At 46.6% G+C, this 72089-nt stretch overlaps 1 protein-coding gene across 1 annotated transcript; it reads left to right on the forward strand.

Moving 5' to 3' along the window:
* Nucleotides 1-2167: 2167 nt before the first annotated feature.
* Nucleotides 2168-19938, forward strand: LOC128838225 (5-hydroxytryptamine receptor 7-like). The gene is made up of 3 exons (XM_054030249.1): nucleotides 2168-2451; nucleotides 3444-4015; nucleotides 17599-19938. Exons 2-3 carry the CDS (start codon nucleotides 3507-3509, stop codon nucleotides 18368-18370), a joined length of 1281 nt encoding a protein of 426 aa, XP_053886224.1. The 5' UTR covers nucleotides 2168-2451; nucleotides 3444-3506; the 3' UTR covers nucleotides 18371-19938.
* The last annotated feature ends 52151 nt before the right edge of the window (nucleotides 19939-72089 follow it).

A 72089-nucleotide genomic window follows, 5' to 3' on the forward strand; every position in this document is an offset into this window, starting at 1 on the left:
GGCCGGAGCAGTGGTCTGGGATTCAGGAGAGCTGTATTCAGTTCCCACCTCTGCCACTCACCAGCTGGGTGACCTTGGGCAAGTTACTTCTCTTCTCTGGGCCTCTGATGCCCCTCACACATATGTCGGCTACCTTGTCTATTTAAACTGTAAGCTCTTTGGGGCAGGGAGTGTGTCTTACTGGGTGTATGTACAGCACCCAGCACAGTGAGGCCTCTAGGCACTACTGTAATGATCATTAAGCTGCCGATTTTAGAATCATCAATGAAATGTGGATGGGTCCGTGACAGGTCATCACGTCCAGCCATCTGCGTAGGACCAAGTAAACCTAGACCATCCCTGACCGGTATTTGTCCAGCCTGTTCTTAAACACTTCCCATGACAGAGATCCCACGGCCTCCCTGGGACGCCTATTCCAGAGCTTAACTCCCCTTACAGTACGAATGTTTTTCCTAATATCCAGCCTAAATCTCCCTTGTGGCCATTGAAGCCCATTACTTCTTGTCCTACCTTCACTGGACAGGGAGAAGAATTGAGCCCTGTCCTCTTTATAACAGCCCCTACCCTATCTGAAGACTGTTATCAGGTCCCCTCTTGGTCTTTTCTCAAGAGTAAAGGCCCAGTTTTTTAAATCTTTCCTCAGAGGTCAGGTCTTCTAAACCTTTTCTCATTTTTCTTGCTCTCCTCTGGACTCTCTCCAGTTTATCCACATCTTTCCTAAAGCGTGGCACTCAGAACTGGACCCAATACTCCAGCTGTGGCCTCACCGGTGCCGATTACCTTCTGTGTCTTACGTACAAAATTTCCTTTTAATACACCCCAGATTATTAGGCCTTTTCGCAGCTGCATCACATTGCGTCTCGATCAATCCATGGTCCACTGTAACCCCCAGATCCTTAGCAGTACTACCCCCGACCCAGTTATTGTGCATTTGCTTTTTCCTTCCTAAGGGATTTTGGTGCAGAGGTCACGTTTTCACGGTAAGTGGGAATTTTAATAAAATCTGTGATCCCCGCAGCGGCAGCTCCCGTGGGCCCGGAGCCCTGCTTCGAGCATTGCAACCTGGCACCTGGGCACGCCACTCAGGCTTGGCGTGTCCACCCCTCCAGAGATGGGGGCTTTCCCCCCACTCTTCCGCCGTGAAGTTTGCATGACAAAATCACAGCCTTCATTATTACATAACACACACAGTCAAATAGTAAAACATCCCTAGAAAGGGACAAAGAGGTTTTAACCTGCACCATCAGTGAGACGCTGTGTCAATCAGAGCTGCGTGAACTTATTTTCATGTAGGTATATTGGCTTCTGCTTGATCTGCAGTCTCTTCCAAGTAGGGATGCTCTCCCACAGAACAGCTAATGCTGTCGCACTGATCGTGAGTCTGCTCTTTCAGCGGAGCTGTGTTGGTGGGTTTGGTTTTTTTTTTTTCTGTGTCTTGCTTTGCCGGCTCAGGGATAATGCTCTGAGCCTCCGGCCTTGCTTCCGGTGAGATGTCTGCGAGCGACTTCACTTAACAGCCATACGCTGTGCTCCCCGGGGCAGTTTTAATAAAAGCTTTTCCTTTAATAGTCAAAGAAGCTGCTATTCCTTATGTCCATTGCTTCCCTTACCTTGCTCCTCTCCGCAGCCCCTCCCCGCACCCTGCAGCCTCAGAGGTCAAGAAGGGGCTAAAAAGCATCCTTAGATACCATCATCTTCATGGCATGATTGTGTCTCTCCCTAGCCTCAGCTAAACTCGCAGCAAACCCAGCAGATCAGGGATCCGCCTGTGTAAGTCTTTCTCCTGCTGCCCCCTCTCTTCAGATCCCCATTGCCCCAGCTCACCCGGGCCCTTGATGCCGGTCTCTTGCAGGGGCACCTGTGCTGGGTTTCAAAGCAAAGCACTTTCCTTGGCTTTGTAGCCACTGTTTAAGGAGGGCTGAGGGGGAAAGGGAAGAGAGCCTCCCCCTCGGATCGCTGGGAAGGCACCGGCAAGAGGGGGGATTTTTTTTGTGTGCAAGATCCCCCTCCCTGTAAAATGTCTTCCCCTGCTGGGGTGTCCAAGAGGAGGCTGGTAGGGAAGGGTGTGTGTGTGGGGGGGGGGGGGGGAGGAGTTTAAGCACCACCCCAGCCGGGAGTGGAAGAAGTGCTCCGATGGGCTGTGGCTGGAACTAAGGCAGGGGCGGTGAAATTGACACGTCCCCTCGGCTCACCAGCCGCAACTGGGGCTGGCTCTGGGGCGCGCGTGTCCCCGGCAGCAGCGGGCGGGCTGGAGAGCACGGGGAGGGGCGGCTGCTGTTAAGCGGCGCTCCAGGGTCCCTCGTCCTGCCCGTGGAGGGAGGCTGGGACCAGCCGGGCTGCTCAGCGAGGGGCCAGGGGGACCTGGCAGGCGGCTCCAGCGAGCGTCCGGCGGCCGTGGCTGGAAGATGTCCCTGGCAGGAGGGCGCAGCAGGCTCGTCTCCCTCTGCAGAGGTAACTCGCTGGGGGTTCGGCAGCTGGGCGCGGTTCTCTGCTGCCGCTCGGCTGTGGGGACGGGCGGGCAGAGCCTGGGGGGGAGCCAGGGGTCAGGAAGGGGGTGGGTGGGTTGCAAGCTTCACTTGGGGCCGGCACTCTCACGGGGGAAGGAGTTCTTCCTCCTGGACCCGGGACCGATCTCAGGGGCTGCTCGGCTAAAGCCAAGCCCCCAGGGTTGTGGTTAACCTGCCGGGGTGATGGTTACTCTGTGGAAGACAGAGGGAAAGTCAGTAAGTGAGCAGCGATGCGCTGCAACTGATGCAAAGCGTTGTGTGTTTGCACAGAGCGCATAGGACTTTGTGTGTGTGTTAGTGCATAGTACTTTTCATATATTTGTATATATGGTTACAGGAGATATTTTCTCTCTCTCTCTCTCTCTCTCTCACACTCACACACACACACACACACACACACACACACACACACACACACACACACACACACACACACCCAGTCAAACAGTGTGTATTGGTTGCAGTGTCTTTTAGACACACATTCGAATGCCATAAATTGACCTCTGGAATAAGAGGTTGACAATTATGCAGCCTTTGCATAGTAAATGGTAAGGTTTCTATTTGTTGTTAATTTAGCATTAACAACGAGGAGTACTTGTGGCACCTCAGAGACTAACAAATGTATTTGGGCATAAGCTTTCGTGGGCTAAAACCCACTTCGTCCGATGCATGGTGTGGAAAATACAGTAGGAAGAAATATATATATATATATACAGAGTCCATGAAAAGATGGGGGTTGCTTTTAACAATTTAGCGTTGTTAACTCACCCTCTTGCAGACTAGCTGGAGGATAACCTTTTCCAAAGCCCGGGATGACTTGGGCTCCCAAGTCTCATTGCAGGTCATTAATCAATACTAGTGAATGTTACAGATTTAAAGGCAAAGGAGAGATTTAAAAAAAAAAAAACATGTGGAATAAAATGCTGTGCTTTGTAGGTGTCACCCATGAGAGCTGTGGGAGAAAATTTGGTTTGCTCCTCCTTGCCATGAGCCGAAAGAATGATGCTGAGGGTCATCCCCAATCAGTTGCTGGAGCAGCGTCCTCTCTTTGTGGAGAATACAGAGCACGAGTATCCCACTCCGAAGTCACTCCCAGATCCATCCATGACTGAGGGACCCTCTTCTCCAGTTGAGCCAGACCTGCTGTCCTCCAACCTAACCAACTCTACAGACTGTGGAGAGGAGATCCTGCTCTATGGGGACACTGAGAAAATCGTGATTGGGACAGTGCTCTCCATCATCACCTTACTGACCATCGCTGGCAACGCCTTGGTCATCATCTCGGTGTGCATTGTCAAGAAGCTCCGGCAGCCCTCCAACTACCTGGTGATCTCCTTGGCAGCGGCCGATCTCTCCGTTGCCTTTGCAGTCATGCCCTTCGTGATCATTACGGATCTGGTGGGAGGGGAGTGGCTGTTTGGGAAGGTGTTTTGCAATGTGTTCATCGCCATGGATGTTATGTGCTGCACCGCTTCCATCATGACCTTGTGTGTCATCAGCGTGGACAGGTAAGGATGCCCTGGCACCCCTATATGTAGTCATGCCAGCAGTGCGTAGCTGAAGGGCGCTCTGCAAGCGCTGAGAATCTGTCTCAAGGTGCGTAAGTGCTGCCATCTCCATCCCACAGCTGGGGAAACTGAGGCACAGAGAGGCTAAGTCACTTGCTCAAGAGGAGTCAGTGGGGAAAGAACCAAGGTCTCCTGCTGCCAGCCTCCTCCCAGGAAGCTCCCTAAAAGTGGGGGAGCCATTGGCACCCCAACCATGGCCCCCCCTCCTGTGCTGCCCCTTCTCCCCGAGCCTCCACCCTCGTGCTGCCCTTTCCCTGGGCCACACCCCCACACCACCTCTTCCCCCAAGACCCCACCCCCGATCGCTCCTCTCTGCCCCCACGCCTGTCGCTTGCCCTTATGGCAAGTAAAAAGTGGGAGGGTATAGCCCTCCCACTTTTAAAAGTGATGGGGCCATGACCCCAGCCCCACCCCGTTCCGGCCCCCCTGCCTCCTCCTTTATCCAATGGACAAGAGTCACTTAACCTCTGTGCCCTAGTTTAACCAGGTGTGGAACACTGTAAAAAAGCAGAAAATTAATTGAAAATCTAGATGCTGCATTTGAGCCGAGTTTTTTTTCCCTCGGCAAATAAGCAACAATGTATATTCTAAAGGCCTTTTTGAATATTAGCTGGCCACTCATGCTAATTTACCATTGCACCTGACTAACCAGTTTTGCTCAGCATTTCTAACACAGCAAACTGCCCTTATATTAAAAACAAAATGACTAGAAAACCACTTTTATAAATTGAAATCTTCATTAGTCCCAGCTTTAGTGTGTAAGTGTTGGTCTTTTGTGTGTGAAAAAGCCAATTAATTAAAGGAAACACATTAAAATACAGAAGCCCACACTGAAGAAGGAAAAAATCCATATCAGGGGTGTGAAAAAATAAAATGCAATAGTGGAATATATGAATTTTTGCTTTTCAAGATTATCAACAGATATGGCTCTAAAACAGAGAGAGCGCAAATGAAACAGAATTGCCTTTAAACTACACCCACACTCTCTCTTTCATTAAATAAAGTGGACAGACTGGAATTTGAAAAATGTGTGTTTTAAAGCCACCGTTGCAAGGAGCAATCGAAATCAAGATGTGAAAGTGAAAAAGAACAGACCTCTTACTAAAATTAACTGCAATTGATTGCACCCATTAATTATGACCATCTGGGCCAAACTCACTGGTGGCGTAGGCAGGCACAAATCCAGAGCAAGCAGTGAATGTGTGGAATTTGGCCTGCCCTCTTTCATCACTGATAGATGAGCAGACACAGGATTTCAGGGAAATGCGAATTAATCTGGCCAGAAAGCATTTAAACCCAGAAAATGCAACAGGGCCAAATCCTGAGAGGGGCTGAGCCCCTGCAACAGTCATTGAAGTCAATGAGGAAGCAGTTGCTCAGAATTTGGGCGACGGTGATTATAGAGCAGATTGTGAGTTGCAGCTGAGCGCTCAGCACGGCTCGGGTGTAGAGGGAGAAAGGTGCTCGTCCTATCCGCAGTGTAAAATAGAGCAACCTCAGGACTACTCTAAATTACATTGGCTACCAGTGGCCCTGGAGGGCCATTCCGGCAATTAGGTTCTCTTATGCACCAGCAATCCCCTAGTTATTGTCCCTTTCTCCGAACTACTCTCTGCATAGGTGGGGGGGAAGAGTGGGAAGTCAGTATATGAGTTGCTGCAGCAGCTCTGCATCGCCTACGCACTGGGAACAAGCTTTACCTCTGCCATGGATGACGCAAAGCTGTCGTAACGCAGGGCAGCACCAGGGCCTGTGAGCCATCCATTGAGAAACTCTTGATGCCAAAATCAGTTGGTAAAAACAACCCACCCACCCGTTTCCCTCCACTCCTGCGCCTCGCCCCCCTCCCCCTCCAAATACATCCTCTCTTTCATCCTCTGCGAAAGTCAACAGCTGAGTCTCCTGGTATGGACTGAACTGAATCACTCCCCTAGCCTTGATTGCTCTTTCCCTCATGCGAGGTAGGGAGCTGGGTTTAGAACAAGTGAGGAGAAGACAAGAAATAGCAGGGTGCTGATTTGGAGGCTGAGATACTGGGTGATGTTCTACAATGATTTGACCGCCGTGCTTTCGGGCAGTTCAGCTGGGTGAGGGAGTAAAGAGCTGTGACAATCACATACTGCAGTTGAACTAAGCTCTCTTGCCTCTCTCTCTCCCGAATGCTTAATCAGACCTACTGTACCGTGTAGCGAACCCATCTGGACCATTACGTTGCTGCCTGTTCACGATTATCCTCCCCACCCCGTCCCTGCTGATTTGTAAATCGCTTTGGATTTGGGAAATACAGAGTGAAGTGCAGGGGGCTAACGAACCAGGAAGCAATTCAAGGGGGGAAAAACACACCAGGGATTTAAATTAAGAAGTGGAATGAACTGCTCACCAGAGAATTGTATTCCTGTGAATAAGCCTCCCGTAGACGTGTATAACAGGTGTGGGTCTCACTGTCCATGTGCCAGTGGGGTTTGTAATGAGGTCTATTTCATTGTAGCCATGAAACACAATTGTAATACATCTATGAACACAGTAACAGCCACCCATGGGGTGTGTGTGTGTGTGTGTCAAATGCTCCTTCTCTCCTCTGACTGCCCCCATAACTGTTTGGCAACTCTGTCAGTTTCATCCTGAGCTCCTGCCCCTCCCCTGCATGCAGGAATCGACTGGGAGAGGGAAGATGCTGGTTACTTTTCCAGGCTCAGCTGACGTGAGTCTCCAAAACGCAACACTGCTCACCGCAGAGAGTGCAGATGTTCCTAAGTTGATTGTGCGTCTCCCTGGGCTCCCCCTTGGTGGTGCAGCTTGAATGTGCTTATAGGCTCTGCTAGGATCCTTTGGCTTGGCTCCTTCTAGATGCGGGGGGGGGGGGGGGGGGGGAGATACGTGATGGTGGAGAATATGTGGTGGTGTTTCCCAAATGCCACCCGCTGGTGACACCAAAGGGAGATGTCGCTCACTGTATCTGGCTCAGGGAATTGTGGCCTGCCCCATCCATCTCTGTGAGGGGTTAACCGGGAAGTGGGGCGATGGCACTGTTAACTATTTCATCCCTCATGTAAGAAAGGAGTGAGAAGGTCAGAGACTTGCACCGTTCTTATGTCATTGGGCTTCCGAGTTAATTCCTTATGAATAGGGCAGTTCACACCTCCCCGATCTATTGCTCCAGGCTCTCTGCAGACTCAGGTAGACCTTTCTGCATCGCTTAGCCTTGGAAATGGGAACCAAGTGTTTCTTTTCAACCACAACAGCTAGAGACTTCCTTTTTGTTTTAGATGACAAATAAATTAGCAACACCAGGGAGGTGCTGGTGTACTGTATCACTGAGCACCGCTGGATCTGACTTCTCTCTTGGAGTGCCTTTAGTTTAAAATAACTGTGCCCGGTGCTCACTCACATTCCATTGAAGGCTTGTACCCTAGCGGCTTGGTTTCCAGGCACTGCTCAATTAGGCTACTTTAGCTCCTGGGGAAATGGTCAGCAATTCCCCTGACAGCCTCCTTCCTCTGTAGGTTGCCTTCTCTTTACAGATTATTTCATTAGCAATGAAGAGCAGCTGCCTTCGGTGATCACGTTCCACTGGGACCCATCTGACTTCTCTCCTGTGTTCTGGCTTCTCCTGGAGCTCTCTTGTTCACTAAGTAGGTCTATGCTGCTTTCCGTGATGGGACGTCGCATGTCTGTGAAGGGCCATGAACGGGCTATTTGGTTCAGATCCAACTCTCTATTTATATACAGAAATTCTTCTCCAGTTCCAGTCCTAAATGCTGCGTTGCTGTGCACAATTAGTCAGCTGCCCCACTCCTCCAAAGAGGTGGCTGCATTTCACTGATACATATAAGCTAACAAAAATATGTAAAGGACTTTCAGATCCTTCAAGATGGAAGGTGCTATAAAAACATAGGGTGGTATTATTGATTACTAATGTGCACTTTTTTAAAAAAATCCTCTTGGGTGCAGCTGGTGGAAATTTCTGTCCTGAAATTCTTTTTTTATGGAATATGTTTTTTTCATCCAAACAGACTTTTCTGCAGGAAATGTCTATTTCCATGAAATTTTGGGAGTGGGTGGGGTCATTACAAAACCCAAGAACCTGCAAAACCATGCATCTGAAGAAGTGAGGTTTTTTACCCACGAAAGCGTATGCCCAAATAAATCTGGCTTAGTCTTTAAGGTGCCACCGGACTCCTTGTTGTGTTTGCAAATGTTTTGGTTGCCAAAAAAACAAAAAAGAGTTTTGGCTTTTGGGATCTTAAACAAAAACTGGGGGGGGGGGGGGGGGGAGGGGAGCGGATTTGGTTTTTTAAAAAAAACCTTTTTCCCCCCCCCCTAAAATTTTCATGGTGGGGAGGAAAAAAAAACCCTATTTCCCAGCATGCTTTCTTTTTGCGGTCTCCAGCGATTCTCATTGTGAAAAGAAAATCCCTGAGAGAGACAACATCTGAAACAGCTGCTTCCCGGGATTCCCTCTTACTTCTCCCCCCGCGATCACTCCTCTCAGAGTTCAGAGGTTCCCTCTCTCCAAGTGGGCCACTGTAGTTATTAAATATAGTCAGAACATCTGTAGCAAACTGAGTGGCAATCTGGCTATTTCCTAGTAATGGCTCAGAACAGCCTGGCTAATTTCAACGTGTCTGCATCCCCCCAGAATTAGCAGCCTAATAATGTTAGGATGTTTTTTGTGGCTGTGATTCCCAGGACAGTACCTATGACTTTTAGCCTATTTTGACTAAAAAGTCATGTTGTTTAGCACCCCAGCCAGCCCTGTGCTGAGCAAGCCTGGGAGACAGGATGGTCTTGTGTTGAAAGAGCTACCCTGGGGTTCAATTCACTATCCTGTATGACCTGGGCAAGACACTTTAATTGCTCAGTGCCTCAGTTTCCCCATCAGTAAGACAGAATTAACATCACTTCTTTATCAGGAGTGCTGTGAGGATAAAACATTAATGTTTATGAGGTGCTCAGATATGGTATGGTAATAGAGGTCATATAAGTACCTGCATAAAAGAAACTTTAGAAATTTGTTTCTCTGTATGTTCAGTCTCCAGGGGTATGACCTGGTCTTTTAAATAGCTTTAAATCCTCAGTTAAATATTAAGTGGCTGTAATATAAAGGATACTTAACCTTAACTCTGACCCAAACGTTTACAAATGCTTTCCACATATACACCACTAATACATATATATCTCAGACTATGGAATCAGTGATGCATATGTTGAAAGAATTCCAAAGTATGTTTTGTAGGGCAGACTCTAGTCTGTTCCTGAAATAGACACGGTGAATTTTTACAAAATAAGACTCTTAACGGAGCTCTGGTTTCAACTTTAGCTCCGGAGTTTGAGACCCAGCGCCCCCACAACATGCACTATTCATAAATACAAAAGGGCTTTTACTTTAAATACTCAATGGCTTTTCCTTTGGTAGCCTGTGCTGCTTGCTTCACATTGCTACATAAGCCTTTAGAATTATATCGACTTTTATTAAAGGAAAGAAATAGATTTTGGGGGGGGGGGAGAGAAACAAATTACCCCTTTTATTGGCCAGCAACAATGTAAGCTAGACACTTGGGAATTTGGGACACTAAGGACTGAGTGCGAAATTCACTCCTGTGCAGAGACGCAGCCAAGGCATGTGTGATGAGTGCTATCCACCACTATGCACCCCTTTAAACGGTGCCTAGGCCTTGTTCTGACCCTCATTTCAAAGTGTTGAAATCCCCTGCAATGCATACAGACTCGTGGGCATATATGTAAAGGCATCAACGACAATCTCGAATATGTCTGGATTTTCCGCCGCATATATACATTACGTGTAGATTATAGGCTGAATGGGTAGTAACACCTCTAGGCCTTGTCTGCCCTTGTGGTGGCACGTAGGGTATGTGTAGCTACACCCGGTGGGGAAAGGCTCTGGCACTGGGACACTGCATGGCTAAAAATAGCAGTGTAGAGGTGCTGCTTGGGCATGTAGAGAGGTGGGTAGGGAATGTACGTTCAGGCATGTTTATACTCTGCTCACCTAAGCAGTGCCTCGCTGTCTAGAATGCTATGGAGGGATAGCTCAGTGGTTTGAGCATTGACCTGCTAAACCCAAGGTTGTGAGTTCAATCCTTGAGAGTGCCATTTAGGGATCTGGGGCAAAAATCTGTCTGGGGCTTTGAGCAGGGGGTTGGACTAGATGACCTCCTGAGGTCCCTTCCAACCCTGATATTCTATTTAGACCTGTGCTAGCTGGATATCCATGGCTTGCACACCACTGTAAGTGTAGACCTATCTAAAGTTAAAGTTACCTGGAGCTCGAGGGATAGACAAAGGGGAAACTAAGGCACGGTGGGGAAGTGCTTTGCTCAAGGTCACCTAGCAGGCTAATGGTAGAGCTGGGACTAAACCCCAGTCTTTTGACTCACAGTTCAGCATACTGGCTACTAGACCAGTGGTTCTCAAACTTTTTTTTTCCGCGGACCACTTGAAAATTGCTGAGGGTCTCGGAGGACCACTTAATGATCTTTCCAAATGTTGTTTGTACTGTTAACCAACTATTGTAAAGCGCTTTGGATAAAAGCACTATATAGAAAAAGCCTTAATAATAATAAACTTTTTTGTTCTACAAATAAAAGCCCACAACTCATATTTTCATATCAGTAGTTTTACCTTTCTAATGCAATGGATGTGCCCTCTCCCCACTGCCGTGGCAGTCCCCGAGTTGGGACTGGGAAGGAGGGGGGTCTCCCCCCACCCGTCACAGCAGCCACAGAGCTGAGGCCAGGAAGGAGGGCCGTCTCTCCCCGGCAGCGATAGCCCTGGAGCCAGGGCCGTCCTTACCCATACGCAAAGTATGCAGCTGCGTAGGGCACAAGTAAATTTGGTGCCCTATGTTTTACTTTATTTATAGGTTTCAGAGTAGCAGCCGTGTTATTCTGTATCCGCAAAAAGAACAGGAGTATTTGTGACACCTTAGAGACTAACAAATTTATTAGAGCATAAGCTTTCGTGGACTACAGCCATCCAAAGAAGTGGGCTGTAGTCCACGAAAGCTTATGCTCTAATAAATTGGTTAGTCTCTAAGGTGCCACAAGTACTCCTGTTCTTTTTACTTTATTTATAGGCATTTAAGTGCGTGTGAGAGAGAGAAGGAATAAGTGATGCTGGGGGGAAACAGGACAGGCAACAAAGGCTTCTGTTTTGCCTGAAGATACTGATTATTGCACCCTATTGTTATGCAGATTGCTATCGATGTGACTAATGCAGTCTAAACAGTAAGGAGAAAGCAATCGTCTCAGGAGAAGCCTGCTGCTTAGACAATACCTGAGAGACTGGTGTAGATGGATTCATAGACCCAAAGGCCAGAAGGGACTATTGTGATTATCTGGCCAGACCTGTATAACACAAGCCATAGATCTTACCCAAAATAATTCCTAGAGCAGAGATATTAAAAAAACACCCTATCTTGATTTTAAAAATTGTCAGGGATGGAGACTCCACCACAAGTGCGGTAAATTATTCCAGGGGTTAATTACTCTCACTGTTAAAAATTTACACCTTATTTCTGGTCTGAACATGTCTAGCTTCAACTGCCAGCCATTGGATCATGTTATGACTTTCTCGGCTAGATTTAAGAGATCTTTATTAAATATTTGTTCCCCACATAGGTGCTTCTAGACTGTAATCAAGTCACTCCTTAACCTTCTCTTTGTTAAGCTAAATAGATTGAGCTTCTTGAGTCTATGACCTTAAGGCATGTTTTCTAAACCTTTAATCATTCTTATGGCTCTTCTCTGAACCCTCTCTGATGTAGCAACATCCTTTTTGAATTGTGGACAGTACAACTGGAGAGAGTATTCCAGGAGTGGTCACCAAATACAGAGGCAAAAGAACCTCTCTACTCCTATTTGAGATTCCCCTGTTTATGCACCCAAGGGTTTCATTTGCCTTTCTGACCACAGCGTTGCACTGGGAGCTCATGTTCAGCTGATAACCCACCATGACCTTCCAAATCTCTTTCAAAGTCACTGTTTCCCAGGATAGAGTCCCTTGTCCTGTGAGTATGGCCTATATTTTTGTTCCTAGATGTATACGTTTACATTTAGCCATATCAAAACACTTATTGATCCTCTACATTAGTGATCTGTCCTCTTCGTTATTTACCAATTCCCAATTTTTGTGCCATCTGGAAACTTTATCAGTGATTATTTAGTTTTCTTACAGGTCACTTATCAAAATGTTAAATAGCATAGGAGTAAGAACCGATCCCTGTGGGACTCTGCTAGAAACATACCTACTTGATGGTTCCCCATTTAAAATTACATTTTGAGATCTATCAGTTAGCCAGTTTTTAATACATTTAATATGAGTCATATTAATTTTATATTTTTCTAGTTTTATAATCAAAATGTCATGTGGTATCAAGTCAAATGCTTTAAATACATAACATCAACACTATTACCTTTATCAACCCAATTTGTAATCTCATCATAGAATCATAGAATATCAGAGTTGGAAGGGACCTCAAGAGGTCATCTAGTCCGACTCCCTGCTCAAAGTAGGACCAATTCCCAACTAAATCATCCCAGCCAGGGTTTTGTCAAGCCTCTTAAAAACCTCTAAGGAAGGAGATTCCACTACCTCCCTAGGTAACCCATTCCAGTGCTTCACCACCTTCCTAGTGAAAAAGGTTTTTCCTAATATCCAACCTAAACCTCCCCCACTGCAACTTGAGACCATTGCTCCTTGTAATATCATGATAGTTTGACAGGAGCTATTGATATTATGTTAGTTTGACAGGAGCTATTGTCCATAAACTCATGTTTATTGGCCTCAATTAAATTACTTTCCTTTAATTCTTTATTACTCAAGTCCCATAACAGCTGCTCCATTATCTTGCCTGGGATCAATGTCAGACGGATAGGCCTTTAATTACCCGAGTCACCCCATTTACCCTTTTAAAATATTGGCACAACATTAGCTAGCTTTCTTCAAGTCTTCTGCAACTTTCTCACTGTTCCAAGACTTAATGAAAATCTATATTAATGAGCCAGCAAGCTCCTCGGCCAGCTCTTTTAGAATTCTTGGATGTAAGTTATCCAGTCCTGCTGGTTTGAAAATGTCTAGCTTTAGTAGCTTCTATTTAACGTCTTCCTGAGACACTAGTGAAAAGGAAAGAGTTTATCATCATCCTATGATGACACTACATCATATTTCTTCCCCTTCCTCTCCCTGAAGTTGGCTTTGTTCCTTCCCTCCAGTGAAGGGTCACGGGGAGAAGTCTTTGAATATGGCTCACCCACTCTCCAGCCAAGACGGCTCTTTGTCATTGCATTATGTCATGCGCAGGCTGAGGGAATTATAGGCTGTCAGCACCCTAATAGCACTTAGCTCTGTATCTCTCTTCAGTCAGAGACAAAGAGCGCTGCTCTCCCAGAGCCTTGCCGGAACTGTGTCTACACTTAAACCACGGTAGTACTGCAGCTGCACTGCTGTAGCGAATCCATATAGCCACTCACTACCATGCGGTGTTCTCCCATCGCTGTCGTTAGTCCACCTCTGTGAGAGGTGGTAGCTGTCTACACTGAGGGTTAACTGCATCGCTCAGGGGGGTGGATTTTTCACATCCCTGAGTGACTTAACTTTTTAGAATGGACCTGGCCTGGGAGAGGGGAATGGAGGAGAGTAAACGGGCTGAATCTCAGCACAGACCAGGTGGAGGTGAAGCCAGTGGTTACAATGCTACTTCTGTTGACGTTGGGTTGTGCTCACCGGTTCTCAGCGAGTCTCTTGCTAGATCTCCCAGATTCTCAGGTAGCAGTGGTGGGCATCTGCATTTTGCTAGGTGGTTGTGACTACTGCTGGCTGAAAAAATAATTCCATTATCAAGAAAAAATTCCAAAGAAATTAACACTTTCATTTTGGGTTGAAACATTTTCTTTGTGGACTTTTGGGTTTATTTAAAAGGTTTTCTTGGGAGGGGTTGTTTTTTCCCCACGTTCTACCACTCTCTCCCCCTCCCCCTTTTTTTTTTTATTTCTGTGCTGCGCTGGAAAAAGAAGAAATGTGAAACCCCACAAACTTTGTGAACAACAACAACAATTATTTAAAATGTTACAGTCAAATCCCCCTAAAATTTCACCCAATGTGAAAATTCTTTGCAGACCTTTTCCTTTTGGTGGGGAAAAAAACATTGTTCATCGAAAGATCTTTTCAGTGAAATTTTTTTGTCCTGCTCTAGTGATGCCTTTTCCCCTCGGGCGGAGAATTTGCCATGATTGACAAAAGGAGCGCCATCTATTTAGCGTATCAAAGAGAAGGTTAAGAGGTGACCTCATCTCGGGCTATGAATATGTACACGGCGAAGAGACGTCTGACAGCGGATAGCTCTTTAATCTAACAGAAAAAGGCTTAATAAGAGCCAGTGGCTGGAAGCTGAAGTTAGACAAATACAGACTAGAAATAAGAGTCACGTTTTTAACAGTGATGGGCAATTATCTGCTGGAACCACATACCTAGGGATGTGGTGGGTTCTCCATCACGTGACGTCTTTAAGGCGAAACTGGATGTCTTTCTAAAAAATCTGCTTTAGCTCCAACAGAAGTTATGGGCTTGATGCAGAAATTATTGGCTGAGGCCAGCGGCCTGTGTTATGCAAGAGGGTCAGCCTAGATGATGATTATGGTCCTTTCAGCCCTTAAAACCTATGAATTCATCGATTACCCAGGCCGTTGGGAGCTCCCAGTTGGAATTTCTAGAATATGACTCACATGGGGAAACAACATGGAAGCTCCCTATCGCATAGAACAGAGTTGCCTGATTAGCCAGCAAGCATTGGCTTGCTCGATGCATATAGCACCAGTCCTCTGTGGGGTGCTCTTGCTTCAATTGTGTTTCTGGGCACAATTTAAGATGTTGACATAGAATCCCTACAAGTTTTGGTTCCTTAGAGAAGGCAGGCTACGTTGAGAGGTGAGTGGTTAGGTGGTAGATGTTTCACATAGGTATGTGGGAGCAGGGTCTAAAAGGTGGTGTAAAATAAAAGGCTTGTCTACACTACCAGCCAGATCGACGGGCAGCAATCGATCCAGCAGGGGTTGATTTATTGTGTCTAGTATAGACATGATAAATCGACCGCCGATCGCTCTAGCGTCGACTGCGGTACTCCACCTCAATGAGAAGTGCAAGGGGAATAGATGGGAGAGCGTCTCCCGTCGACACACCAGAGTGAAGACACCGTGGTACATAGATCTAAGTAAGTCTACTTCGGCTACGTTATTCACATAGCTGAAGTTGCGTAACTTAGATCGATCCACTCCCCCACCATAGTGTAGACCAGCCCAAAGGTAGGAAAGGCTATTTAACCCTGCACTTTCTTCCACCATCCTATTAGTAGCATTTTCTGCCCCACCTCATTCTTTCAATCCCTTGGCATATAAATTTCATCAGTTTAGACTCTGTTACAATCACTTGCCAGATGTGGGCCTGCCCCCCTGTGACGGGTTGGATCACAGAAGACCCTTTGGGACTGCCACCTGATGTGCCTAGACTACCTCTGAGCCTGTTTTCCCTGCCAGCTTGGGACTTCAGTACCTTGCCTTGTTTGAGCCAGACACGTTTGCCTGCTGCAAACACAGATCCAAGTCTGAACCACATCCCCCACAAGCTGCAGGCTTAACTGAAAACAGCTTAAGAATTGCTCCTGTCTCCAGCACTCAGATACCCAGCCCCCAATGGGGTCCAAACCCCAAATAAATCAGTTTTATCCTGTATAAAGTGTATACAGGGTAAACTCATAAATTGTTCATCCTCTATAACACTGATAGAGAGATATGCACAGCTGTTTCCCCCCCCCCCCAGGTATTAATACATACTGTGGGTTAATTAATAAGTAAAAAGTGATTTTATTAAATACAAAAAGTAGGATTTATGTAATTCCAAGTAATAACGGACAGAACAAAGTGAATTACCAAGCAAAATAAAATAAAACACACAAGTCTAAGCCTAATACAATAAAAAACTAAATGCAGGTAAATCTCGCCCTCAGAGATGTTCCAATAAGCTTCTTTGACAGACTTGCCTCCTTCTAGTCTGGGTCCAGCAATCACTCACACCCCTGTAGTTACTGTCCTTTGTTCCAGTTTCTTTCAGGCATCCTTCGGGGGTGGAGAGGCTATCTCTTGAGCCAGCTAAAGACAAAATGGAGAGGTTCCCAGAGGCTTAAATAGACTTTTTTTCTTGTGGGTGGAAACCCCTTCTCCTCTCCTATGCAGAATCCAGCTCCAAGATGGAGTTTTGGAGTCACATGGGCAAGTCACATGTCCATACATGACTCAGAACTTTACGGGCCGATGCCACATTCCCCGGAAAGCTCAGATGTGGATTGGCGTCTCTCAAAGTTCATTGTTAGCTTAAGTGTTTCTTGATTGGGAACTTACTGAGAATAGTCTTTTCTCAAGAAGCTTCACTGAGGCTACTTAAAATCAAACAAGTATATAGCCAATATTCATAACTTTGAATACAAAAATGATGCATGCATACAAATAGGATGAGTTTATCCAGTAGATCATAACCTTTGCAGAGATATGTTACATGGCATATCTAGCATAAAACATATTCCAGTTATGTCATATTTACACTCATAAGCATATTTCTATATAGCATTATGGGGTGCAACAGCACACACCCCCTTCCCCCCCCCCGCACTGTGTTGAGAGTTGAGGACAGCTGGGGCGCTTCTGCCAATAGTCTGTAGATTTGAACTTTGGGGGCTCTGGAGATCTCTTCCACTGTGGGTTAGGCAAAGCCTGAGGGCTGAATTCTGCTCTACGTGACACATGGGTGCAATGCCATTGACTTCACTTGGGATTATTCCTGATTTACACTGGTGTAATGGAAAGCAGAATTTGGCCCTGAGTCTGATGACTTTCTAGTCATTTTTTAATTGGGTTTTTGCCTGCTGGGGTGATTAGATGGTCTGAATTGTTGTGACTAGAGTTTGTTGAAAATTTTCCATGAAAAAATGTTCAGTGGAAAAATGGGTTTTTGATTAAATGAAATTTTTTACAAAGTAAGTCTTGATTTCCAGATGAGTCAGAAATTGAACTACAGTTTCCATGATGCACCTTGTCAATGGGATTCCTATGTACATCATGGTGGCTCTGTAAGAGGGAATACTCTGGTGAATGATGGGGAGTGTAGTCCCACTAGGGAGCCTGGCCTATAGAGGAGAAGTGAGCGCATGAGGCACCCAGACTACCACTCCCATGAGGTATTGCACTGGCATTTCTGAACTGACATTTTGGGATTTGGGCTGAAATATTTTGATTTTTTTACCACAAAGCTGGAATTTTGCATGGAAAATCTCAACAAACATGAAATAATTTTCCTTTTGGGGCAAAATATACCATGGGGAGCAAAAAAACATTTTCCAACCAATTCTCGTTCTGACTGAGGTGACACTTACAATAGCATTTCTGTATACGTTTGACAACCTTCACCTTCCTGTGAATCGAAAAGCAAACCTGACCAGCTTTGAAACTGTTTTGCAGGTACTTGGGGATCACACGGCCGCTGACATACCCCGTGAGACAAAACGGGAAACTAATGGCCAAGATGGTGTTCATAGTTTGGCTTCTTTCTGCCTCCATAACTCTTCCTCCGCTGTTTGGCTGGGCCAAGAACGTCAACGTTGAAAGGGTCTGCCTCATCAGCCAGGACTTCGGGTACACCGTCTACTCCACTGGGGTCGCCTTCTACATCCCCATGACAGTCATGCTTGTCATGTACAGCCGGATCTACAAAGCCGCCAAGGTCAGTGCAGAGAAACACCGGTTCATGAACTTCCCCAGACACCAGGAGCAGGAGGGGGTGTACTGCGTGGACGTCAGCGTCCGAGGCCATCACAGCTCCAAACGCAGCAAGGCAGTGGAGGAGTGCGCCACCTTATCCAAACTGCTCAGGCAAGATCGAAAGAACATTTCCATCTTCAAAAGGGAGCAGAAAGCAGCCAGGACCCTCGGCATTATCGTGGGGGCCTTTACCTTTTGCTGGTTTCCCTTCTTCCTGATGTCCACGGCCCGGCCTTTCATTTGTGGCATCCAGTGCAGCTGCATGCCTCTGCGGCTGGAGAGGACCCTGCTGTGGCTGGGTTACACCAACTCCCTTATCAACCCCTTGATCTATGCTTTCTTCAACCGCGATCTAAGGACTACTTTTTGGAACCTTCTGCGGTGCAGGTACAGGAACATCAACAGGAGGCTGTCGGCAGCCAGCATGCACGAGGCCTTGAAAGTCACAGAGAGACATGAGGGCATCTTGTAAATCTCCAAGAAGGTCACGTTCCTTAGCCTAATGCAAGCGCTGCGTGCCTAATTAAAGAACTCCTGCCCATCCATCTAGCCTATTGCAGGGTTCCCTTTTCGATTGCCTGTCAGGCATGGCAAATTTGTGCATTTTTGTTCCTCTGCCAGAGTTAACCATCGCCAAAATTGCACAAGTGCTTGTCACCCGAGAGGTGGTCAAGTTTTGAGTAGCTGAGGGCCACACGTACAGTAGAAGAGATCATAGCCCTTCCTTTTCCCTCTTTGATAGGGAGACGCAGCCCATGAGACAGCAGTTCACGCCAGTGTGTGGTGCATGAGAAGGCAGGTCAGGATCTCCTGGGTTCTCTTCCAAGTTCTGCCACTGACTGGCTGTGTGACCTTGGGTCAGTCATTTATGGCTCCGTGCCTCTGTTTCCCAATCTAAAAACAAGAATACTACTCACCTTCGTAAAAGGCTTTGAGATCTGTGGAGGGGGAAAGCACTATGTGCTATTCTTGGATCATCTCATAGGCTGCATTTCCATAGCAAACAGGAGAGCAGCTCCAGGCTGTGTTATAGATGTCAATGGAACACATTGTAAGCCCTACACTTTGCATCCCTGCTTACAAACTGTTGCAACTGACTTGGTTCCATTGTACACTCTCAAGCCAGTTCTAAGTTTGCATGGCAGGGAACGATACCAATAACCCTCTTTCCGCAAGCCCTTGCGTTACAGTACCTGAACCTGGCATGCTTAAAAATAACAATGCAAAACCTTGTTTAACAGCCTATTTATATCAGAGAAGTGAGGAGTGAGTAAAGCCTTCTGTATTTACTGGGATATATTATATAGTTCATTCACAGCCAAGTGATGTGTTTTCCTAATTTTGTGGCTAATTGATTAATCAAGGCAGTACATAGAAGCACGCTTTGGTCGACAAGAGACAAAAATGTATCATTTCACTGACTGCTATACAGTGCTGCACTAGAATGTACAGCAAACATGAAAAATATCATTCTGAACAATGTGTCATTCTTTTAAAAAGTTTCTTTATTCCAATCTAGATTTTTTTTTTACGTATTAAGACTTTTGATGCATTTTTTCCACCCTTTGACGTAGCTCTGTTTGGCCCTGATCCCAAACCTACTGAAGTTGATAGAAAGAACGTCCACTGATTTCCGTGGCCTTTGGATCAGGTCCCCTTGTGAATTTGAAATTATTCCTGTCAAGGCTGAAGAAGAGATTGTACTAACACATGGGGGTCATGGGCTCTTCTTTCATAGGGATTGCCTTTAAGCCCTATGAAAAGGAGAGGGGCTGATGTATGACATAAAGGAGCTCCTATTACTTCGAGAGAGAGAGAGAGAGAGAGAGTTCCCGTAAGTCAAGATGAGTTTCCTTTAGGCTCATTGCCACCCTAGCCGTTAAGTTGATGGAAATATAGTCAATGAACCTGATGGATCGTTGTAGCACATGATCTGCTTTGAACACGACAAGCATTCACAGCTGGGCTTAGAAGGATCTTTCAGAAAGAACCCAGAAAATATATTAAATGATATCCTGGCCCGATTGAAATCAATGGGAGTTTTTCACTGACCGGGGGGGTGGGGGGGGGAGGGAAGGGGGAGGAGCTGTGTGTGTGTGTGTGAGAGAGAGAGAGAGAGTAGTCCTCCCCCACCCCACCCCAATACCAGGTCAAATTACCAGCCCCACACATGCCGTGTCCAGCCTCCAGCACTGAATGATAATTATTTAGATGTTAGGGGCTCCCAAAATGAGCTAGGCCCTTTCCAAACATGTAAGCAGACCCAGTCCCTGCCTCAAGAGCATACAGTCCACAATGACAAAGGTGGATGAAGGGCAGAGGAGACACAATATACAAATGAAGCCATGTGGATATTGACGGGCAGGTGGCTAATTAGTTACACGTGTGTGTTTCTTTTAGCATCAAATGCACTGTGCTCCCTGCTCATCAACCACTCTCCACAATTTGGCCCGCTTATCTTTTTGCGCCCCTGCCCCCGCATGCATCCTTACATGTCTTACCCCTTCCCTCCAGCAGTTCACTCTCAAGATACATACCTGAAATAGCTACATCGATGACTTACTGATCTAAGAGGTGCAAGTGCCCCTGTCATGGGCACCAAAGTAAGGCCAAGATCCAGCTCTGATGTAGGTGTTCTGGAGTTTTAAAAGGACAAGGGATCCGCTTTCATTCTAGAGCCACATGGTACATCATCTTGACCAGTGGTTCTCAAATTTTTGTACTGGTGACCCCTTTCACATAGCAACCTCTGAGTGTGACTCCCCCCCCCTTATAAATTAAAAACATTTTTTTATATATTTAACACTATTATAAATGCTGGAAGCAAAGCAGGGTTTGGGGTGGAGGCTGACACCTCGCGACCCCCATGTAATAACCTCGTGACCCCCTGAGGGGTCCCAACCCCCAGTTTGAAAACCCCTGATCTTGACTGTTAAACAGATGTGCTGGCTGGGATGTCCAGTGGTGTTTCATGGTACAGTAGGGTGTATAGTATAATATGGGAATGTGGCCAGACCCTCAGCCCAACTGTGTGCTTGACTTAGAATGTATGGCTGGGTAAAAACAGCCTCACTCCGAGGTTTTACAATCTCATCCAGACAAGGACAGTACAATCCACACCCCCCCAATGCTATAATTTGGCAGCAAACTCCGAATAGAAAAATAAATGTGATGTAACTGACCGTTGTTTTCTGCTCTGCTTCTTTCCGCCTGAATCTTTTGCACACGTCGTATTTTCCTCGCCTTACAAAAGTCTTGCTTTTGCCACGTTTCTTCCAGAGAGAGACAGGGAAAGAATTCGTTAGGTTGGAGATTCTACATGGTCTCCACACTAACAGGAATGGGAGGTATTCCCTTCATATCTCTTCTCAGCACTATCCGTTTCGCGCCATTGATTCTAGGACACGGGGGATTTTAGAAAGGCAGATTGGGCTGTGACTGCCCAGTCGGGAATTGGTTGCAATATCAGTGAGGCCAACGCACCCATTCTGGGAGAAAATAAAAAGAGTAATGGAATTTTCAGTGACCATAAATATCCAGGTTTTACGTCTTACCGCTGCCAGTGAAGTGATGCAACAATTTGAACACGGAGTCCATTATTATTAGTTATTTTTATTATGATAGCACTAAGCAGTCCTAGTCCTGGATCAGGCCCCTATTGGGCTAGGTGTGGTAAAAACCCAGAACAGATGGTCCCTGCCCCATCGAGCTCATGATCTCGGACAAGAGACAGCAGATGGATGCAGGCAGGCATCTGGGGGGAGAACAAGGAAATCACTGGTCAGCATGATAGTCAGCAGTCTCGGCACACCAGCAGCTTAACTCTTGTCATTAAAAATACTGCGTTGGTCATGAGCCATTCCCTGATTCATTCACCCCTCAAAATCCATCAGTTCCAGATGCTCCCCAGTCCATAAATCCTTGTCCCATGTAACCCCGTCTCAAGCCGTTTCCCTTTCTCTGGCACCTCCTGGGAGATCCTCTAGGGGGCAGCACAACCTGGCCGCAGTGCCCTCTGGTTATGGGGTGGTGGGTCAGGTGTGACTCTCATTTCCTGTTGTGATGAGCTGAATGGGAAATGGATTCCCTTCTGCTCTAGAAGTGGGTTAGGGTGATCAGATGTCCCGATTTTATAGGGACAGTCCCGATATTGGGGCTTTGTCTTATATAGGCTCCTAATACCCCCCCCCCATCCCAACTTTTCACACTTGCTGTCTGGTCACGCTAAGGTGAGTAGGTCTCCACTGAAGGTTTCTCCGAGCTCATGTGGGACAGAACATCTGCCCTGGATGCGAGGGAGGGTGGTTGGAGGAGTTACAAGTGTCTACCGAGTGTAGGTGAACAGGGCCACCTGCAAGCCCCTTCCCAGAACCAGCTGGGCTTGCAGGCTCTGGTAGAGAGCAGCAGGCTGCCAGTTCTCTCCAGCACCTGTGCTGTTGGAGGAGTGGCACTAGGGTGGTGGGTGGAAGAGGATGGGGTGCGCCCCTAGTGGCTCTGGGGTACATGACATTCAGATACAATCACAAACGCATGGAACGCTCTGTACACATCTGTCTCTCTCACACACTCATTCACTCACTCTGCTGCCTTGGTTGGGTGCCTATATTCAGGAAGTTTCAGAGTAACAGCCGTGTTAGTCTGTATCCGCAAAAAGAAGAACAGGAGTACTTGTGGCACCTTAGAGACTAACAAATTTATTAGAGCATAAGCTTTCGTGGACTACAGCCCACTTCTTCGGATGCATATAGAATGGAACATATAATGAGGAGATATATATATAGATATATATAGATATATTCAGGAAGTGATTAATTAGCAAAATAGCAGGGTCCTCACCCAAGGGCAAGAGCCTAGTAACTCTTCGCCACAGGCTGCTTAGCTGTGGGCTTTCAGACTCACTTAGCGCTCCTCTGCTCACAGCTGGCGTCTGCTGCAAACACAAACAGAGCTGGTAATTATAGTCTTTATGCGGGCGTCTCCAGTAGGCATTGCTTATAGGCAGGAAAATGAAGAGATCAGTTAACAAGAACCTATTTGAGATGCGGCCTTGATGCTAATCTGAAAGAAACCAGCAGGAGGCCACACCGGAGGAGTCCAATGTCTTCTGATCTCCTATCCAGGTGTTCTTTGGATTACAGCAAGTGATTCCACAGATCTGGCCCAGGTTTTTTATTTGATCTCTGTTACCTGCAGCTGTAACTCACTGGTTAGCATGTTCGCTATGTGCCCACTGCACCGAAGATATGAGTCCGTTACACACTCTGCTACAGAGCTAGGATCTTTCGCTGGAGCTGTAGAGTCTGGTGTCTTTAGCTGGAAGAATTCCCAGTTTGATCCCTGGTGTCAACCAGATTTGTATTACTGTAGCAGGTAAGAGCCCCAGTCAGAGACCAGGAGCCCAATGTGCTACACACCAATTTCCACTAGAGCGAGGCAAATACTGGATTCTTTTTGGGTCACTGGCAATTCAAAAACATCAAGGGGTGGGGGAAAATCATTTGGGTTGAATCAAAACCAACCTGTTTTGCAATTTTCAGCAAAGCAAAAGAGTTGGGGGAAAAAATTGTTTCAACACAAAGCAAAAACGCTTCATTTTGCTTTTTCAGCATTTTTGACATTTTTGAACCACATGGAAGGAAATTTCAAAACAGTCATTTTGCCTCGAAACGTCTGAATTTTGGGGAGGATTTTTTTCCCAGGAAAGAATTCAGTGAAATATTTTGGTGTGGCCAGATCTGCATTCTCTTCCCCCCCCCCCCCCCCAAAAAAAAAAAAGTTTTTTTCAAAAAAAGTCTCCAAACATTATAATAAATGGAGATATATCTATCTCATAGAACTGGAAGGGACCCTGAAAAGTCATTGAGTCCAACCCCCTGTCTTCACTAGCAGGACCAAGTACTGATTTTTGCTCTAGATGCTTAAGTGGCCCCCTCAAGGGCTGAGCTCACAACCCTGGGTTTAGCAGGCCAATGCTCAAACCACTGAGCTATCCCTTCCCCCTGTTACTGCCATGTTTTCTTGCAGAGGTTAATATAGCACTCATGCTTCCTGGCCATTTTCTAAAGTGCCCTAGACAAGTGGGATTAGCATGACCATGCGCAAAATGGGTTGTGTTTTACCCATGGGTTGTGTTCAAGGCCTGTCCCAGTTACTTCTGCCTTTAAAGCAATCTTGCCCTGGTTCTGTTAAGCCCCTGAAGCCCCCATGAGGACCCCTTGTTGAACTCCCCTCAGTCAGCACCAATCCGCCAGCCAGTCCTCCTCAAGTCACAAGGTAGAAGGGGAAGGAGCAGGAGGCATAGAATCATACAATCATAGAATCTCAGGGTTGGAAGGGACCTCAGGAGGTCATCTAGTCCCACCCCCTGCTCAAAGCAGGACCAATCCCCAACTAATGTGAATTTCTTCTCTTGCAAATCTTGTTGTAAACCCTTTGTTTCCCCACCCCTCTGGCAGCTGTGCTGCTCATTCCCTTTGAATACCAGCTCACGCTAAGCAGGACAATCACTTTGTGGTTTTTTTTTGCTAGAAGCGTGCCTTTTCCAGAGCAGCTGCACTTCAGTGAATCGCTAGCAGCTTCACTGCCAAGTGATTTGCAATAGGGGTTTTTTTCACTCCAAATTTCTCTTGGGCCACAAGCCAGCTGCTCATCTTTGGACCTTCTTATCAAAAACGGCCTCACTGCTTGGCTAACATAGTGCTGATCTTTCACAGCATTTTATCAGATGCTGTCCTTCACTTCCAGCATGGTACAGAGAAGCCCCGTTGTTTTTGGCTAACACAAGGTTATGCAGCCGTTTTTTTTAATGGGCCATTTTTCTTTCAACGGTGTCACTTGAAACTGAATTTAAGGGATATTGCTTTTGACAGTCATTCCAAGATGCAAAAGGGACAAGCTAAGAAGTTCAACACGTTAAAAGGCACAGTTGGTCTGACATGCTGTGTATGCACATGGCTCTGTTGACACAGTTTTATTATGTACCACATTCCAGTGTCTTTCTTTACCTTTGAAACTCGTCACGTTTTTAAATGCTGCTTCACATTATTAACGTCCAGCTTTTGTTGGTGTTTTGACTACAGCCCAACAGCAGCCTAGAACACAGCTGGGACCAGACCTCACATCTCCAACAGGGTAGAATCATAGAATATCAGGGACCTCAGGAGATCATCTAGTCCAACCCCCTGCTCAAAGCAGGACTAATCCCCAGACAGATTATTGCCCCCGATTCTTAAATGGTCCCCTCAAGGATTGACCTCACAACCGTGGATTTAACAGGCCAATGTTCAAACCACTGAGCTATCCCTCCTAGGGCTGTCCCTTAGCCACAAAACCATCCAGCCTCCTGTGATTAGGTTAAGTTTAGAGAAAATGAAAGATACGTACTCAAAGAAATGAACAGCTTGTCCACACACAAGCTAGCACTTATCCATGAGTTGAGCCCATGGAAATTTGAGTCCTTACCTGCTATGTAAAGCACTTTGAGATCCAGTCTTAAAAACTGGATGAAACAAAATAAGAATTAACCTGAAAAGGGTTCACATTCTTTTCCTTTCCAAAAATCTGAGCCCTGCAACACAAGCTGGGGCGTCCATGCATTTGGCCTGAATAATTACTGCAATGCTGTTTCTTGCCTGGCTTGAAATGTCCCACAGCAATCAAATCAAGCACACAGTTTCTAGGCTGGGAAGTTGGCAGACCGGTTACTGGAACAAGGGGAAAACAGCACATGTTGCTGCTGTGGAGAATGACGCAGATGAGCATTTCTGTGCTGATCCCTCCCAGAGGGTGGAGTCAGAAAGCAGTGTTTAAAGCAGAGGACGGGGAGCCTAGACTCCTCAAGACCAGATTCATCCACCACAGGACATGAGTAACACCCATTCCTCCAAAGGAAGTTATATTGTCTTTGTTGTCTTAACCGGTAGCGATCAATGGCTCCATGTCTAGTTGGCAGCCGGTTTCAAGCGGAGTGCCCCAAGGGTTGGTCCTGGGGCCGGTTTTGTTCAATATCTTCATTAATGATCTGGAGGATGGCGTGGATTGCACCCTCAGCAAGTTTGCAGATGACACTAAACTGGGAGGAGTGGTAGATACGCTGGAGGGTAGGGATAGGATACAGAGGGACCTAGACAAATTAGAGGATTGGGCCAAAAGAAATCTGATGAGGTTCAACAAGGACAAGTGTAGAGACCTGCACTTACGATGGAAGAATCCCAAGCACTGCTACAGACTAGGGACTGAATGGCTAGGCAGCAGTTCTGCAGAAAAGGACCTAGGGGTTACAGTGGACGAGAAGCTGGATATGAGTCAACAGTGTGCCCTTGTTGCCAAGAAGGCTAACGGCATTTTGGGCTGTATAAGTAGGGGCATTGCCACCAGATCAAGGGACGTGATCATTCCCCTCTATTCGACATTGGTGAGGCCTCATCTGGAGTACTGTGTCCAGTTTTGGGTCCCACACTACACGAAGGATGTGAAAAAATTGGAAGGAGTCCAGTGGAGGGCAACAAAAATGATTAGGGGGCTGGAGCACATGACTTATGAGGAGAGGCTGAGGGAACTGGGATTGTTTAGTCTGCAGAAGAGAAGAATGACGGGGGATTTGATAGCTGCTTTCAACTACCTGAACGGGGGTTCCAAAGAGGATGGATTTAGACTGTTCTCAGTGATACCAGATGACAGAACAAGGAGTAATGGTCTCAAGTTGCAGTGGGGGGGTTTAGGTTGGATATTAAGAAAAACTTTTTCACTAGGAGGGTGGTGAAGCACTGGAATGGGTTACCTAGGGAGGTGGTGGAATCTCCTTCCTTAGAGGTTTTTAAGGTCAGGCTTGACGAAGCCCTGGCTGGGATGATTTAGGTGGGGATCAGTCCTGCTTTGAGCAGGGGGTTGGACTAGATGACCTCCAGAGGTCCCTTCCAACCCTGATATTCTATGATTCTATGATGGAAGTTACTCGTAAATTGCGGAGGCTGGATTCTTTTCCCAGTTCCCACTTAGCCTTTCTGTGTGTAACTGACCGAAAGGTAGAAACTCCAGCCAAGACCTGGAAGGTACGCAGGGCTGGCTGTGAATGCCCTCAACTCCCCCTGCTTTCAAAGGAAGTTAATGCTCAAATGCTTTCAAATGCTCAGCACTTATAGGGCTAGGCCTTGGGTCCTGATCCTATTCCCACTGAAGCAAAACTCCCATTGCTAGCAGTGGGACAAGTTCAGCCCTTAAACTCTGTGGGAAATGGGGCCTACTATCTCCTTGGTGTTTATTCTACTCAGTCTAATGCCCCCTAGCAGAGATGACCTGTACCTGCCGATAGTGGGGGAGCAGAGTGAGGGCAGTGGCTTCAGATGTTGCTGACCATGCTCAGTCTGTGTGAGCATGCTCAGTACAAGCCAAGCAGGACGTCTGGGGAGAGAAGTAACCCCGCTGCACCCCCACCACAAGTCGCCTCAGCTCCCTAGCTTCCTGGCGATCGTAATAATTCTGCCTCTAATAAAAACAAGGGCCCATAGCAGTGCATGTAGGCTGGAATTTTATTGTATCCGTTGTTTCAATACTGGTGGCATAAGTATTTCTTGTTACTTGAGAACAAAGACAGGGCCTCCTCTTTCTCCTTGCCGTATCCTGTATGCCTATAGGAGAAATAGCCACAGTCCCCCACAGCACCTGTTCCAAAGTCCTTCCACTTTGCCTGAGCGACATTCCCTCTGATGCTAACCAATGAACTACAGGCTGGCTTTTCAAAGGAATGTGGACATAGCGATGGAAGTTGGGCACCAAACTTTCCCAGGTTCCTTTGCAAAGCCCTAAATCCCACCCCTAGTCGCCTCTCCCAAACTTGAAGCAGGATCCTGCAGAATAGCGTTTAAGGGTAAATCATACTTGACCAATATTGTCTCCTTGTTTCCTTGTACGCCTATCTCTGTCTGGCTCTACCTGTTGTCTCTTGTCTTATACTCAGAGCGGAAGCTCTCTGGGGTAGGCGCTATTTTATTTTGTTCTGTGTTTGTACAGCCTCTGGCACAGGGAGGGGCCTGATCCACGACTGGGGCTCTTAGATGTTACAGCAATCCAGATACATTGTAATATTTGTTACGTATGCTAAGTTTGGAAGCCAAGATGGGCATGTGACACTGCCGGGGGGGTTCCCATAGGCCTTTAGCAGGAGGAAGCCATGTTTGTGCCTGCCGAGAGTCAGCTCCCCGACTCCACTGGCCATGGGCAACACAAGCATCTAAGCCCCTCTCTCTACAGGTTAGCAATAGGCAGGCTCCAACCCCCGAGCTCTCCAACCATCTCCGTGGGGTGTCCAGCCCCTGCTCACTTGCAGCATTCCCAGAGTTGCTGCTTCCGAAGAAGCCGTACACGCCAGCGGACCCGTTCCACCTCAGGCCACCGCTCGCTTAACACACAGCGCCTATAAGTGAATTTAACAAAGCAGAGAGATGCCAGTAATAGCCAGCAGGAGTATTAGAAACAAATGGTTACATGTCCAATAAAATCATAACACACATGCTAGAGCCTAGACTTCATTAACTACTAGATACTCTCATGTCTTGTGGGATAAGCTCACCTGAAAGCCTCGCAGCGTTTTACAGCCAGTCTGGCTGGGCTCCTCATTTCATGAGACAGGAATGCCATCTGGCCTCCCCGGTGAAGGGTGTCACGTGCCTCTTTGCCCCCACAAGATAGACCAGTTCCAGCCTTTGTCGTTATTGCTAAACAGGACACACCCTTGCTGTTTGTTTCAGCCTGTGACTTTCCTCCCTCGTAGATTTCGCAAGCGCCTCTTTTGCTCAGCGTGAGGCACACAATACACAGCCACCAATGACCAGACAAGGCGCCAGGTGTCTGGTACCACCAGCCTGTAAGGAACAGTTCTGAGCTCACAATTTGCATATAGAGACATCGCTCCTTAAATAGTCCCTGTACATCCATTGTGCAATGATTATGATGCCCAGTGGGCTACTGGCACTTGGTATAGCCCTCACATTCCACCTGTTGGTGAACGATTATGCCCACATCCAAGTTAGGGATCCCTGTAAAACTCCTGCACCCGCCATGTCACTGCCAGTTGGCACCAAGGGGTCGCGGGGTCACAGGGCAGACGCTGCTAGCTTGCACTCTCCGCTCTCTTCCTGATGGCATATTGCCCATCTCTCTCTCTCCCTCAATTGCTGTGGGCTGTACACCTTTGTTTATTCACCATCGACTGTCTCTGTCGTCTCGAAGCCAACCACCATGCGTTGTCCACTGTCTTGTACATAATTCGGTGACGCATTCTGGGCTATGGTTTTGGCCACAGATAATAACGCCAAATAAATGGTCAAGCTACCACCATACATTTGTCTCGTGGCGAACTATTAACTTAATGAGATGCTGCTTACTGTGTTGCTCGGCACTGACATATGGGAAGGAAATGGACTGTGCGCAGAGTTTCCTTGATCCCTTTTTTTTAACAGACGCTAATGCTTTTATGCATCACATAAAATGCAATAAAAGGGAAAAAGTAACTGTACAAACGAAGGGCCAGATCCAGGGGAAGGAGTGGGGATGCAGAATGGCTCTTGTGAGAGGCCAAATGCCTTCAGTGCGCATTGAGATTAGTGGGCGTGGAAGGAGCTCAGTGCCTTAAATTCAATTGTATGATTTGATTCGCCGCATTATTAATCCCATCAGGTAGGTACTACGCAGGGAGATGCATGTTCTCTAGCTACACCCTGCTATGGGCATATGTTCCTCACTACACAACAAGGACAGTCCAGTGAACACAAATCGCTCTCTATAGAGAGAGCAAGAGAGACAGAGATTGGGCACACCCAACCACCAGCAAGCAGGGTAATTTAGGAGTGGTGGGGCCTGGCCCCTCATGTGCCCAAGATCTGGCTTTCAGCCAGCACTATCATTTGGTTTAATTAGGGTGACCAGATGTCCCATTTTTAAAGGGACAGTCCTGTTTTTTGGGACTTTTTCTTATATAGGCGCCTATTACCTCCCACCCCCGTCCTGTTTTTTCACAGTTGCTATCTGGTCACCCTAGGTTTAATGCCATTGCTTCCTTGTACGAGTGCTCCTTTGACCCTTATCAGGGGTAGCCATGTTAGTCTGTATCCCCAAAGCAACAAGGAGTCTGGTGACACCTTAAAGACTAACAGATTTAGTTGGGCATAAGCTTTTGTGGGTAAAAAACCCACTTCTTCAGATGCATGGAGTGAAAATCACAGCTGCAGATGCCTGGCTAATCACTAGCTCGATTTTGAAAGTAGAGTGGCTGTTTATTCTGAGCCTCTCCCAGCTCGCTGAACAGTGATGCTATTTCTGGATCCCAGTTTTGGAGAATTCAAGGGGGTTTCTGTGTTGCTGCAGTCAGGGACAGTACATAGGAATTGCTAGACTGGCTCAGACCAGTGGTCCATCTAAACAGTGGCTGGAACCAGATACTTCAGAGAAAAGGGTGGGAAACAGAATATTTTGCCCCTCATGAAAGTCTCAGCCTAATAGTTAGGTGTTGACTGAAGATCTGAAGCATATTTTTTATCTTCCTTCCCATTCTTTTTTTTTTTTTTAATCTACAAGCATTTACTGTTATCACTCTGATTATTCTTCTTAGCCATGGACGTGTCCAATCCGCCTTCGATCCTGCTAAGTTCTTGGCCTCAATGACCTCCTCAGGCAATGAGTTCTGCTGTCTAATTTTGCGCAGCCTGACCTGGTATTCCCTCGCATCCGTTTTGCATTCGCCATCTTTCAGCTGAATTGCATGTCCCCTTGTTCTTGTGTTATGAGCCAAAAGCATCTCTAGACCATTCAGCGTTCTCTTCGCTTTTATCATCCCTTATTTGTTAGCAAAGACAACTTGGTTATGTGGGCAATGTGCGCCTCGCGTCCGCTTCCAGCCACTGCGGCTGCTGGAGTCATCGCCTGAAAAAAGAATAGGAATGTTGTGAGGAGTGACAAGGAAAGGACAGAGCTTTCCCTTCGGCTGAACTCTGCTGTCTTCTCACAATGGTATCCTTCGAACGCTCCAGCCGTGGCTGTGCGATTGCCACAATCGCATCCACAACATAATCACCTGCTTTGGACGGTGTGAAGGCCAAAGACGCACCTCACGGTGTAGCTGGGACCTGCGCCTGTTGCATGTGTAATGACCGGCATCTTGGCTGATAGGCGGGATTGGACCAGGGCCCTCAGGTGCTAAAGCATAAGCTGCTATAGCTAGCAGTAAAGCTCTTTAAGTGGGGCTGTTACAGAGCAGGATCAGGCAAACAAAGAGACCCATAAACTACAGCCGCCACTGGGTTCCAGGTTTGGAGAGTCCTTTTTCTAAGCAGGCCAGAACGAGTGTGAATGCTCCCCTCCCACATTCCAATGTGACGATAATGAGGAAAAGGACAGGCTGTTTCTTTGAAAGCTCATCTGCCGTGTGCAATCAGGGCTAGAGCCGCTCCGACTACGTCTACACTTAAAACACGACAGCTGCTGTGCTGCCGCGGTGCCACTGTAGCACTTTGGAGTAGGAGGCACTTACTGCCATGGTGGGAGGGATTCTTGCCCCCCGTAGATAATTCACTTCCCTGGGAAACAGGAACTAGGTTGAGGGAAGAATTCTGCCATCAACCTAGCACTGTCTAGACCAGGGGTTAGGTCGGCTTCACGCTGTCTCTCCCCTCACAGGCAGAGACGTAACACTGAGCTTGGTCAGTCTTTAAAATCCCCTGGCATTTGCCACAAGGGCCTAAAGGGCCTCATCCCGGTGAGCTGACTAAATTCCTCTGTGTACAGTGTTTAGCACAAAAGGGGAACGGGGGGGAGGGGCACAGTCCTGACTGTGGCCTCTAGCCCCTCCCATAATGCAAATAACAACATGTTCTGACCGCCTAAAAATCCCCGTTGTACTTTCAGTCAAAGGAGATCACGTCACTTCCCCTTCTAACAAAGCCTTGTTGTGTGTCGTTATAGTGCGCTGTTAAACGACTGAAGCATGCCACACCAGAGGTGACTGCATTTGAGATGGGGGGGCACTGTGATTCCTGGTCCATGACTGAGGCTCCTAAGTGCTACAGCAATACAAATAATAACCACAATGACTGATCAAGGAATGACCTTAAAATGGGCATGACGCTGCCCAATACCTTCAAGCAATTTTGATCTCTTGTTGCTATGCATGGTCCATCGTCCATGCACTATGGGGGAGGGATAGCTCCGTGGTTTAAGCATTGGCTTGCTAAACCCAGGGTTGTGAGTTCAATCCTTGCATGCAATGGGTTCATTGCATGCCCTTCCTGACTGGCTGTATCCAGGGGAAGATTGCATGCAGCCCCTGATCACACATGGAGGACACTATTCTGTAGAACAAAATGGCGCCCTCCTCGCAGTGTCCCCTCTCACGTACCAGGCCTTGCGTGCAAGTGTAGAATCGCATGCCTTACTAAAAATGTCACAGCATGCCACTGGATTGCTTATAAATATTGTCAAGAGACAGGTATCTACCCAGATATTTGGCCATTGCTTACCTTAATGGCACAGAGGGTGATGTTCTAGGTGAAAGGCCCCACTGTGCCTTCTCCAATTCAGATTAGCTGTTATTGACTGGAAGTAAACCTGAAAGGACAATGAAGTTCAGCATCCACTTGCCGGAGGATTCTCTGCACCTTGAAGTCTTTAAACCACAATTTGAGAACTTCAATAGCTCAGACATAGGGTAGGTGTTTGTTACAGGAGTGGGTGGGTGAGATTCTGTGGCCTGCGTTGTGCAGGAGGTCAGACTAGACGATCATAATGGTCCCTTCTGATCTTAAAGTCTATGATTGTGAGAACCAAATTATGGGGCGCTGGTCAGCTTTTAGGGTGACTGGCTCATATTCACCCAGGCCCTCAGGGGCGCTGGACCCACATTGCTTATTGGAAGAAGGGTGATTCTGTAGCTTTTTATACATTTTATTAAAGCTCTTAAACAAAAATAAGATCAAGAAAACATACCACCCCAGCTAAGCTGCCTTTAATGCTAATGTTATAAGAAAGGGCTGATCTGGCTTCGGGGCCTAACTCCAGGAAGCCAGGTGCCCTACACACCTGAACCCCCAGAGTATATATCCTCCGTGGTTCTCTACACACCCACGCAGTTCCTCCCAGATCTACACTGCTATCTTTAGGAGCGTCGTGTCCAGCTGCTAGTCCCTTTCCTTGCGAGAGTGAAAGGCTCCAACGGTGGGCAGCTGCCAGAGCCTTCCCCCTCCATCGGAGCCTTTCACAGCTGGGTGTAACTCCACACCACAGGGACCATGGATGCAAGTCTACCTTTCACTGCAGTGTGTAGCTACCCCTACGCTACATACCACTGCAAGTGTGGACAAGGCCTTTGTGGATCTAGCCCTAGGTGATTTGCCCCAGGTCATACATAATGTCTGGGGTAGAGGGGAGAATTGAAGCTAGGTTTTACGAGTCCTAAGCTAGCGTCCTAACGGCTGAACTAGCCTTCCTCCTCACACAGTAGAAATCAGGACTGTTTCCTGAGATCAAGGAGCCTGGTTCATCCAGATCAGCTGTCACCTGTCATCACCTACTTCATTTTGGATTGGAAGGTGACACAACTAGATTAGTTCCCGAGGATGGTGTTCGAGTGCATAGTTTTGGATGCGAGGTCATCCTTTCATTTCAAGATGCCCACGGACTTTTCATTTAAACGGTATCCTTTGTAATGCATCTGCCTTTCCTGGTGTGTTTTTTCAACCAGGAAAACTGCAGGAAAACATGCCTAATTTCCAAATAAAACCCTTTGCCTCACTGACGATTAACATGTCATTAACACCTTTTAGGGAGAGTTTCATCGATATGCAAATGAACAGCTCACCCTGTTCTGTGATGCTGGGTCTCTAGCGCTCACTCCCATCTGTGCTGTGAAAAGAACACCTCTTACAGAGCGGAGAAATAGACAATTCAAACTAATAAGCATAGATACTAAATAAAGTGCCACCAGACTAGTGCGTGGGCCAATGGCTAGGTCAGAGAGCTGCAACTCAAGACAGCCAGATTCTAGTCCTGGTTCTGCCACCGACCTACTATACAGGGTGGGGGCCAGTCCCTTCTTCCTCGGTTTCCCCTTGCACCCTTTATCTATTTATACTATCAGCTGTCCAGGGCAGAGGCTGTACTTGTATAGTGCTTAGCACAACGGATCTCAAGGTGCTATTGATGTACCCAATAATGTGTGATTAGATGGGAGTTTGGGGACCAAAAGGAAACAGGATTAGACCCTAAAACACAAAGTTCCAAATTCATCTCTGGTGTACGTTAATGGAGTTACAGCTGAAACTAATAGAGTTACCACAGGGATGCTTTTTCCCACACCCCCAACTAAGCATTCCTCATGATCACCAACCCAGGTACCCTCCTTTGGCCTATTAGTTATGTTATAGTTGGGACCAGGGGACAGAAGCGTTACTTTTCATAACGGATCACTATATGCCGTTGACATGCTGAGATTCAAGACGAAAGATAGATGTTTTAAGAACAAATAAAACATGGGTTACATTAACCGGCAACCAGAATAATCTAATGGTTTTGCTAACTAGTAAAAAAGAAAAAAAAGAATGGAAAACGTATACACTCTGGAGAAGCAAGACAGCTCAAAGGCAAAGTTCAGCATCTCGCAGCCTAAATGTAGTTCTGTAGGGTCAGCTTTTTGCAGGCATTCGTTTACTTTGCTGTACAAAACACGGAGGCTACTCAGTCTCCAGGTTAAATAATATCTGTCTTTTCACTGGCGCTAGCCTTATGTCACCTTGGAATAAAACAAGAAGAAAGAAAAAACATTTGAGACTAGTCAGATAGCAAACGAAGAAAGGCTACATCCCTCAAACCAGATGCAAGTGAATGTGTTGTCTGGGACTAGGTGAAAGAGAGTGTCTCTGTTTTGTGATTAACACTGCTCCACTGATGGACGCTTGCAGTGACTGATGTGTTAATTGACTGGCCCAATTTCATGCTGCAATAACTCTGGGCCCTTCAGTTCAGCCATGAATAAATTTAACCATTAAGTCCTTGTGTATAAATCCTTAAAGTTCCTAGTCACCATTTAAAAAGGAAACATGGGGTTGGAGAATCTGGATAATTCATCATGAACCCAGCAGTTCAATCTACATGATCCACCCTTGAACATACAGAGTAGCTGTCATATATCCCATTCAGTTTCCTTAATATATGAAGATATACCTCTCTCATAGAGCTGGAAGGGACCCTGGAAGGTCATTGAGTCCAGCCCCCTGCCTTCACTAGCAGGACCAAGTACTGATTTTTGCCCCAGATCCCTAAGTGGCCCCCTTAAGGATTGAACTCACAACCCTGGGTTTAGGAGGCCAAGGCTCAAACCACTGAGCTAGGCCTTCCATCAGTCACCATCTCCTCTGGCTCAGATACAGCACTATGTGGGATTTAGCTGCATCCCTGCCTGACAGGTACTTCCATACCACGTGTTGAGCACCAGCTTGATAGCTAGATAGAAACTAGTAAAAGGGGACTTTTGGAGTGAAAATTTAGGCACCTAGTGAGCTTAGGCATCTATAGGATTAGGCATCAGCCAAGCGGTGGTTTTATGGACCACAGCGGTGTCTAAATCTGGGGTCTGGATGCCTAAGTCCCTTTGTGACTCTGGGCCATAGTCAGTATATAGTTATAATGGTGCTAAGCTCAACAGCAAAGCAACCTCCTTCCCAAAACATCTTCCTTGGGGAGTTTTAGGTCCCTGAGTACTCTTTCCAGTGCAAGGATAAGGATTTCCCCCCATCTCCCAGAATGCCTTGCTGGGTCTGTCCCTTTAAATTTGGCAGAGCCGAACAGCTGCTGCCCTAAAGTGGCCATTTTGCAAGCAGTAGTTGCTGGTTCTCTTTCATTCTCTTCCAGATGGTAAGTCCTTGTTATTTTTTCCCTTTCTCATTGCTGAGGAGATGGTACATTCTCACAGATATCCCCTAGTAATGTACATAGGTTTTATTTAAATCCTTATGGGATGTCTAAATGGGTAGTTATATGATTTCAAACTGGTGGCTGCATCCTGTCCGATTCATTCCTCTTACTCAGTTACCACAACTGTGCATGTCCAATAATCTATGTGATTGTGGACTACAGGACTCTGAGGTCTTTGGATTCAAGGTGCCGATGGTTGTGAAGAATATATTTTTATCCTGATCCCCGCATCAGAAGGAACATGGGATCAGCCTTAAGGTTGTTTGTGCAACCTTAACTCTAAATTGGCAGACTTTCATAGCTATGGTTTTTTAAAAAACAAAACAGGTTTTTCAGACATTTGTGTTTGACTTTAAATTGCTATGTTCTAATTATATTTTTCCGGGAGCAATTGGTGCTGTATGTATTTATAACCTTATCTCTCTGTTTTAAAAGGGCTTTGTCTGAGAATAATCTCTGTTTAAAATGTTAACATAGATCATGGTTAAGCAAAGGTGCAGCCTTACAAACTATAGTTAGGTTCTACGGTTCAGGCAGCCATGGGACAGCATTTCAAGCTTTCTCAGCCTAAATCTTTGCACATGCTCAGTCACTTAGTCTAATGTGGTGGTCCCCAAATTTTTCCTCTTTCCCCGGCCCCTTACCAGGAATAGAATGTGTTTGGTAACCCCCTGGGCTGTGGAGTGAAGTTGCAGAGGGGCTGCGACCAGGAGCAGGGGCCAGGAGCCGGGACCACAGCTGCAGCTGGGGGCTGGGGCCAGAGCGGAGCTGGGGACAGAATGGGGCTGGGTGGCGCTCCCTCTCTGCCTCCTTGTGGGGGCTGGCCTGGGCCCCACTGTCTCCCCAGACATTCTTCTGTGCCCCCACTAGGGGGGTGAGCTGCACAGTTTGGGGACCACTGGTCTAATGAGTGCAGCTGGTCTGTTGCTTTCTGACTTTTACTGCAGCTTTTTCCAGAAATGTCCACTGCTCCCCGACCTGAGTGAGGGATTTTAGACTCCCTCCAAGCCCAAAAGGAAAGAGAACTCCAGCCAAAAATTTGGGCAAGGTTCTGACCCCAGTCATACCGGTGTAAATTCATTAATTTTTAATGGCATTTCTCTGGATTTACACTGGCGTCATAGAGAATATATCCTGATCCCATTTTCAAAAAGCAACTAGTGATTTTTGGTGCCCAATTTGAGAATCCTTAACAGGACCTAATTTTCAGAAATTTGCTGAGTGCCCTCTGAAAAGCAGGCCCCTTCAAGGGTGGCACCTTTTGAGTCACCCAAAATCTCGAGACATCCAAAAACCGCTAGTTGCTTTTGAAAATCGTGGCCTATGCCATTTAGGCCCCAACTGTAGAAATACTTGAGCCCATAAGCAGTTCCACCAAATTCAGTGGGACTTCTCAGGCACATAAAACAAAGCACAAATCTATCAGCAAGAGTTTGCAGGGGTTGGAGTCTTAGTTTGGAAAAGTTGCGGTGTGCAAAAGACCTTCACAACAAAAATACAACTGCCCCCCACCTCCCAAGACATTTATTGGCACCATAACCCACCTACGTTTATTTAGAATAATAGCACTAACGCTTCTGCTTCCTTGCATGAATTCCATCAAACCAGGGATGCTCCGAGTCCTCTCCCTCCAAAGTGCTCTGTTCGATGCCATATCTTGTATCGCACATGCTCACGTCTTTCTTTATGACTTCCCACCATGACTACTTCTTGGGTCAGCCTCTCTGTCTTTTCCCTTCAGTCTTGATTGGTTGGACTCTCACCCACATAGCTGTCAGCCGTGTGCTTCATATGACCAAACTATCTGACCCTGCACGCCCTCATTTTTTTCCATTTAAGGGTGTTACTTTGAGCATGTCTCTATCAGACACATGCCTCACATGATCTTTCTTGCTTACACCATTCACCCATTTCAACATTCGCATTTCTGGGGAACTTTTCGTTTGCTCATGTTTCTTCTTTGTTGCCCAGACATTCGAACTGGACGGACCTCCGTTTATAGACTTTCCCTTGAAGCCTTACAGGTATCTTCCTGTCATATAGGACACTATCTCACTCCATTTATTGACCTGTTTCCCCATTTTCCTGGATTCTGGAGCCCAGATACCCGAAACTCTGCATGTTCAATAGTGTCTGCCTATCTAGTTTCAAGGATAATTCTTCGGTGTTCACGTTATTGAAATTACATACCATACACTGTTTTTCCTTTGCTTATTTGGAGCCCATGTCTCTCCAACACATCTCCCCATTTATCAAGATTCTCTTCTAGGTTAGCTTTCTCCTCACTGCACAGAATGGTATCATCTGCAAGCAAAATGCTCCAAAGTGCTTCCTTCTGTATGTTCCTGGTGAGAGAATCCAGGACGAGGCTAAACAAGAAAGGGGTCAGTGCTGATCCCTGATGCACTTCCATCCTTACCAACAGTTCATCTGTTTCACCACTAGAAGTTCTTAGGTATATCTCCATATATTATCTCATAGAACTGGAAGGGACCCTGAAAGGTCATTGAGTCCAGTCCCCTGCCTTCACTAGCAGGACCAAGTACTGATTTTTTGCCCCAGATCCCTAAGTGGCCCCCTTAAGGATTGAACTCACAACCCTGGGTTTAGCAGGCCAAGGCTCAAACCACTGAGCTATCCCTCCCCGTACTGATGCTGCCTCTACATACATGGCTTAAACAAGCCGCATATAAAGTTCTGGTGCCATTTTCTCCCTTATATCTCAGCAGAAGACGTCCCTTGGAACTGATCAATGAACACCATGTGAATGTGTTTCCTTTTCCCATCTCATAATTTAATTGAACAGGGAAGTCAGCAGATGGATGCCTCCTATTCCAAGCTTTCCCTATGCCTCTGTAGGGAGGAATAGCCCCAACTATTAAAGATATGCTCCCCCTATGTCTCAAACTCCTTGATAAAGTCCTGAAGGCTTATATTCATCCAGTAGTTTTCTTCCAAGGCTTTCCATTCGCCCTGGCACAGTGATTTCTAATTATATTGCACAATATGCGGTGCTTGGCATTTCATCATTCTTATTAAGCTTCAGGCTTCCTGCCATACTCAAGGGAAAAAAACCAACTACAATGAACACTCATTTGGGAGCCAGCATTAAAACCCCCAAAAGGACTAAGGCAAAGGCCCTTTTTAAATAAAGTTTTTAGGTTAATAGGGCCTAATCTTATTTCCTGGTTTGATCTTTTATTTAGAAAAAGGATTTCCAGCAGGGAAGCCGATATTAATGAAGCACTATGTAGAAACTAGCACGAGGGTTGTGGGAATAGAGATGCATTGCGGATGGGAAGGAATTCAATACTATAGGTACTGAAAGTTCCAAACTCTGCTTTCTATTAGATCTGGGAAGCAAGAGTCATAGAGTATTCAAATCAACTGGCTAGCAAGTACGTCTGTTCCTGCTCTCTACTGGATGGACACAGAAATGTATTGTTGTGTATCGGGCCCTATGGGTACATCTACACTAGAATAAAAGACCTAGAGCAGGGGTTCTCAAACTGGGGGTCGGGACCCCTGAGGGGGTCGCGAGGTTATTACATGGGCGGGGGGGCATGAGCTGTCAGTCTCCACCCCAAACCGCGCTTTGCCTCCCGCATTTATAATGGTGTTAAATATATTAAAAAGTGTTTTTAATTTATTAGGGGGGTCACACTCAGAGGCTTGCTATGTGAGAGAGGTCACCAGTACAAAAGTTTGAGAACCACTGACCTAGAGCATGGCTGAAGCTGGCCCAGGTCAGCTGACTTGGGCTCGGGCTATGGGGCTAAAAATGGCTGTGTAGCTGTTCAGGCTCAGGCTGGAGCCTGGGATCTGAGACCCTCCCCCCACCACATGGTCCCGGAGCCAAGGCTCCAGCCTGAACCCAAATGTATACACAGCAATTGAATAGCCCCAAGGCCCGCAAACCTGAGTCAGCTGACCCGGGTCCAGCCACAGGTGTTTAATCACGGTATAGACATACCCCATGTGACTAGCGGAGATTCTCCTTTAGTGCAATGGTAGAGCGCCTGTGGGTAGACCCTGAGGGCTCTAGTTCCGTTTCCATTGCTGCTGTGCAGCCATTGTATACAGCACAGTGACAGCAAAGAAATCTTAAGTGGCCACGGGTTTGATTCAGTGAGCAAGACCGGCAATGGGGTTAGAAGGGCCCAGGCCAAAATTTTTCATTTGGAATATTCCTTCCTCCCCTCCACCCCTCAAACACCTGCATGTCTGTGGAACCCAAATCTCAGCCACTCCTCAGAGAAGAAGGATGACCTTGCGGTTAAGGTACTGCCCCCGGACTCAGGAGATGTAGATTCAATTCCCCATGTGAGCTTGGGCTAGTCACTTAGTCTCTTTCTGCTTCAGTTCTCCATACAATGGAGATGATCATGCTTCTTTTTGTTTGTCTCACCTACAGTCAGCGATTTGGAGTGGCGGCTTTGGGCGAGATTGACAAAGGGGACGTAGGCGGAGCAGCGCAAAGCCTAGCGCCCTGCTGCCAAGTGGAATTCGCAAACTTGAGTTGGGTGCCCAAGCTCCATCTGTGATTCACGGGGAGAGTTAAGGACCTAAGAATGGGATTCACAAACGCCAGCATCCTGAGCGGGGAGCTGCCTAAACAAGTCAATCAGGCAATGCCAAGTGGGGAGGGGGGGTCAGAAGTCCCAGCCTAGGTGCCTGCATCCACTAGGGAGTCACAGCCATGAAAACCCTCTCCGGGAGTTAGGTGCCAACGCCAGGTCAGCCATTTTTCAAGAAAAACAATGGTTGTCCCCCACCCCCTACAACTTTTAGCACACACCTGGGATATGCAAACGCTAGGTTCAGTTCCCTCCTCTGCCTGACATGGGGCAGGGATTTTAACTTGGGCCTCCTGCCTCTCAGCGTGCCCTAACCACTGGGTGATGGGGAAGGCTGCGAATCATTCATGGAGATCACGGCTTCCGTGACTTTCCATCACCTCCATGCATTTTGCAGCGCTGGTGTGGCTGACCCCAGGACCACCGTAGCGGCTGGGGAAGCCCAGAGGCTGCTCTGGCAGCCGGTCCACAGCGCTGCCCTGAAGCAGTGGTCCGGGACCGGTGGCGGCGGGGCCCCGGGCCACCCCCACCCGGACCAGCAGCGGCAGGGCCACGGGCCATCCCCCCCCAGCAGTGACAAGGGGCCCCAGGCCACCCCCAGCTGCAGCAGGGCCCTGGGATGACCCTCCCCCAGCAGAAGCGTTGCCCGATGCTGCCCCTCCCCGCCAGCATCAGACTTCGCGAGCGCCCCCCTCCCAGCAGGTAAGATTTAGTCACAGGTATTTTTAGTAAAAGTCATGGACCGGTCATGGGGCCATGACTTTCTGTTTACTGCCCATGACCGGTCCATGCCTTTTACTAAAATACCCGTGACTAAAATGTAGCTTTAGTGATGGGGTATTTGGGGTCAGAGCTTTCTCAGGCTCTCCCGGCAAAGCTGTTCTACTGTGTATAAAGACTTAAATCGCCATGGGGTCACAGAGAGCGAGGATGACTCTCTAGCCCAGGGGTTCGGGCATTCAGTAGGAGTTAAGTAACTATACAAAGCGGAACAGCTTCAACAGGAGGGACTGAGGGAGTCCTGCCCCAGAATACCACAGAGCCAAGCAGTTGAGGTCCAAGTTCAAATCCTTGCTCCACTTCAGGCAGAGGGGGGGATTGAACCTGGGGCAGTGCCCTAATCCCTGGGCTAAAGGTTATAAGGGCTCCTCCTGCAGCATCTTTTGGATGGGTTTGGCCCCCAATACTCTGATGTACTGGAGGCTGGGCAGTGCAGGCTCAGCTGCTGAAATGTAGGTGCCTTAGGGCTTTTAAGGGTGCTTAAAGGTTAGGCAGCAACTGAGCAGAGTTTTGTGACTGCCAGTGGCATCTAAATGTTGGACGTAGACACCAAGGGCCCTTTGTGACCCTAGCCCTGTGTGTTTGTATAGTGCCTAGGACAAAGACGTCCTGATCTCTAGGGATGCTTCATGGGATTTCATACAGCACATACAAAAATGTTTGGAGTATATCAGAGATCCAGAAGGAAAATGCTAGATGCTGAATTGTGGAAGCTAGAAGGGGAATTTAGTCAAGAGTGGGTTATGGGTGAAGGCGGCTCAGAGCAGAGTTCAGGCTCTCTAGGCAGGCTTTACATTGGAAATATATTTTGGAACTACTCATTCCTTTGCCTGTTGTTCCAAATCTTGTCCACATTTTTGTGGACGTGACTATGCAGTTGGGGAGAGCGGAACCTTTAGAGAAGGTTTCCAGGCACAGTATGCTGAAGGCCAAGACCTAATAGTTCTCTAGCTAAATACATCACATAAACAAGTTGCTCTTAGAGACTTAATTCTGCTTTCAGTTACACCATTTTCACTAAACACGCAGTTTGCAGCAAAAATCCCCCAAACACTTTAAGTGGGATAATAAATCTGATTGTGTTATGAAGTGTGTCCAAAACATATTAAATATTTGGGGGAGCAATGGGGTTGCAAGAATAACTGAGGAAGCTATCTTCCTCAGAGATGTTATGGGGCTTTCCTTTCACCCCCACCCCCGGTTCTTGTCATGCAGACAGAAAGCGGAAGACCAGAAGTCCGAAGTGCAGGCAATGCCATGTTTACTGGGGTTAGTTTCAAGCAAACATATTCATAACTCTGACACTACAGAGCTTTTACCAGTGTCCCTGTTCCCAGCTCTGACGCCGCAGAGATTTACCGGTGTCCTCGTTTTCCTATTCCCCCTCCTCTTGTTTAGCAGGCCCAGATATACCTGCAGGCACATGCTTGGTCTCACCCCTTACAATTTATGATCATGTTCCATTTTGGGGGGTTGAGAGTCTGGGGGCTTCGTTCCACCTTTTTTGTATCCTATGAGAGGGGTAAAGAGTGAGCTTGTATTTCAGTGAGGGACAGGCATTTCTTTGGCCTTAGTGTTTCTTATACCTTCCCTCCCCTTGCCCCTCCTGACTGGTTGCTTGACCTTGCCTTGAGATAGGAGTTGAGGCAATCTTCAAGTGTATGCTTGTATATTATATTCCCACCGTGCCAAGTAACACTTTAACTGTTTTTATCTGTTCCCATAATACTAACAAACCCATGTGGCTAAGCAGAAGCGAGACACAGTGTCTTTGTTCACACAGATTAGTAAGGATATAAGAGTATCAAAAATCAAACCCAAAATACTATCTCAGGCTAACAAACAGGCCTATCTACTAACAAGAGAGAACCCGAGAGACATGTTGCTTGATAATACAGAGTCACATTCTCACGTGTTATACCAGTGTAAATCCCAAGTGACTCTGACTCCACTGGAATGCCTCCCCACTTACCCCATTGTAAATGAGAGCAGAATCTCACCCACAAGCCCTGAATGGATCAGTATAGTGCAGTCAAGTAGCGGCTTTCAATTTTCTGTCTCAGAATCTGTCGTCATAACCGAGCAGATGAAACCTGTTGTAATCCATTAATGGGTCATTTCAATATAGCTGAGCTGTGCCTTGCAATTTCTGATTGGAAGTATCTGGCTTCAAGCATAGCCAAAAGGCTACAATACCTTACAACACCCTGCCAGGAAAGGAAACTCCCCATTCAGCACACTTGACTAATGAATGGATTCTAGCGTACTGCGTTTCCTGGTGTCAGAGACTTCCAGCCAAAATCTGCAAGTCACAGCTCAGCTGTATGGTATTGATTTACTAATGCAGAGACTCTGCGGTATCCCTGGTTCTCAACTTTTCCAGATGACTGTACCCCTTTCAGGAGTCTGATTTGTCTTGCGTACCCCCAAGTTTCACCTCACTGAAAAACTACTGGCTTACAAAATCAGACATAAAAATACAGAAGTGTCACAGCACACTAGTACTGAAAAATGGCTGCCTTTCTCATTTTCACCGTATAAATATAAAATAAATCAATTGGACTATAAATATTGTCCTTACATGTCAGTGCGTAATATACAGAGCAGTATAAACAAGTCATTGTATGAAATTTCAGTTGTACTGACTTCACCGGTGCCTTTTATGTAGCTCATTGTAAAACTTGGCAAATATCTAGATGAGTTGCTGTACCCCCTGGAAGACCTCTGCGTATCCCCAGCGGTACGCGTACCCCTGGTTGAGAACCACTGCCTTAAAACGCTTTAGTCTACATGGGTAGACAATAGATGGGTGCTTCCTGTAAAATCCACGTACTTTGCAAACCTGACTTTGTCGGGGATCTTGTCAGATGTTCGAAAAGGGATTCTTAGCTTGAGAGAAGTTTTGAGACTCAGTGGATAAAAGTGCTTGCTGTTCTGTTCTGGAAAAGAGCAATGGAAGTGACTCTCCCTGACATGGTGCATCTGCCCCCTATGAGTCTTTGTATTCTCGTTTTGCTCCTTTTAGCGTACAGCACCAATACAGAGAGCAAGCTGTCTTCCATTCTTCTACATACATGTTCATCAGCCAAGATTTGATAGCCGTTTGTCTGCATCTCTCTCTCTCCTTTTTAACTGGGGATGATGTCGGAAGAAAAAACAAAATAGCTTTTTAGTTTCTTTTTTAATGTTAATCTCCGGTTGACTTTGCACTGCAGGCAGTTAGAAAAATACACCCCCGTTCAGACCTGATGTCAACAGATCTGGGCCTGCTTACACCAGGCCTGAATTTGGCCCATGATCTCCTTGGCTTGTAAGTGTTTTGGGTGTCACTGAGATAGAAAACCTTCCTGTGTTCCTTTTAGAGGTGCTTTTCTGCTTATACCTGTGTGACGTTGCAGTCTATATGATTTTATGGAAATATGCTAATGAGTGTGAATATAATGTAACTGGAATATGCTTCATGCAAAAGGTCTCTTGTAAGGCATCATTACAAAGTTTATAATCTACTGAGTATGTTCATCCTATTTGTACAAATGTAACATCCTTGTATCTGAAACTAGAAATATGAAATATAACTCTGAGGTCCTATTGTAATTATGCAAAGTGTGGGCCATTAATGGTGGTTTCGAATCTTGATGGCTCCATTAACCAGGACAATTGACTGTAGATGGTTGTTTACTTGCAAGCTTTCCTGTGAGTCAGGCCTTGATGAATGAAGGCTTAATGTCTCCCAGGACATGTGACCATGTCACCTGGTACTGGAATCCATCTTAAACCTGGTGCTTTTCCATTTAGAAGGAGGGGTGGGGACCCAGAGAGACAAAAGATTGCCACCTTCTGCCAAAGCTATAAAAGGAAGTGGAACAGAACAAAGGTGGTTCCAGTCATGTGAAATCCCCTGCTTTTCACCTGAGATGCCTGCTGGAACTAACAAGATCTGTACAAGGTGTTAGGATATAGATATTCCAACCTGTCTGCCAAGGATTTGGGTATATTCTTATCCCTTAGCTAGTTATAGAGATATAAAAGAGAGAATTAAAATGACTGTCTGCCTGTGTCTGGGCCTTCTCTTACTGGGACAGTCTGAGGCCCTGTTCTTAGGCTAAGGCCTTTGGCTAAGCAGCGGAGGAAGCCATAAGCTGAGAAGTGAACGGTCACATCCTCACATTCCAAACTAGTCACATGGAAACAAGGTGCTATTGGGCTGTTCGGAATACAATCCTGTCCTGATAATGCCCATCACCACCCGAGAAAGGGAAGAGCCCAGAAGATGTAAAAGGAAACTTGGTTTGATAGCATCCTGTCTGGCAAAAACTCACTTATCAATAGCTGGGATGTGAAATCTTCATTTCTGTATTGTTCTATCACTGTAGTCTCCACTTCCCTATTGTTTGTCCGTATAATCTCTGTCTGATTCTGTGATTGTTTCTGTCTGCTGTATAATTAATTTTGTTGGGTGTAAACCAATGATCTGAAAGGGCCAAATGCAGACCTGTTAAAAGTGGGAGAAACTCCACTGGAGTTGCATTTGCTAACATCCTCAGATGACTTTTAGCTAGAGTCAAAAGACCTAATTCTTGTGTGAGTGGGTAGTATTCCCATTGAAGTCAATGAGAGTTGTGCTCCCTTATGCTAGAACTCAGCTAAGTACTACAAGTCCTAGCTTGTCTATCCTATATTGATCCAATAAGGGTTATGTGACAGGAACAGGTTGTATTTCTCTGGCTATCCCGATAAGAGCTGTTTGGTTGGTTGAAAAGTTAGTCTCATTTAAGAAAAATAAATCAAATGTTGGGCATTGCACTGTTTTTGCTGCTGCAAATTTTTTGTTTGTCAAAAACCTACTACAGCCTTTTACACTGACTGCATATTATTGATGGATTTTGCTTATAAAGCCCAGGCCTTAACAGCAGATTAGCTATCATGGTTATAACCACACATCTCATAGAATCCTAGAATATCAGGGTTGGAAGGGACCTCAGCAGGTCATCTAGTCCAACCCCCTGCTCAAAGCAGGGCCAATCCCCAACTAAATCATCCCAGCCAGGGCTTTAAAAACCTCTAAGGATGGAGATTCCCCCCACCTCCCTAGATAACCCATTCCAGTGCTTCACCACCCTCCTAGTGAAAGTGTTTCCTAATATCCAACCTAGACCTCCCCCACTGCAACTTGAGACCATTGCTTCTTGTTCTGTCATCTGGCACCACTGAGATCCATCCTCTTTGGAACCCCCTTTCAGGTAGTTGAAAGCAGCTATCAAATCCCCCCTCACTCTTCCCTTCTGTAGACTGGGATAGCTCAGTGGTTTGAGCATTGGCCTGCTAAACCTAAGGTTGTGAGTTCAATCCTTGAGGGGGCCATTTAGGGATCTGGGGCAAAAATCTGTCTGGGGATTGGTCCTGCTTTGAGCTGAGGGTTGGACTAGATGACCTCCTGAGGTCCCTTCCAACCCTGATATTCTATGATCCCAGTTCCCTCAGCCTCTCCTTATAAGTCATGTGCTCCAGCCCCCAAATCATTTTTGTTGCCCTCCACTGGACTCTTTCTACAAAGCACATTAGGGAATGCCCGCTGAGAACTGGGGAAGGGGAACGTTCGCCTTCCAATCTGTGGAGCCTGTTTGGGAATGTTCCAGCTCCAGCACGAGACAGGAAGGAAGGGCTGGTGGTTGAAGCTCTGAAGTGGGACTCAGGAGAGATCCGGGTTCAGACTCTAGCTCTGGCATAAGCAATCTTGGCTAAGTCGCAGCTGTTCAGGCCAGGCCTCTCTTACAAGGTGTGTGTTCAATACCTAGCCGAATGGGAACCTGACCTTGCTTGGAAGTCTCTCTTCAGTACATTAAAGGGTTGCTGCCAAGTAGCTTTAAGCTTTAGTTTTTTTAAAAAAACGTACAGACCCTCAGGAGTTAGTATACAGTATTTTTAAGAAGATGGGACTGGACACCCGGAGACCTGTTTCTTTTCCTGCGCTCTCTGTCTTGCTGAGTCATTTGATCGTGAGAAATTCATTTTGCCTGTCGGGCCTCAGTTTCCCCATCTGTAAATTGGAGTCCGTGCCAACTCACCGAGCCATATTTAATGGGGTGTTTGTAGGATACATTGGCTTCTTCAGAGGAAAGGCCCTATGAAAAAAAAACAAAGTCCTGGGAAGCCAGTTCCTGAGAGTGTGCTGAGCCGTGACAGCTCCCATTGCTTTCAGCGACATGGAGTGCAGTTCTGACTGGATCCAGCCGAGTGGCATGTGTGCGCACGCACACAAACACAAACGTTAGTTCATTGCAATATTTATACAGAACAGACCTTGTTCCACTTCTCACTGATCAGCCACATTCCAAACTCACTAATTTTGTCACCTCAAAAGCCCCTCACAGCCAGCAGAGGTCTGATCAGAGAGGGGTACTGATACCAAGGAAGCAATCTACTAGAGGCCTGTAACTAGATTAGCAATTACCATTAATTAGTGATCTTTTAGAGGGAATGGATGAGGAGAGGGGGTTGATCCTTAGATCGGCCTGCCCTTTTGGAGAGCGTAAAACCAGAGGTTGTAGTTAAGTGACTTTGCACAGCATTCTGTGCGCTCGATTAGCTGGCTCTGCTCTGAGGTAACTCAGAGTTGTCAGGTGTTTATACATGCGCTAGCACTGAAGAAGCGCAATGTGAGAAAGAATGGGGCCTAGTGGGGAAATCTATATGCTCACTTTATTGGACGAAACCACAAACATCAGACGGATCTAGATTTCTAGGAGTCCATTCGTTTGCAGACCGATGCTACATCCTGTTAACCGAGATACTATTTCTCTTTCGAAGGCTTCCTCCTGCTATAAGGAAAGCAGCGCAGTGGGATAAAATCCCTGTGCGCCTCTTAGCCTGGAGATGCCACCTGGTAACCAGGAGCAGTTCACCCTTCTCAGACTGCGCCCTTACTGGCAAAGCATCCCATTAAGGTTCACTTTAGCAAATGGGGTTTATGTCTCCCATGCACCTGTTTCCATTTAAAACCATCAGGGACAACCTTGGACCACAGAGGACAGCGAGCCATTGAACATCCTGACCTGTAACTGCAATCATTACAGATGGAAAAGTGTGGCCTAGATCATGTTGCTGTTGACCCCTGAGCTCAAAATGTTAGAACTCAGGTACCTAAAGTGAAGCGTCTAAATCCACATTAAGGCACAAGTGATGTAGTGGCAGAAATCCTGAGTGCCTACAACTCTTCTGGCCATCACTGCATCTGACTCTTCCCTCCTGTCCCCCTCTGTGCTGCTGTCAGCGACCATCCCCCCACCTACTTACCGTCAACCTTCCTCTGATTTATACTCCTCTGTCTTCTCTCTGTCCCCCCCCACACATCCTCAATGACTTCACTTTCCATGTTCATGACCCGGCCAACCCCTTCACTCATGTCCCCTTGCCATCTCCTCTTCGTTCGACCTGCTGCCCTGGTTCAACTCCCCCTCTCGCCAAATGGGTCGTTCACGCGAAATAGTCTACACTAAACACTGCTGCCTTTCTGCTCTCGTTGTGGAGTTCCCTCTCTCCAGCCATCACCTGGTCTCTTTAGCATTGCCCATCAGCACCCCCGGCCCCATGCCTCATCGCTCAGTCTTTCCGTGACTTCCAGTCCAGCAGCAGCAGTGACTTCTCATCTGCTCTCACCCCTCTCACTTCCCTGTCTTCCATCAAGATGGTGGTTGATTCTCTCCATGTTTCACTGTCCTGCACCCGTGACTCTTTGTGTTGCCCCTTTCTCATCGCAAGGTCCACCCTGCCAATCCTCCCCCAGCCCTGGCTCAGCAAATCTTCCTCTCTCTTCTCGCACTGTGACAGGTCTCTGTCAGAAATCCCGTCATCAGGCGGGCTTCAGTCTCAGCTGCCTATCCGCCACCTATGACTTGCTTCTCAAATCTTCCCCTCCTCCTGCCTCCCCTTTCCTCTCCACAGAGGATCTCACTGATTTCTTCCAAGATAAAACTGACAAAATACAAGGTGACCTTCCCTTCTCCCTTCCCTCCCTACGACTTTCTACTCCTCGGTCACAGATGCAGACATTTCTCATCTGGTCTCCTCATCTAAACCCCTCACTTGCCCCAGGGACTCCATCCCATCTCCTCTCGTCCACTCTCATTCCAACAGCTAAAACACTTGTCCATGTTCCCATCACCTCATTACCTCAACATCCTTCTGTCTGGTCTTGACTAACGCAATCTTGCCCCACTCGTAACCATCCATAATGCTGCTGCGAAGATCATTTTCCATGGATTTGACCATGTCACCCTTCCCTTTGAATCCTTCCTCTGGCTACCCCGTCTTGATCACATTAAACTTAAGCTTCTTGGCTTCACTTTTGAGGCCCTTTATGGCCTATTCCCTCCCTACCTATCGGCTCTCATTCAGTATTGACAGCTCAGCTCCCACCTCCAATCAGCCCACGGTCCCAGCCTCCACCACCTACTCGTTACATTTTCAAACAAGCACCTTTGTGCTTTCTCCCACGCTGTCCCTCATGCTTGGGAGGAACTCCCTGTAAATGTCCACAAAACAAATTCATTATCGTCCTTCAAATGCCCCACCAAAAAAACCCTGTGATGCAAAAAACCTTACTGTGATGTGTGCAAAAAACTTGACAATGGTTAAGTGATGAGAGCACTGCCTGTTTTGCTGACCAATATTGTCACATTGTTTCCTTGTGCTCCCCCATCTATCTGTCTCTTGTCTTATTCTTAGGCTAGGTCCACACTACCCGCCTGATTCGGCGGATAGAGATCGATCTTCTGGGATCGATTTATCGCGTCTCATCTGGACGTGATAAATCGATCCCAGAAGCGCTCCCCCGTCGACTGCGGAACTCCTGCTCGCCGAGAGGAGGAAGCGCTGTTGACAGGGGAGCTTACCTGCGCCACGTGGACCCGCAGTAAGTAAACTTAGTTCGATCTAGGAAACATCGACTTCAGCTACGCTATTCTCGTAGCTGAAGTTGCATTTCCTAGATCGATCCCCTGCCCCAGTGTGGAGCAAGCCTTAGATTGTAAACTCCTTGGGACAGCAACTGCCTTTTTGTTCAGTTTGTACAGCCTCTATCAAGTTGTGGCTTGTCCATGCTTAACAACTCCTAGGTGCCAAGAGTAATACAGATAATAATAATTAATATCTCCTATGATGTACCATGGTCTCCTGTCTTGGACATGGGAAGTGGTGCATCCTGGGAGTCACTGACCATTGTGCATCATGGGAGATGTAGTCTGTCTGGGGACCCCAACCCATGGAGACATAAAGCAACCAAGCTATAACTCCCAGGAGGCACTGAAGCAGCATATCCAAATTGAACAAAATATTTAGGTTTTCAGGCATTGGCCATTTTTATGAAAAATGGAACGTTTCTGAGGAAAGCAGACACTTTCCCCCATAAAATGTGTTGAGTGGAAAACCCAATTTTCAATCAAAAACAGTTTTGATGGAAAAAATTTGACCATCCCCATTCACTTCACCTGTTCTTTGTATTACTAGTTTTGCAAAAGGACCTTTACCATTTAATAAATATGTACTTGTGCTAAGAGCTTGTGTGTCTGATCTTTTTTGCTTTCACACAAACCACAGGAAACGGAAGATTCCAAAGTAGCCTCTTATTTCTGTTTAATTGCTCATTTACTGAAAGAGAAATAGACAAGATCAAACACAGCTTGGCTTTATGTTCTTTGCTTTATCTCCCTTCTTCTCTGCTCTTGGCTCAGAGGTGGCTCCTGGCGCCCCAGTCTCTTGCATCCTGATGTTTAGAATACATGTCTTCCAAGTGATGAAGTGGCATTTGCCTTCTGCGAATGCTGCAATGAAGGGGCAATGGGAACTTGATAGACCGTTAACTGAGAATGTCTCACTTGGCTTATTTTACAAGTGCCTTTATCTCCTTGCTGTGCCTGTTCTCTCATTTCTGCTCATAATGTTGCTCATTTCAGACGCCAAGGAGAAATGCCAGGAATGTTTAAACAAGATCTTTTGTGTTTCTGTCTGAGAAACAGAAGTGTCAAGAATGGGAGAGAGAAAATTCCATGCTTACAGGTTAAAGGGAATGCCATGTGGTCTAATGGCTAAAGCACATGACTAGGGGTCACAATTCCTGGGTTCTGTTCTGGACTCTCCCACTGATTCACTGTGTGATTTGGGGCAGGGCACGTCCCCTCTTTATGTCTCCGTTTCCCCATCTGCAAAACCAGGGTAATAATAATTCTTACCTATATCATGGAGGTGCGGGGCCTATTCAAGTACATCCTTGACACCTTTCTGAACCTATACAACTGGAGCCTACCTTTCCATATCATGATATGCATGAGTCAATAATCTGTGCTAATAATCAAAATCGTGAGAGGCTGACATGGGAGGGGGGTAAGAAGTAGGGATCTGAGGCAGAGATGGGAAGTTGTCAGCTTGCAAAAGGGGAAGGAAGGTCCAGTGATTAGTGCTTTCCCATAGGATGGGGGAGACCTATGCTCAACTCCTTGCCCTGCCATGGACTTCCTGTGTGACCTTGGGCAAGTCACCTAACATCTCTCTGCCTCAGATCCTCGTCTGTAAAATGAGGATAATAATACTTCTCTACCTCACAAGGTGTTATAAGGGTACTTACACTAAAGATTGCAAGTGCCTTATACGCAACAGACATTAATTGCTTTCAAGCAGCAACATCCAAGCTAAAGGGATCTTATATGCCTCTTATATGAATTCCCCTGATGCAAATGTCCCCTTCCAAACAGCTTCTGGGCACGGTTAGGGTCCCTTTATTGAAGCAATTGCCAACATGCCTGCAGATATAACAACCACCTTGATCACACTTGGAACCACTGCACTTAGTTTTCATGTTTTATTTATAGAACTCCAGTGTTCTCAGCCGATCACAATTGACATTAAAAGCTCGAAAGAGCAATTGCTAATTATATTCAGTCTTGACATTCACAACACTCCCATGAAATCCAGGAGTGGCAATGTTAAATCATTTCTGTCTCAGAACCCAGAATCAGATTTTTGAAGAGGGATAGGCAGCTTTGGGGTAGGACCCTTGCCCCTGTCGGGAGGAATTCAGAGGAATCTCTAGATTGGATTCACACAGAATTTCTTCATGCTTGTATGAGTTTTTCTCTGTCAGGGCACAATTGGGTCCTTGTCTTAGGCTGCCTGGAAAAATATCTAAGGGCTTATCTGGGCTAGGAAAACATACATCAAGTAGTTACATCAGTGCAAACACTAGACACACTGTCCCAGTGCAAAATGGGGCTTGCACTAGTACAATTTACCTGTGCAAGTAGTGCCTTACACCAGTGTATCACATCTTTCCTGGGGGGGTTGCACTGATTGTAGCAACCTGCATGGAACTTGGAAGGTGGGGCACAGGTTGCAGGTGGGGGAGAGTCTGGAGGAGGCTCCAGGATGTCAGTCTGTGTGCACATGGCTGGAATGACAGCTGCAGATGCAGAACCTTCATATGTCCTCTTATGTTATTACCCAGCACATGGCACATGAAACACTGGTGCAATTTAGTGTAAAATAAAAAAGCATAAACAAGACCCGCCTGCTGGCTAAGTCCATTCTTTAGAAGGGCTTTGATCAACTTTAAAAACAGTAAAGGACCGATATGCCATTCCTTGACTCAGTTTCTTTAGCACCCTTGAATGTCCTTTGGGGTTTGGTCAGAATCCCATAAGGTGTGAAGGATCTGCCTCCTGCACATGGCTTCTCCTCCAAATCATAGAGTGTCTGTCTCCCTCTCATAACCAGTCCCCACCCAGTTACCAGCCCACTTGGGCAGAACCAGATTTCTTGATTTGGCCACCTTCTTTAGCATATCCATTGTATTGCTCTCAAATGTCAATGAGTCCACTCAACCAAGCAAGACAAGGCCACATGACACACACACACTAGCCATCGACTGCCTCTTCCCCACTCCTAGTGAGTGTTTCTGGAAATTAGTTTATGCCTTGAGATCAAGTAACAAGGCACACACGATTAAATAGATTAAAACAGAGTCACACATAATATTTCATAAAAATAATGCAGACATTTTCCACATCCTTCACAGAGCTATTTTTCTTACTGCTGTAAACTTTGCTGAATCCCATGGAAGTGTGAAACTTGAAATCTATTATTGTACCATATTTTATTCCATTGTATTCACATATATTAATTTGGTATTGTAGGGTTGCTCATAAGTGCTGGACTAGTGGCTTTTTCTTTTCTCTTTCTTTTCTTTATATGCTGGACAAGGTGAAGACAACCTACCTGTAGGGCCAAAAGTTAGAATCCCAACCAAGCCAATTAACAGCAGGGTTGTCGGATCCTTTCTGTGGAAAGGACAGAATTGAATGTTTAATTATGGTCCATGGGCCAGTATAACAAAGTTAGCAGAAGAGCAGATTATATGTTTTCTAATGGAACATTGATCCATGCGGAATGCTGTTTTGTCTAAATGAGAACTTTCCATGGGAACCGGTCAATGTCAGTGAAATTACATTTGGGGGGAAAAAAGACAAAGTGTTTTGATAATAACAAAATGGTTTTCAGAATGGAACTTTAGATTTTTTTGTTTCAAAAGAAATTTATATTCTAAAAAAGTCTAAACTGAAAGAAAATATTTCCATTTTATGAGGTAAAATGTTTCTGTTAACACAAAAATTTTTTGTGGAAAATTTTGAAATTCGAAATGAGATGATTAAGGAGGAGGAGGAATATGATAGAGGTCTATAAAATCATGAGTAGTGTGGATAATGTGAATAAAAGGAAGTGTTATTTACCCCTTCAGATAACATGGGAACCAGGGATCAGCCAATGAAATTAAGAGGCAGCAGGTTTAAAAGAAACATAAAGAAGAACTTCTTCACACAATGCACCATCAATCTGTGGAACTTGATGATAGGGGGTGTTGTGAAGGCCAAAAGTATAACTGGGTTCCAAAAAGAATTAGAGAAATTCATGGAGGATTGGTTCATCAATGGCTATTAGCCAATTTAAGGGGGGGAGGGATAGCTCAGTGGTTTGAGCATTGGCCTGCTAAACCCAGGGTTGAGAGTTCAATCCTTAAGGGGGCCACTTAAGGATCTGGGGCACAATCAGTACTTGGTCCTGCTAGTGAAGGCAGGGGGCTGGACTCAATGACCTCTCAAGGTCCCTTCCAGTTCTAGGAGATGGGATATCTCTATTAATTTATTTAACATGGTCATGGATGCAGCCCCACTCAGTGGTTGTCCCTAAACACCTGGCTGCAAGAAGCTGGGCGTGGACAATAGGGGATGGATCACTTGAAATTGCCCAGTTCTGTTCATTCCCTCTGAAGCATCTGGCACTGGCCACTATCAGAAGACAGGATACTGGGCTAGATGGACCATTGGTCTGACCTAGGATGGCCGTTCTTATGTTGTTATGATATTTTGTTCCGGTTTGGAATGAAAATAAATTTTGAAATGGCGCAATTTCTGCAAAACAGAAATACTGGCTCCCCGCACAGCTCTTGTTAGCAATATATGCTCCCCTCAGCCCACCGCAGGTCTCCCGCTGATGAGAACAACCTCTGAACCTGACATCGCTATTCAGTCTTTCCACCCACAGGCCACTCTCCAATAGACTCCCAGTGAGAGTTTTCCCAAGTAAGGACTTGGTAAACACTGGTCTATACATTCTGAAGCACTTCAGAATTCTTTAGGATATGCTGAATATATATAATGATGATAATATGGCAATAGGTTTCATACCACACTTTTCATCCATAGATCTTACAGTACTTTACAAAGGAGGGGACGTGCCATTATTTCCATTTTACAGCTGGGGAAATTGAGGCACAGAGCGGTGAAGGTACTTGCCCAAGGCCACCTGGCAGGCCAGCGCCAAACCTGATTGCCAGTCCAGTGCTCTACCCACTAGGTGACCCTGCCTAATAAGATATTACTATTTCTTTGTTAGACTGTCAAAGAGTGGGAGGCCAGAAGGAACCACTAGGTCACCCCCAAGAAATTGTTCATGTACGTAGTCACCTCCCACCACCCTGGCCCCTCTGGCCCATGAACCTCTTTCCCCACTCCCTCCTACGAGCCTCAGTCCAGGGAGTCCCCCCTACCAGCCCCTCCCAGAAGCCCTCATTTCCCCTCACCCTGGTCCTTACTCCTTACCCCGCCCTGTTGGTGAGCCTCGGGGCCACTGCTTTCCAGTGCCTAGAGGAGTAACAGCCTCCTGGCATGTGGAGATTGCAGGGCCGCACCCCTCCGCCGTGACAGGGAGGCTATGCAGCCAAAAATTGAGTGAGTGGCATTGCGACCTGGTGCATGGGCAGGGGTGAAAGTAGAAATAGGGACTTACCGGTACAGGGCTGGGTTGGGGCCGGCTCTGGCCCCTGGAAAGGGCGGGGCCTCGGGGGGGGAAGGGGCAGGGATGTGGGGGGGTCAGAGCCAGCCTCGGCCCGCCCTGTACTGGTAAGTGTCCTCCCCTTCTCCGCCGGGGTAGCAGCGGCAGCCATGGGCTCTGGCGGCTATTTAAAGGGCCCAGGACTCCCCTGCTTCTACCGCCCCGGCCCTTTAAATAGCCCCCAGAGCCCTGGGGTAGCGGCGGCGGGGCTCCGGCGGCTATTTAAAGGTCCCAGGGCAGTAGAGGCAGCGGGAGCCCCGGCCCTTTAAATAACACCTGAAGCCCCGCCACCGCTACTCCAGGGCTCCGGCAGTGGGGCTCTGGCAGCAATATAAAGGGCCCGGGGCTCCAGCCACTGCTGGGAGCCCTATGCCTTTTAAATTGCTGCCTGGGGAAGCCAGGCCGCCCCAGTACGGCACACCGGTTCTTGCTGGTACGCCGTAACGGGCCATAATGGCTTACTTTCACCTCTGTGCACAGGGGTCACCGTATGACTCAGTTTTGGCCCCACCACACCGCTCTCCCCATCATGATGGATGGGGCCACAGGCCAAAGCTAAATGGGCAGCCTCCGTCTGCCCAGAGATCTCAGCAAGATGACCTCCAGGAGCCACTGGCGGGCAGGGCATGGTAAGTAACATGTGAATGGCGGCAGGTGCCACTGGGGACCATTATGATTGTCTAACCCAGGGGTAGGCAACCTATGGCACGTGAGCTGATTTTCAGTGGCACTCACACTGCCTGGGTCCTGGCCACCGGTCCGGGGTGCTCTGCATTTTAATTTAATTTTAAATGAGGCTTCTTAAACATTTTAAAAACCATATTTACTTTACATACAACAATAGTTTAGTTCTATATTATACACTTATAGAAAGAGACCTTCTAAAAACGTTCAAATATATGACTGGCCCGCGAAACCTTAAATTAGAGTGAATCAATGAAGACTTGGCACACCACTTCTGAAAGGTTGCCGACCCCTGCGCTAGCTTGACCTCCTGCATAAGACAGGCCACAGAACTGCCCCCAAATAATTCCGAGAGCAGATCGCTTAAAAAAACACCCAGTCTTGATTTTAAAATAGTCACTGATGAAAAATCCACGGCAAATTGTTCCAATGGTTAATTTCCTTCACTGGTAAAAATTTACACCTTATTTCCAGTGTGAACTTACCTAGCTTCAGTTTCCAGCCATTGACTCGTGTTCTGCCGTTCTCTGCTAGACGGAAGAGGCTGTTGTTAAATTTCTGTTCCCCGTGCAAGTACTTACAGACTGGAATCGAGTCATGCCCCTTAACTTTCTCTTCGGGAAGCTAAATAGATTCCTGGAGCTCAGTCACTATTTGAGGCAGGTTTTCCAATCCTTTAATCCTTCTCGTGGCTCTTCTCCGAACCCTCTCCAATGTATCAACAGCCTGCTTGAAGTGTGGACATCAGAACTGGACGTGGTATCCTTGTAGCAGTCACACCAGTGCCAAATACAGAGTGCGCTATAACTTCCCTACTTCTTTCCAATATTCCCCTGTTTTATGTAGGCTTTGGAAACAAATGTAGTGGTGTGGGGAGGAAAGGTCTATCGAATTAGGGCCTATGAACTTGGTCAGTGTCCCTTTAAGATCTCATATACTTATTAATATTGACAACTTCCCATGTCAGCAGGATTTTCTGTACATCGCGACGGGTCAAACGATTCAGAAATCCACTTAGAAGGGGAAAGTATTTTCCCTGCTGCTTGAACCCAGCTGACAGTGAAGAAGTGAGAACCTCGCCCCAGGAACTGCTCGGGCAACATTCTCTTCTTACCCTCTCATGTGTGACAGCCCATGCCGAGAGAGGAGGGCTGTGCGAGCTGAGAAGGGAAGCATTTGCTGATGCAGTGTGTCAAAAAGCCCATCTGCTTGTGAGCGGTGTGCACAGAACCCTGAGAAACCAGTCATTTTCTGCCTCCAGCTCCGTGTGCTGCAGCATGTTGCTCAGGGTATGTTTCAATGGTTTGTGCTCGGCAAAGACGCGTGCAGTGAAATCGAGGATGGATTTGTGGCGCCGGGGGACGGGGGGAACATTACAGTTTGCAAATGTTTGCTAGAAGTAGAAAATTACTACTACTGTCTATTTGCATTACAGTCCAGATTAGACGCCCCGACAGAGATCAGTGCCTAACACAAAGGGGCCCTGTACAGTCATGCTGTAAGAGACAGCCTCTGCCCCAAAGAGCTTACAATCGGCATAGACAAGACAGTACGGACACATCGTAAGCTCTTTGGGGTAGGGGCTGTCTCTTACTATGTGAATAGACAAGGCAGACATAGTTTGGAGGGAGCGTTGGCCTCATTTTCAGATGGAGAGCGGAGATGAAGTGACTTGCCCAAGGTCACACAGGAAGTCTGTGGCAGAGAGGGGAATTAAACTACTAAGTTCTAGATCAGTGTCTTAACCACAGGGCCATCCTTCCTCTGTCTGTCTCCAGCTTTGATCACGGATTGTAAAGTCTTTCACTGCTGTGTTACTGGCTCAGTTCCCAATTCACTGGCAACTGAATGTTATCATCTGGCAGCCGTGTGACGGTCTCTGTGGACTGAATTGGATCTCTCAGCATAGTCCCTAGCAGAGAGAAGCAACCACAGCTCACCAAAAGCCCCCCAGCACTTCACCACCAACGGGCCCCCGGGGCTGAGAGGCTCGGCAGGGAGACCAAGGACTGAGTGGGCCGTGGAGGATGGCTCCCTTCTCAGCCCTGCCTCGTTGTCAGAAGTGAGGCAGGTTAGCAGGGCAGTGTGGAGGCAGCTTGCCCTACCACGGCCGTGCTGCCCTTGTTCAGGGGAAGGGGGGCATGTAAACAGAGACAATACTCCTCAGGGCATCCCACATAATGAGTTGAGTTCTGGGCTCTGTGGCCCCTCCCTTATCCGAAGGGGGTGGGCCTTACATTCAGGTAGGCTCCACCCACCTCCCCCAGGATTTAAGAAGGCCACCACCTTTTACCAGAAACTTTCCTTTTAAAATTAAGGAACAAAATGGCATTGAAGTCTCTGGTGGAAATAAAGGGAAGGTTTATAGCTGTAGGGCAGGCTAGGTGACTTAGCCAAAGTTACACAGTAAGGCAAGTCAACTCCTGAGCTGACTTGGAGTTATCTGCTCTAACCATTAGACCACTCTACCACCGTAGATACAGAGTAAAATTTCCTGAACTAGGTGACTCCCTACCTTTCAGAACTCGTTTCTGTGTGTGTGTGTGTGTGTGTGTGTGTGTGTGTGTGTGTGTGTGTGTGTGTGTGTGTGTGTGTGTGAGAGAGAGAGAGAGAGAGAGAATATATGCTGCCATCCACCCTGCAGGATGCCAGTGAATGTGAATATGCTACTTCGGTGCTATCCAGATGGTTACGGATATGCATGAGCCATAATGGATTGCTTTGTCTCATCTCCGTACTTCCTTTTCTTCTACCCTAAAATGTGAGTTCTTTGAGGTGGTGTTGTCATGACTACTAAAAAGTGAACCAGACTCACTTTGGCAGCCTTTGTTCCTGGGGAGAGTCAGATGATCTAAAAATTGTGAGATCTCTCTTTTGTTACTGATTGCAGAAAATTGTGTGTGTGTGTGTATATATATATTTCTTTTTCTCTCTTTTTCTTTCTTTGGTTTGTCCATAACGCCCTCTCAGCAGGTGCATGCAAGGGCATAATGCCATTCTGAGCTTACCACAATGTGGTCATTTTAATGTACCGGGATAATCTAAATTAATAACTCTTTCATTGCTCTGGGTTTCCAACGATTTTTCTGACAACTCAGAAGGTCAATCTTTTCTGAGATCTTTTGTAGTCTAGAAAGCCTTCCTCTATGAATGTATCACAAAACATTCTGATCTGTGTTAGAATCAGGGTCTTTTATGTTAATAGGACCTCCATGGTAGGGTATTTTCAAAAGGCGATTGAAGAGGATTGTCATCTATATTCCGTTATCAAATTAGATTAACACTTGCTGTAAATCCATTGAAGCCAATAGAATGCTACCAGCGGATGACTCTGGACTATTGAAGTCAAAGTTTTATGAGACGTTTCCACATTGACTTTCTGATCAGCAGTTAGTCCATTGGAGTACAATATATTTTGGGTGAGAATTTCAGAAGCTGGTCCCACTCTGCTCCCATTGAAATCAATGGGCATTTTTACCACTGACTTCAATGGAAGCAAAGTTAGACCAATGCTTTTGAAAATTATTATTTATTATTCTTTTATTTTATTATTATTTATTCATATTACAGTGGAACCTAAATGCCTGATCCCCATTGTGATAAGTGCTTTACAAATATAAGATGAAGTGATGCTCCCTCTCCTGAATGAGTTTCCGATCGAAGTATAAGATGAAAGACTGTGGATATTAGTGCAGATATGTTCCATTAGACACTGACTTTAAGAGACTATATTGTGAGGCACTAAACTATAAAAGCTATTTAAATTACAAAACACTTCATGACAAATGTCAGTGACATAATACAACATCCATTACTGTTCAACATTGGTTACGGCTCTAAAAGTAAATAGCAGCCGCCGAGTTCAGGTTGGAACCAGTCTGTGGGGATACAAAAGTGGGTGGATGAAGAGAAGAAAGAGGAAGGGGGTGCATGATGAAAATCATATGTTGATAGATTCAAAGGCCAGACAGGCCCACTGTGATCATCTAGTCTGACCTCCTGTATACACAGGCTATGGAACGTCCCCAAAATAATTCCTAGAGCAGATCTTTTAGAAAAACATCCAGTCTGGATTTAAAAAGTGTCAGTGATGGAGAATTCACCATGACCCTTGGTAAGTTGTCCCCAGGGCTGGCTCCAGGGTTTTTGCTGCCCTAAGAGGCAGGAAAAAAAAAAAAAAGCCACGATCGAGAACTTGGGCGGCAGCTCCACCGCGCCACTTTCTTCTTTGGTGGCAAGTCCTTCCCTCCGAGAGGGAACCACCTCCAAAGAGCCCAACGTGCCGCCCCTTCCCCTTGGCCGCCCCAAGCACCTGCTTGCTGAGCTGGTGCCAGGAGCCGGCACTGGTTTTTCCAATGGTTAATTTCCCTCACTGTTAAATTGTTTTTTACATCTTATATCAGAATGATATGATGAGGACTGAGAACCCGGTAAGCTACAAAAGTGAGAAGGAATAGCTGGCTATCACTAGGGAGCTGAGGGTCCTATCTTTCCAGTGTGGCAGACAGCGTCCGTTCTTGTTGTAAAGATGTGTTGGGAAATACCATACCTTAAGAGTCAATAGTCCCACCCACTGTGGGTAAGTCAGTCTCAACAATTCCCCTACATTTAAAGTTGTGTGACTTAAATCCCATGCTCCAAAAAAGAAGGTAGAAGAACAAGAACATTACTCTCTCTAAATTTTCTCTCCTAATTTTAGTTTTTTATTTCTGACCCATGAGAGCACCCCAAGTTCCTATTTCTCCTTGGTGTTCACATCCTTCATGTATGTATGTATTTGTATTATCATAGCCCGTAGAAGCCCCAGTCATGGACCAGGACTCCATTGCGCTAGGTGCTGTACAAAGACAGTCCCTGCCCCAAAGAGCTTACCATATAACTATAAGATAAGAGACAGCAGATGGATATAGACAGACCAACAGGGGAGTACAAGGAAGCAGTGAGACAATATAGAGACAAACAAGACACATTTACGTGGGCGCCAGGTTTGTATAATTTTTTGTGGTGCCAAGGATGGATCCAAGCAGAGCCGTCCTGTCCATAGGATGGACCGGAGCAACCGCCCTGCGCTTTGGGAGGCCCCGCTCTTCAGGGGGACGCGGGGTCCAGGGTGGCCTGGGGGATTAGCGGGGGGTCTGGCACCACCAGTAGTGAGCAATCTGCCCTCAGCCCGCTCTGCCTTGCCCCGCTGGCTCCCAACATTGCTCAGGGGAGGGGGTCGAAGCCAGAAAAAGGCAGGGAGGGAGCTTGTGGGGAGGGGGTGGAGCAGGGGCAGGAAGAGGCAGGGTGGAACAGGGCAGGCTGGGGCCGGGTTGCTCACTGCTGCTGGTACCAGGCCCCCCGCTAGGCCCCCAGACCTTCCTGGACTCTGCGTCCCCCTGAAGTGTGGGGCCCCACAAAGCATGGGGCCCGGGGCGCTTGCCCCAGTCCATCCTATGGACATGATGGCTCTGAAAATATAACCCCAAACATTGGTGATGCCGGGCCCATGTCCCTGAATATTGGTGGAGCACGGGCACCTGCTGCCTATGTACATTTATCATATCTCCCTCCAGCTACTTCATAGTTCAGTCTCTCCAGCTTCTCAAGCCACTTTTGTTGCTCTTCTCTAAATCTCCTCCCGTTGTCTAAGTATTTTGGGTGCCCTGAACTGATCACATGTGGTCTTACCAGAGATGTATTAAGAGGGCATCTCTCCTGTATGACATAATGCCTCTGTGTGTTCAGCCCCAAACTGCATTGGCCTTTTTGGCTCCTGTATTTACACAGCAAACTCCTAGCCACCTTGGTGTTCACAATCACCAGGCAGCATTACCTCCTTTCTAGGAGCCAGATTCCAGTGCCCACTGAAGTCAATGGGTATTCTGACACTGACATTTGATTTGTCCTTAAGTGTCTCGCACTCCCCAGCTCCTTTGAATATCAACAGGTCTGATCATTTCCCCCCAAATGAATGGAGTTGTACTTTTACAAGCTGAATCTCATTTTATTAATCCCTTCCAATATGTCTAACTTCTCTAGATGCTTTCGTATTATTTTTCTTCCTTTCAAGGCTCAAATGGTCTCCGTTCTGTCATCTCTCAACCATCAAAAATGTCCAGTCAGTTGCTAAAACCTGAATTTAGGTCACACTCAACGTAACAATGGAGCCGACAAGCTGTCTCTTAGGATCTATTGTTCTGCCTTTCATGATCCATTGTTTTTCTAAGTGAGGGGGTTAGGATTTTTATCTGCAAAGTTCAGAGCCGATAGCATTTCTTAAAACTGGATCCTAATGCAACTGGAGGAGTTTAATTCATCTTTAAGACCAGGCTACAGCAGAACTATTGCCAAATCAGGGAACCCATTAATAGCACCCTTGAGCTGCTTGCCACATGGCTAAAGGTTTTTGCGTAGGCAGGACCTAACCTCATCTTGTCACTTGTTAAAATCCTGGGCTGTAACATCTTTCGTTGGACCAATTTCTGTTGGTGAAAGAGAAGATTTCGAGCTCCTCAGAGCTCTTCCTCAGGCTGAGTGGCATGGACAGAGTTTTAGAAAACTGCCGTCTCTAATCCTCTCTCTGAAACATCACTCGCTGCTCTCTGACATGCTACCAGGGCAAGACTTCGCTTGGCCTTGCGGGGCCAAGACGCCATGGAAATGTTCTTTAATAATTGTGGCCATTCCATCAAGCACAAAGAAGAAGGCGGTAATTCCAGTGTGATCTCTAGATAGAATCATGGAAGGTGGGGCCATTCTGCAGGTTTGATCACTGTTCATCCTCTCAAAGGGTTTATTCTATCTGTTCTCGGAACTCTGCAGTGATCTGACATGCTTCTCTTAGAGGTTCTATTCCAATGGTCCCCAGTGGTGCTTTAATATTAAAAGCTGTCCCATAAGATTCACTCTAATCTATTCTCTCTCTAGCTTTGGACCATTGCTCCTTTCTCTGCGATCTCTATGGAATCCTTCTTTTATTTCCTTGGGAAATGTCTATAGTGGTCACACACCCCTGCTGACTTCTTCTCTCAGCCTCATCTCTGGGCGTGGGGGCCTTTTCCTGCCACAGAACCGTAGGATTTCTGGAGGATTATGAAGAGTCCAGCTCTGACAAAGCTTCCTTGGCATTCGCATGCAACAGGGGCGTGCTTTGGGCCAGACTGACAGGGAACTGGATGAAAGTAGGACCAGCGGATCTGCCAGCTATTGGCACACAAATAGGGTGGCACCACGTGAGCTCCAGCATTGTGGAGAGCACTTCAGTCCTCATTCTGTTATAATGGCCACAGTGCAGCTCTACACCTGTACCCTGGCCTGGGAGGAGGCTGCCTCTCTGCCGGTCCCAGCATTCAGCCCAGGACTGAGTTCCTTCACTTGCTCCTGTGTCAGATCCTCGGGTCAGGGTTGGAAGGGACGTCAGGAGGTCATCTAGTCCAACCCTCTGCTCCAAGCAGGACAAATCCCCAGACAGATTTTTTGCCCCCGATCTCTAAATGGCCCCCTCAAGGATTGAACTCACAGCCCTGGGTTTAGCAGGCCAATGCTCAAACCACTGAGCTATCCCTCCTACCCATTTCTGTGGCCCTCCTCAGCACGTCTACACTGTGAGTGTGTGATGGGGTGTGCATCCCACTCCAGCCCTGATAGGGTTAACAAGGGCTGAGAGGCCAATTGGGTTACCTGGAGTCACCTGAATGTGGGAGGGGCCGGGTTAACTGAGAGAGAAGCCTGGCCGGGGAAGGGCGGGGCCAGCACTATAGAGCCAGGAGGCTGACAGCAGAAGGAGGCTGCAGGGGAAGGATACTGTAGTTACTCCCGGGGAGGAGAGAGGTTGTCAGGGACAAGGACGAAGTCCAGGGCAGAGTAAGCCCTGTGAACTTGCCCTGGTGTAAGGAGCCTAGCAAGAGGCTAGGAGGGGGTAAAGCAGCCATGGAGACCAGAGCAGGCTCCTGTGGTAAACCCAGAAATAGGAAGGAGAAGAGAGAGAGACTGGGTAGGAAGGAGCCCATGGAAACAGCAACAGGGATGGGACAGAGCAGAGCTGGATCACAGGTTGTAGGGTCCAGGGCCAGAACCTCGTGTAGCGGGAAGGCCCGGGTTCCCCTGCCAGCCACTGGTATGGTGACACCAAGCCCAGAGCGGGGGCTGAACACTGTTCAGAGAAGGCATTTGGACAGTGTCCTGTTGGACTTTGTAACCCTGAAAAGGTGCCCTAAACAGTGACCTGGCCAGGGGGCCAAATTACCAGAAGAGAGACAATTGCAGAGTGAGCAGAGAGCTACAGAGATGCTGTGAGAGCATGAGGAGGCGTACTAGCAGTGAGGGTCCAGGGTACTACAGCTGCACCCTCAGTGACAAAAGGGGTTTGTCCACTCATGTAGGTAATCCACCTCTCCAAGCGACAGTAGCTAGGTTGACAGAAGAGTTCTTCCATTGCCCTAGCTGGGTCTACACCAGGATTGGGACAACCTAACTACAGCTCTCAGCAACACAGCTATGTCAACCTAATTTTTAAGGAGACCAGGCCTGTATTTTGTATATTGTTCCTAAAATGCACTGACTAGAACTCCATGTAAAGTTCCAGGATTGGTTGGTTGGGAAGGGCATTGGACGGGGAATCAGGAGGCAGGAGTTCTATTCCCCGTTCAGACCCACTGGATGAATTTAGTAAAATCACTTAATCCTCTCTCTGAGACTCTGTTTCTCCTCCCAGTTTGTTCTATTTAGACTGGAAGGGATGGTCTCTTCCTATGTGTTTATACAGTGCTTAGAGGTACCGGTCTATTGTAATAACATTAATAAATATGTAGATTGGCATTATTTCTTCTCTCGTTTGCACTTTGAGCCCCATGGGAGTTACTCCTGAGATGACTTTGATCTTTGTTCTCCTCCTGCAGCTGAGAACAGGTAGTAATTCTCCTGCCAATGTACATATCCGGTACGTTTCCGGATATGTACTAACGCACTGTGGAACTTTCTCTGTGTCTGTTAATCAGTAGGGCTGGAGCAGCCATTAGTTAAATTTTTTTCACCAAACTTCTTCCAAAAAAAGTGTCTGGAAAAATGAAAGGCAGGGAAGTAATAGCCTAGATCTTCATGCCATACTTCAGAGCCAATGACACTGAAAATGGCTTTTTTTTTTTTTTTCTTTTTTCAAAGCAGCAAAATATACAAAGAAGGATTCAGAGGAAAACAATTACAATCATGAAGGGGCTGGAAGGACTGAAGTACTGCATGAGGAAAGATGAAAAGGACTGATATGTGCAGTCTGGGAACACGAGTGAAGGAGAGGGTATGAGGAGCTGTCTGTACGTAGCTCGACTGTGTAAATAACATGCAAGGCAGAGGCGCTGTATAAAGAGCTCTAGCCAAAGAGGGTGAAATGGAGTGGAATTCAGATCGGGAACATTTAGGATGTGGATCAAGGGCATGATATGACAGTAAGAGCTACCTGAGTGAAGAATAGCCATCCAAGGGGAGCGAGGGAGGTAGCCTCGCTTCAGGAGTGTGTGGGGGGGATGATTTTGTGCCCACTTTTTAACAGTGGGGTCAAAACCCAGACTGGGTTTGTGTTCTGCTGGAGTTACCTCTGCCTCCCGTCTATCAAAGGGCACGTCTACACTATGAGCTGGGGTTGCGATTCCCTCGCTCGTGTAGAGTCACACACTCACGCTAGCTCTCCTCTAGCCAAGTGTGCCAAGAGGAGCAGACGCATAGCTGAGCGGAGTGCTGACCCCTTGTTCTTGGCATGGCTCAGCCGCACCTCCGCTACACCCACTGCTATTTCAAGCAGGAGAATCATGCCCCTAGTGGAGGCATAGCCATAGGTGCTCTCCTTTGCCACAGAGACAGACAATCTTTACTGTTTAGCTTCACTGCATTCCTGGTAGGTAGGGCAGTCCCATTATCCCCATTTTACAGACGGGGAAGTGAGACCTAGAGAGACTGAGTTACCTAAGGTAACACAGGAAGCCTGTGTCAGAGCAGGGAATTGAACCTGGTTTTCCTGAGACCCAAGATGTCACCCTAAGCAGTGGCCCATCCATCCTCCTACAAAGAACGATGTAGGAGGGAAGCCCAGGGCTCTGTAAGTTGCCCTTCGTTACAGTCATGCAAATCTTGCTGTAAAGAAAAGTGAAATTCCCGTCATACCCCTCCTGGGATCAGCAGTTCAGCTCACAGATATGAGGAGATAAGCTGGAGGCAAAGGGCAATCCTTAGGGAGATCTCTCTCCAGGATCCTTGCCTCCACTCCAGTTCCCTGGCAGGGCTTTCCTTGCCTGGTGGGTGTCCCAGACCACCCCAGTCTCCTGAGACCATATTAAACATCTAAGGATGATGTGTACAGTAGGATGAGGCCCCAACAGTAGGAGTTGTTGATGTATAGGCTTTGTGGGAAGTTCATGAATAAACACAGCATAGTTGTTATACAGTGAGGTCAGCATAGTTGCGTAAAGTTCACAAAATCAAACCATTCTTCCACACCTCAGGGCTGGTCTACACTAGCGGGGGGGGGGGGGATCGGTCTAAGATACGCAACTTCAGCTACGCTATTTGCGTAGCTGAAGTCGAAGTATCTTAGTTCGACTTACCTGGCCGTCCTCACGGTGGCAAGTCGACCGCCGTGGCTCCCCCCTCAACTCTGCTTACTCCTCCTGCCAAGGTGGAGTACAGGCATCGATTCGGGGATTGATTTATCGCGTCTAGATGAGATCGCGATAAATCGATCCCCGATAGATTGATTATAGATTCATAGACTTTAAGGTCAGAAGGGACCATTATGATCATCTAGTCTGACCTCCCACATGATGCAGGCCACAAAAGCTGACCCACCTACTCCTGGAATAATTCTCTCCCTTGACTCAGCTGTTGAAGTCCCCAAATCATGATTTAAAGACTTCAAGTTGCAGAGAATCCTCCAGCATGCGATCCCTGCCCAGCAAGTGACCCGTGCCCCACGCTGCGGAGGAAGGCGAAAAACCTCCAGGGCCTCTACCAATCTACCCTGGAGGAAAATTCCTTCCCGACCCCAAATATGGCGATCAGCTGAACCCCGAGCATGCGGGCAAGATTCTCTAGCCAGACCCTCCGGAAAAAGTTCTCTGTAATTAACTTTTAATATCCCATCATTGACCATTATTACTAATTACACTGGTCTGCAATTTTTGAGAAGTCTGTTTCAGAGATAAAATGTGCTATTTATTATGTATTTTGATATGCTGAATTCAAATATGACAATTAAAACAACTGGCTACTGTTTCTAAGATATTTAAGTTTTTACATTTTATGTCTACGTATATTGTGTAGATAGTAGAGTTTTAATCATAAATTGTAAACCTAGGTCTTATCATGTAAAGCAACCATAAACACATGAAAATATTTCACCTGACAGAAGATTCCACTGCTGTAGTCTGGAGCCCAACAGCTCTGCCTTACTCTTGGGTAGTTCCAAATCCCTGACAGGGTCATTCAGTTCACCTTATGTTATGAGGTGTGGTTCAGAGGAGGAGGCTGGGAGAAAATGTGGGTCCTGTGACATTGATGGTTCAGGACCAGAAGTTTCATCCTCTTCCTCTTCCTCGTCTGACTCAAGTGAGAATGATTCTGGTGCATCAGGAACTGGCAGTCCTTCTCCGTGGGGTACTGGGCGTATAGCTGATGGAATGTTTGGATAATGCACAGTCCACTTTTTCTTCTTTGACACACCTTTCCCAACTGGAGGCACCATGCAGAAGTAACAATTGCTGGTATGATCTGTTGGCTCTCTCCAAATCATTGGCACTGCAAAAGGCATAGATTTCCTTTTCCTGTTCTACCACTGGCAAAGATTTGTTGCACAAGTGTTGCAGCATATGTGTAGGGCCCACCTCTTGTCCTGATTTCCAGTTTTGCAGCCAAAATAAAGGTGATAGGCTTTCTTAACCATAGTGGTTATACTGCGCTTTTGGGATGCAAAAGTCACTTCACCACAAACATAGCAGAAGTTATCTGCACTGTTCACACAAGTACGAGGCATCTCTGCTCACTTTGGCTAAACAGAAATGTGTCCCTTTGCAAAATCAAACACTGACAAATAAGAGAGAACGACACTGTATGATTTCTGGAGCTGATATAGGGCAATTTGTTCAGCAGAGTGATGTAAGCTTCGTTATGATTGCATCATCCATGACTTCTAGGAATAACATGCTGCAATTCATATCATGTATGACGCAATACCAGCTTCAGATTGCATCATTCATTGTTTTGCCTAAAAAGCAAGTACTGTCCAAACCCAGTCATAGATTTATTCATAGATCCAGTCAAAGATGTATTTTAGTCATTTCTGGTTTAAATTGGGATCCCTTCTCTTTATAACTCACTTATCCTCCGCCATTCCCAAGTCAAGGGTCGTATATACTGACCCAATAGCATATCTTGAAAACTAGAGCCAATCAACAATTTTAAGCATCATTTTCATTCTCAGTGACCCAGAATTAGTAAAGTTTGACTACATTTATTTCAGAAGCATTTTGGCTGTAGAGCAGAGTTACCAGCGATGGCACGTTATTGACCTATTGATTAAAATCACGTTATCCCATCAAACCATCCCCTCCATAAACTTATCACGCTTAATCTTAAAGCCAGAGAGGTCTTTCGCCCCCACTGTTTCCCTCGGAAGGCTGTTCCAAAACTGCACCCCTCTGATGGTTAGAAACCTTCGTCTAATTTCAAGCCTAAACTTCCTGACAGCCAGTTTATATCCATTCGTTCTCATGTCCACATTAGTACTGAGCTGAAATAATTCCTCTCCCTCTCTGGTATTTATCCCTCTGATATATTTAAAGAGAGCAATCATATCCCCCCTCAGCCTTCTTTTGGTTAAGGTAAACAAACCGAGCTCCTCGAGTCTCCTTTCATACAACAGGTTTTCCATTCCTTGGATCATCCTAGTGGCCCTTCTCTGTACCCGTTCCAGTTTGAATTCATCCTTTTTAAACATGGGAGACCAGAATTGCACACAGTACTCCAAATGAGGTCTCACCAGTGCCTTGTATAACGGAACCAGCACCTCCCTATCCCTACTAGAAATACCTCGCTTAATGCATCCCAAGACCGCATTAGCTTTTTTCACGGCCACGTCACATTGCCAACTCATAGTCATCCTGCGATCAACCAGGATTCCGAGGTCCTTCTCCTCTTCCATTACTTCCAACCGATGCGTCCCAGCTTATAACTAAAATTCTTGTTAGTCATCCCTAAATGCATAACCTTACACTTCTCACTATTAAATTTCATCCTATCACTATTACTCCAGTTTACAAGGTCATCCAAATCTCCCTTCAGGATATCCTGATCCTTCTCCGAATTGGCAATACCTCCCAACTTTGTGTCATCTGCAAACTTTATCAGCACACTCCTACATTTGGTTCCGAGGTCAGTAATAAATAGACTAAAAAAAATCGGACCCAAAACTGAACCTTGAGGAACTCCACTGGTAACCTCCCTCCAACCTGACAGTTCACCTTTCAGTACGACCCGCTGCAGTCTCCCCTTTAACCAGTTCTTGATCCACCTCTGGATTTTCATATCGATCCCCATCTTTTCCAATTTAACCAATAATTCCTCATGCGGTACCGTATCAAACGCTTTGCTGAAATCGAGGTATATTAGCTGAAATCGAGGTATATTAGATCCACCGCATTTCCTTTATCTAAAAAATCTGTTACTTTCTCAAAGAAGGAGATCAGGTTGGTTTGGCACGATCTACCTTTTGTAAAACCGTGTTGTAATTTGTCCCAATTGCCATTGACCTCAAGGTCCTTAACTACTTTCTCCTTCAAAATTTTTTCAAAGACCTTGCATATTACAGATGTTAAACTAACAGGCCTGTAGTTACCCAGGTCACTTTTTTTCCCCTTCTTGAAAATAGGAACCACATTAGCTATTCTCCAGTCAAACGGTACCACCCCCGAGTTTACCGATTCATTAAAAATTATCACTAATGGGCTTGCAATTTCTCGCGCCAGTTCCTTTAATATTCTCGGATGAAGATCATCAGGTCTGCCCGATTTAGTCCCATTAAGCTGTTCGAGTTTGGCTTCTATCTCGGATATGGTAATGTCAACCCCCCCCTCCTTTATTCCCATCCGTCATGCTGCCACTATTCCTAAGCCCTTCATTAGCCTCATTAAAGACCGATGCAAAATATTCGTTTAGATATTGTGCCATGCCTAGATTATCCTTAATCTCCACTCCATCTACAGTCTTAAGCGGTCCCACTTCTTCTTTCTTTGTTTTCTTCCTATTTATATGGCTATAAAACCTCTTACTATTGGTTTTAATTCCCCTCGCAAGGTCCAACTCTACACGGCTTTTGGCCTTTCTCACTCCATCTCTACATGCTCTGACCTCAATAAGGTAGGTTTCTTTGCTGATCCCTCCCATCTTCCATTCCTTGTACGCTTTCTGTTTTTTCTTAATCACCCCTCTGAGACGCTCGCTCATCCAGCTCGGTCTAAATCTCCTGCCCACGAACCGTTTTCCCTTTCTCGGGATACAGGCCTCCGACAGCTCCTGCAACTTCAACTTGAAATGATTACTACCCGCCAATCCCACACCCCGAGTAGAGACATTTAAAGGGCCCATTCCTGAGCCTGATTCTTCCCTTCCTCCCCAAGCATATTTACTAGGATTCACTATGATCCTCTACTGGTTGAATAGAGCCCCTGAAGATCCTGCCTTGGGCAAAAACTCCCATTGAAGTAATTGGGAATTTAGGCCTCTGCAAGAATGGGCTTTAAAACTTGTGCAAAGACTGTAGGATTGGATCCGAAAACTAGACTGGACCAAACACTTGAAATTGCATTGCAGTGAGCAATCCAGCATTGGCAGAGGTATCGGCTAAATGACCCAATAGGTCTCCTCCATCTCTAATTTCTGTAATTTTTATGATCGCTCGAAATAACAAGAGCAAAGCAAAACTTCAGCTGTGTAGAATTTGGCAGGAAAGATGAATTGGCTGGACTTGGTCAGTTCTAACTCCGGCTGTAGGAAGTTGTTGTCAAAAGTAACCACTGCAGCGAATTCATTGTAAGGAGCATGGCAGTCCCTGCAAGCACTGCTTTGCTAACCGGCATATGGAGAATACATAAATTAACATAGGAAAGACTGCATCATGTTTGCAGGGTGTTTCTCTCTGCCTTTTAGAGCAGTAATGGGATAAATCCATTCAGATATAATAAGACTCAGCCTTCATTTTCACCTAAAACTTGAATCTAAACCAACCCAAATCTTTAGAGGATCCTGAAAACCAGAGTCCCTTCCTGGCATTTCATGCACCACTGAATTTCTTGTCTGAACTGAAAGCAAGAGCACTGACATACCATCAGAACACCTGCTCTCTTGGGATTTCCAACTCTATCATATCAGAAGCATTAGATATTTCACAGGAGTATCTGGGGCCTACGCTTCAGTTTTGAAACCTCCAGCCTCCTTGGTTGAAACCAGTTTCAAATTCCCAGCAAGGCTGACTCAGCCCTACCTCTTTTTGCAGCAGAGAAAATGAGCATCATGCATATTTGTGTGCATGAGGTTTTCGTAGATGATTTTAAAATTCAACATCCTTTCCCACTAATTATTATTTAACGTTTTACAGTAGAACCCGGATGCCCTAAGCAAGATCAGGGCCCCTTTGTGCTGGGCACTGTACAGACTCGTTGTACGACACATTCCCTGACATGAAGAACTTGCATTCTAAGTAGACAAATGGTGGGAGAGGGAAACAAAAGAGGAAGTGACTTGCCCAAGGTCACACAGTCAGTCAGTAGAAGAGCTGAGAAGAGCCCAGATCTCCCAGTA

The sequence above is a fragment of the Malaclemys terrapin genome, chromosome 5, assembly GCF_027887155.1.
Source record: "Malaclemys terrapin pileata isolate rMalTer1 chromosome 5, rMalTer1.hap1, whole genome shotgun sequence".
Taxonomy (NCBI): domain Eukaryota; kingdom Metazoa; phylum Chordata; order Testudines; family Emydidae; genus Malaclemys; species Malaclemys terrapin.

Bases quoted from the DNA above. Each gene is read 5' to 3' on its own strand.
- LOC128838225 (XM_054030249.1), top strand. From the start codon at position 3,507: ATGATGCTGAGGGTCATCCCCAATCAGTTGCTGGAGCAGCGTCCTCTC. The intron at 4,016-17,598 runs GTAAGGATGCCC...ACTGTTTTGCAG, and splicing joins TGTGTCATCAGCGTGGACAG to GTACTTGGGGATCACACGGC.